At 42.5% G+C, this 72,089-nt stretch overlaps 2 protein-coding genes across 2 annotated transcripts; both read right to left on the bottom strand.

Annotated features, from left to right (window-relative positions):
* Positions 1 to 49,086: 49,086 nt before the first annotated feature.
* On the bottom strand, positions 49,087 to 52,029 carry LOC123408487. The gene is made up of 6 exons (XM_045101588.1): positions 51,850 to 52,029; positions 51,683 to 51,763; positions 49,716 to 49,802; positions 49,484 to 49,569; positions 49,265 to 49,385; positions 49,087 to 49,158 (listed from the first exon to the last, which is right to left on the bottom strand). The coding sequence occupies exons 1-6, from the start codon at positions 52,027 to 52,029 to the stop codon at positions 49,087 to 49,089; spliced, it is 627 nt and encodes a 208-aa protein (XP_044957523.1).
* A 697-nt stretch (positions 52,030 to 52,726) lies between these two features.
* On the bottom strand, positions 52,727 to 53,293 carry LOC123408486. The gene has a single exon (XM_045101587.1). The coding sequence runs from the start codon at positions 53,291 to 53,293 to the stop codon at positions 52,727 to 52,729; it is 567 nt and encodes a 188-aa protein (XP_044957522.1).
* Between the last annotated feature and the right edge of the window lie 18,796 nt (positions 53,294 to 72,089).

Below are 72,089 nucleotides of genomic sequence, written 5' to 3'. Positions count from 1 at the left end.
CCAATCGGAGTAGCGAGACGGAGATTGGTTACAAGCGATAAACTAGGGTTTGGAGATGAGATGGTGCTGATGAAGATGTTGATGGCAACGAGTCCCCTCCGATGAGAGGAGTGTTTGTTATGACGATGGCGACGATTTTCCCCTGCGGGAGGGAAGTTTCCCCGGCAGGATCGTCCTGCCAGAGCTCTAGATTGGTTCTGCTCAAGTTTCGCCTCGTGGCAGCGGCGAAACCACAAAAAAGATCCTCTATGATTTTTTCCTAGATGAAACCCTTGATACAGCAAAAGAGGGGGGCAAGTGGGCCTGCTGGGTGCCCACAAGCCCTCATGGCGCGGCAAGGGGGGTGGTCGCGTCGTGCAGGCTTGTGGCCACCTGCACGCCCGCCTCTGGCACTTCTTCGGCCCAGTATTTTTGATAAACCGGGAAAAACAATCCTCTTTGATTTTTACGGCGTTTGGAGTTGCGCAGAATAGGTATCTCAACTTTGCTCCACTTTCAGGCCAGAATTCCAGTTGCCGACATTCTCCCTCTTCATGTAAACCTTGCAAAATAAGAGAGAAAAGGCATAAGAATAGTACGATGAAGTGAAATAACAGCCCAAGAAGCGATAAGTATCAACGTGAAAACATGATGCAAAATGGACGTATCAGGCCCCCATGGACTGTTGGGGAACGTCGCATGGGAAACAAAAAATTTCCAACGCACACGGAGACCTATCATGGTGATGTCCATCTACGAGAGGGGATATTCGATCTACGTACCCTTGTAGATCGCACAGCAGAAGCGTTAGTGAACGCGGTTGATGTAGTGGAACGTCCTCATGTCCCTCGATCCGCCCCGCGAACCGTCCCGCGATCAGTCCCACGATCTAGTGCCGAACGGACGACACCTCCGCGTTTAGCACAGGTACAGCTCGACGATGATCTCGGCCTTCTTGATCCAGCAAGAGAGACGGAGAGGTATATGAGTTCTCCGGCAGCGTGACGACGCTCCGGAGGTTGGTGGTGATCTTATCTCAGCAGGGCTCCGCCCGAGCTCCGCAGAAACGCGATCTAGAGGTAAAACCGTGGAGATATGTGGTCGGGCTGCCGTGGCAAAGTTGTCTCAAATCAGCCCTAAAACCTTCGTATATATAGGGGGAAGAGGGGGAGTCTTGCCTTGGGGTCCAAGGACCCCCAAGGAGTTCGGCCAAGCCAAGGGGGCAACCCTCCCCTTCCAAACCGAGTCCAACTAGGTTTGGAAGGAGGAGTCCTTCCCCCTTTTCCCACCTCCTCTTTTTTTCTTTTCTCTTTGATTTTCTTCCTATGGTGCATAGGGCCTTCTTGGGCTGTCCCACCAGCCCACTAAGGGCTGGTGCGCCACCCCCAAGGCCTATGGGCTTCCCCGGGGTGGGTTGCCCCCTCCCGGTGAACACCCGGAACCCATTCGTCATTCCCGGTAACTCCAAAAATCTTCTGGTAATCAAATGAGGTCATCCTATATATCAATCTTCGTTTCCGGACAATTTCGGAAACCCTCGTGACGTCCATGATCTCATCCGGGACTCCGAACAACATTCGGTAACCAACCATATAACTCAAATACGCTTAAAACAACGTCGAACCTTAAGTGTGCAGACCCTGCGGGTTCGAGAACTATGTAGACATGACACGAGAGACTCCTCGGTCAATATCCAATAGCGGGACCTGGATGCCCATATTGGATCCTACATATTCTACGAAGATCTTATCGTTTGAACCTCAGTGCCAAGGATTCATATAATCCCGTATGTCATTCCCTTTGTGCTTCGGTATGTTACTTGCCCGAGATTCGATCGTCAGTATCCGCATACCTATTTCAATCTCGTTTATCATCAAGTCTATTTACTCGTTCCGTAATACAAGATCCCGCAACTTACACTAAGTCACATTGCTTGCAAGGCTTGTGTGTGATGTTGTATTACCGAGTGGGCCCCGAGATACCTCTCCGTCACACGGAGTGACAAAGCCCAGTCTCGATCCATACTAACTCAACGAACACCTTCGGAGATACCTGTAGAGCATCTTTATAGTCATCCAGTTATGTTGCGACGTTTGATACAAACAAAGTATTCCTCCGGTGTCAGTGAGTTATATGATCTCATGGTCATAGGAACAAATACTTGACACGCAGAAAACAGTAGCAACAAAGTGACACGATCAACATGCTATGTCTATTAGTTTGGGTCTAGTCCATCACGTGATTCTCCTAATGACGTGATCCAGTTATCAAGCAACAACACCTTGTTCATAATCAGAAGACACTGACTATCTTTGATCAACTGGCTAGCCAACTAGAGGCTTGCTAGGGACAGTGTTTTGTCTATGTATCCACACACCTATACTTATACTAATTTGAGACTCTCAAGAAATTACCACGTTAATTAGAAATTATGAGCCGTTAATGTGGTGGGACCGAATTATAACGGTTTAGATTAACCTGTGTAATTTTCAACTTAAAGTCTTATATCACCTATGAGTTCAAAAAAAACACGTAAGCCATCAATTAGTTATACGCATGAATGTAAAGAAAAGGTAGTTAGGCATTTTGTTTTTAATATTAGATTAGATTGTACGCTCCTTTTTCTATACATAGGAGATATGGTTTCTTCTTTCCAAAGTACTCTCGCTCTGGTTCTCAAAAAGAAAAGGTAACCTGGCCCCCATCTCTTCCTTGAGCGGTCAAGACCTAATCCTCTTCGGTCAAGGCTTTATCCCGTTCATGGCCCAATTTCTTTTCTTACCCTGTGTGTCGCCTCGATCGGCCCTTCTTTTTCTTCATCGGGTAGCCAGCATTCTCTGGTATCCCCTGTCTCCATGCCATTGCTTCTTCCCCAAGACCAATTCCACCACCACTCAACGAGTCAATCTAAGTGTAAACTTACCATCTTGGTTTGTTTACCATCATGACAGAAACGAATCCTGTTCTCTCGTCCAGAGTCTATCTATGCGATCTATCTTAGCTGCGTGATAGGGCGCAAAGTTTATATCATGTATTGCGAAAATCACGGCCATCAAGCGGTTAACAGAAGGCACATCACGGAACAATGTGTATGCTGGGTTCAGAAGTCAGAACCAGGTTTGTCCACTTGACAGTTGCATTTCAGCAGTCAAGAGATAATTACAAGCTGAAATTGTTAATTTGGTGGATGCATGTGTAGGCCTACATGAACGGATGCATGATCATGATCACTGGTGGATAGAAGTGCCTACATAGGACAGGTGAGTACTTACTATCACAAAGGTCTGACAATGAACGACGTACATATATATGTGTGACTATAACATCCATATGCACGCAAAGATTCTTTTCATAACTTGTACTTGGTAGCTTTTGGTAGCTCTCTATCGCCCAAGCATAAGAATACTTTCCCACCCCGGTACTTCTCATATTGGAATTCTGGATCGCCCTTTTTCTTTTGTGTTTTCCATCCAAAAAAGTTGGAATTATTTTTTTATGGCTTTTGATTTTTATTACAAGTTGGTGAGCCACAGAATCGCATGGAACGGTTTAGACCTAGACTATTTATAGGAAAAAGGAAGAAAAGATAGCCATAGAATTGCACATGATGGTATACAAGTTATTTGTACGGAGCCGTCATGTGCAAATCATCCATCAATAAAAAATTAGGAGGCTAGGACAGCGACGTGGCCTATGAATTTTGAATGCTAGGTGCCGGTGTCAATCGTCTTGCAATCAAGCCCTAGCATTCGTGCATGCCCTCAAATCTGCCTCCTCTGCACCTTGATGATATCTGGCACTTTGGTTGTTCATCACCAATGTTGCAGCGCTTTCTATCAAATCAAATATTGGCTAATAAGGCGCACCTCAACGACGCAAACGAGTGCTCTAGATCGATTGTTGGCATGCCGATTGTGTTTTGAGGATATGAGAGTATACGATGAAATATGTGCCATACAGAAACTCGCAGGCCACTTGATTGATTCTGCCGCAAGAAGCACATACAAGGTTAGCTTGAGTACTTCCGATCCAATTTGTATTACGAGCAGATGATAGTTTTTCGCATAATACACACATATGCAAGATAGCAGGCTACGGGATCGATATCAAGCTACCACGTTACTGGATCGATCCAGTCGGGAGATGCACGTATACCATTCAAAATTGCCAATCCCATTGATCCGTTCCGCGGAAACAACATGATACAGATGAATTCGTTGTCATACACTTATGAAAGTGTCCCTTTGAATCAAGCAAGCCTGTATGTGTGCGTCGTACACATACGTCCATAAAAATCTCTGGCGATTTTACTACTATGGCCAGGCTCTCGAAGAAAAGTAGCCGTACATCTACGAGCGAGTACGTGAGCACTCCGGCGCCAAAGAATGACTTTTGTTGGCGCATTGAGGCTAAACAGGAATAATAGACAACCTAAATCATATGAGTGCTACGCGGTCCGAAGGTTTGTTTTAACGCAGCAATCTTTTCATATTTTAAGCAACCACATTATGTTTGTTGCATTACTTCTTCTAATTTATTTTTATTTATTTATCTGCTTATAGACTTGAGTGCTTTCGGCTTCTATGTTTGTACGGCTCACTAGAAGTTGTTTCACAGGGATGTTCGTTAACTAATTGTCACTGTATTAGGAGATTGCCCTAAACTTAGTTTGTGTTGATATGTTATTATTAGCACCTATTTATTTCTTGAGTGAGACATGTCGAAGTTAGTTTTGCTTCCATGGCAGTAGGCTAGATATAATTCCTTGGCCAGGGCTTGATCTTACATCACATGAATCGTTATTAAACTCTTATGTCTCTGCTTATTTCACCGTGAACAACATAATAGATATTATTTTAAGATGGGTTTGAAAACTTAACAAGTTTGAGAAGGCACACTTGCACACGCTGCCGCTTGGCCTTCTTTTGCCTAAAAAGCTTGATTTCACACTCTGATGTTGTGACAATACCATTCTAAACTTAGCTACTCTTCCACTCATATCTATGCTCCAATTAGCTCTCCTTGACCAAAAGAAATAAGTAAAAAATCACCCTGGGTTCTAATTATTTCCCACATATGGGAATGAGCTGCTCAACCCATATGAGTCACTATTTTATTTTTGGGTAGGACACTATTTTCTCATTGTTGTATGGCTATGGTGTTGCTTTTTAATTTGCATGCTAAATGCACAGTTCCCAACAAATGAATTTTTATTGTTTCACTTTCATCCTCTACAGTTTCATTTTAGTTTTCTAGGGAATCCATCAGTTTATTATCTTATATGGTTTGACTCTCATGTACGTAAGTCATCATTTGCATGCCTCTAACAACATCCATTTTGTCTTATTTTTTATATTGTAATAAGCCAACATGCTACTGGATGCTTGATCCATCATCGTGTGTTTATATCAAGTTTTCTTAAGATATTCATTTTGTAACTCTATTTATTTTATTAAGCATATTATTTAACAAACAAATTTATTACTTATTACTTACTAGACAATATGGATTTCTAGACTAACTTCTTTTTACACATCATGGTGTATTTAAATATTTTCACAAGGGAATATAAGCATATATAAAGTTATACACTCTATGGTTACATTCTTACGAGAAGTTTGACGAAAGATTAATTGTTTACTATGGAATGAAACAAAATCATCTTTCAAGTTTGAAGTCGTTTCTCACATAGATATTACATAGCCACAATCAACAATCTCTTCCTTTAATATTTGTTATAGGATATTCATAAAGTAAATGTTAAGCATCATAAAATTATAGGATTATCATGCCATTTTCATGAAAATTCTATGCTGGTATGTATTATCACTCGAGCATTTTCAAACCTTAATTAATAATCAAATTTAGAGAAATTTATGTGCACATTTTATTTACTAAGCATAAGAATACTACTGCTGGTCTACTTTTCGAGTGCTTAAATTGCCTTAAAATATACATTCATAATACAAGAAATACTGTTTAGGGAAATGGAAATAAGATTGCTTGATCATAACTAATTTGTGTAGATTAAACATATTTTAAATGGTTATATAACCATCCCGTGCGAATGCACGGGTTGACGACTAGTGTATATAAGTCTTCATTCAATACAATTATAGCATGGATAATAAGTGATTATCTTGATACAGGAATTATAATAATAACTATATTTATTATTGCCTCTAGGGCATAATTCCAACAGTCTCCCACTTGCACTAGAGTCAATAATCTAGCCCTCACATCATCATGCGAATTACATTGTAATAAATCTAACACCCATACAGTTCTGGTATTGATCATGCTTTGCCCGTGGAAGAGGTTTAGTCAGCGGGTCTGCTACATTCAGATCCGTGTGTACTTTGCATATATTTACGTCCTCCCCTTCGACGTACTCGCGGATGAGGTTGTAGCGTCGTTTGATGTGTCTGGACTTCTTGTGAAACCGTGGTTCCTTTGCTAGGGCAACGGCACCCGTGTTGTCACAGAACAAGGTTATTGGATTCAGTGCGCTTGGCACCACTCCAAGATTCGTCATGAATTGCTTCATCCAGACACCCTCCTTAGCTGCCTCCGAGGCAGCCATGTACTCCGCTTCACATGTAGAATCTGCCACGACGCTCTGCTTGGAACTGCACCAGCTTATCGCACCCCCATTAAGAATAAATACGTATCCGGTTTGTGACTTAGAGTCGTCCGGATCTGTGTCAAAGCTTGCATCGACGTAACCTTTTACGGCGAGCTCTTCGTCACCTCCATACACGAGAAACATCTCCTTAGTCCTTCTCACGTACTTCCGGATATTCTTGACCGCCGTCCAGTGATCCATTCCAGGATTACTCTGGAACCTACCTGCCATACTTATGGCTAGGCTAACGTCCGGTCTAGTGCGCAGCATTGCATACATGATAGAACCTATGGCTGAAGCATAGGGGATAGTGCTCATATGCTCTCTATCCTCATCAGTTGCTGGGCACTGAGTCTTACTCAATCTCGTACCTTGTAAAACTGGCAAGAACCCTTTCTTGGACTGTTCCATTTTGAACCTCTTCAAAACTTTATCAAGGTATGTGCTTTGTGAAAGTCCTATCAAGCGTTTTGATCTATCCCTGTAGATCTTAATGCCTAGATTGTAAGCAGCTTCTCCTAGGTCCTTCATAGAGAAACTTTTATTCAAGTAATTCTTTATGCTCTCCAAAAACTCTACGTTGTTTCCAATCAGCAATATGTCATCCACATATAATATTAGAAACGCCACAGAGCTCCCACTCACTTTCTTGTAAATACAAGATTCTCCAACCACTTGTATAAACCCAAATGCTTTGATCACCTCATCAAAGCGTTTGTTCCAACTCCGAGATGCTTGCACCAGTCCATAAATGGATCGCTGGAGCTTGCACACTTTGTTAGCATTCTTAGGATCGACAAAACCTTCGGGTTGCATCATATACAACTCTTCCTTAAGGAAACCGTTAAGGAACGCCGTTTTGACATCCATCTGCCATATTTCATAATCGAAAAATGCAGCTGTTGCTAACATGATTCTGACGGACTTAAGCATCGCTACGGGTGAGAATGTCTCATCGTAGTCAACTCCTTGAACTTGTGAAAAACCCTTTGCCACAAGTCGAGCTTTATAAACGGTCACATTGCTGTCAGCGTCCGTCTTCCTCTTAAAGATCCATTTGTTCTTAATAGCCTTGCGGTCCTCAGGTAGTACTTCCAAAGTCCACACTTTGTTCTCATACATGGATCCTATCTTGGACTTCATGGCTTCTAGCCATTTGTTGGAATCTGGGCCCACCATTGCTTCTTCATAATTTGCAGGTTCATTGTTGTCTAACAACATGATTGACAAGACGGGATTACCGTACCACTCTGGAAAAGCACGTGGTATCGTCGACCTGCGTGGTTCGACAGAAACTTGAACCGGAGTTTCATGATCATCATCATTAACTTCCTCCTCAACCGGTGTCGCAATGACAGAGGTTTCCCCTTGCCCTGCGCCACCATCTAGAGGGATGAGAGGTTCGACAACCTCATCAAGTTCTATCTTCCTCCCACTCAAATCTCTCGAGAGAAACTCCTTCTCGAGAAAAGCTCCGTTTTTAGCAACAAACACTTTGCCCTCGGATTTAAGATAGAAGGTGTACCCAACTGTCTCTTTTGGGTAACCTATGAAGATGCACTTTTCCGCTTTGGGTTCCAGCTTTTCAGGTTGAAGCTTTTTGACATAAGCATCCCATCCCCAAACTTTAAAAAGGACAACTTTGGTCTTTTGCCATACCACAGTTCGTATGGTGTCGTCTCAACGGATTTTGATGGTGCCCTATTTAAAGTGAATGCAACTGTTTCTAATGCATAACCCCAAAACGATAACGGCAAATCGGTAAGAGACATCATAGATCGCAACATCTCTAATAAAGTACGATTACGACGTTCGGACACACCATTACGCTGTGGTGTTCCAGGCGGTGTCAACTGTGAAACAATTCCACATTGTCTTAAGTGAGCACCAAACTCGAAACTCAGATATTCACCCCCACGATCAGACCGTAGGAACTTGATCTTCTTGTTACGATGATTTTCAACTTCACTCTGAAATTGCTTGAACTTTTCAAATGTTTCAGACTTGTGCTTCATTAAATAGACATAACCATAACTACTCAAATCATCAGTGAAGGTGAGAAAATAACGATATCCGCCGCGTGCCTCTACGCTCATCGGACCGCACACATCGGTATGTATGATTTCCAACAAGTCACTTGCACGCTCCATTGTTCCGGAGAACGGAGTTTTAGTCATCTTGCCCATGAGGCATGGTTCGCACGTGTCAAGTGAATCAAAGTCATGTGACTCCAAAAGTCCATCGGCATGGAGTTTCTTCATGCGCTTTACACCAATATGACCTAAACGGCAGTGCCACAAAAATATGGCGCTATCATTGTTAACTCTAACTCTTTTGGTCTCAATGTTATGTATGTGTGTATCACTATCAAGATTCAATATGAACAATCCTCTCACATTGGGTGCATGACCATAAAAGATCTTACTCATAGAAATAGAACAACCATTATTCTCTGACTTAAAAGAGTAACCGTCTCGCAATAAACAAGATCGAGATATAATGTTCATGCTCAACGCAGGCACTAAATAACAATGATTCAAGTTCATAACTAATCCTAATGGTAACTGAAGTGAAACTGTGCCGACGGCGATTGCATCAACCTTGGAACCATTTCCTACGCGCATCGTCACTTCATCTTTCGCCAGCCTTCGTCTATTCCGCAGTTCCTGTTTCGAGTTGCAAATATGAGCAACAGAACCGGTATCGAATACCCAGCACTACTACGAGAGCCGGTTAAGTACACATCAATAACATGTATATCAAATATACCTGATTTTTCTTTGGTCGCCTTCTTATCAGCCAGATACTTGGGGCAATTGCGCTTCCAGTGACCCATACCCTTGCAATAGTAACACTCTGTTTCAGGCTTAGGTCCAGCTTTGGGTTTCCTCGTCGGATTGGCAACAGGCTTGCCGCTCTTCTTTGAATTACCCTTCTTGCCTTTGCCGTTTCTCTTGAAACTAGTGGTCTTATTCACCATCAACACTTGATACTCTTTACGGAGTTCGGACTCTACGACTTTCAGCATCGCAAGCAACTCGCCGGGAGACTTGTTCATCCCTTGCGTGTTGTAGTTCAAGGCAAAGCCTTTATAGCTTGGCGGCAGTGATTGAAGGATTCTGTCAGTGATAGCCTCTTGCGGGAGTTCAATCCCCAGCTCAGCTAGACGGTTTGAGTACCCAGACATTTTGAGCACGTGTTCACTGACACACGAGTTCTCCTCCATCTTGCAAGCATAGAATTTATCGGAGGTCTCATACCTCTCGATCTGGGCGTTCTTCTGAAAGATAAACTTCAACTCCTGGAACATCTCAAATGCTCCATGACGCTCAAAGCGACGTTGAAGTCCCGGTTCTAAGCCTTACAAGACTGCACATTGAACTACTGAGTAGTCCTCCTTACGTGTTAACCAAGCGTTCTTAACATCCTGGTCAGCCGTAGCGGGTGGTTCATCTCCTTGCGCAGCATTAAGGACATAATCCTTCTTCCCAGCTTGTAAGATTAGCTTAAGATTATGAGCCCAGTCTACAAAGTTGCTTCCATCATCTTTCAACTTAGCTTTCTCTAGGAACGTATTAAAATTCAGGGTGACTGTCGCGTGAGCCATGATCTACAACACAAATATATTCAAAGTGGACTTAGACTATGTTCAAGATAATTAGAGTTTAACTTAATCAAATTACTCTCTAAACTCCCACTCAAAAAGTACATCTCTCTAGTCATTTGAGTGGTTCATGATCCACTTACACTAGCTCAAGTCCGATCATCACGTGAGTTGAGTATAGTTTCAGTGGTAAGCATCCCTATGCTAATCATATCATCTATATGATTCATGATCGACCTTTCGGTCTCATGTGTTCCGAGGCCATGTCTGCACATGCTAGGCTCGTCAAGCTTAACCCGAGTGTTCTGCGTGCGCAACTGTTTTGCACCCGTTGTATGTGAACGTTGAGTCTATCACACCCGATCATCACGTGGTGTCTCGAAACGAGGAACTGTAGCAACGGTGCACAGTCGGGGAGAACACAATTTCGTCTTGAAATTTTAGTGAGAGATCACCTCATAATGCTACCGTCGTTCTAAGCAAAATAAGGTGCATAAAAGGATTAACATCACATGCAATTCATAAATGACATGATAAGGCCATCATCACGTGCTCCTTGATCTCCATCACCAAAGCACCGGCACGATCTTCTTGTCACCGGCGCCACACCATGATCTCCATCAACGTGTCGCCATCGGGGTTGTCGTGCTACTCATGCTATTACTACTAAAGCTACAACCTAGCAAAATAGTAAACGCATCTGCAAGGACAAATGTTAGTTTAAAGACAACCCTATGGCTCCTGCCGGTTGCCGTACCATCGACGTGCAAGTTGATATTATCTATTACAACATGATCATCTCATACATCCAATATATCACATCACATCGTTGGCCATATCACATCACAAGCAAACCCTGCAAAAACAAGTTAGACGTCCTCTAATTTTGTTGTTGCATGTTTTACATGGTGACCATGGGTATCTAGTAGGATCGCATCTTACTTACGCAAACACCACAACGGAGATATATGAATTGCTATTTAACATCATCCAAGGACCTCCTCGGTCAAATCCGATTCAACTAAAGTTGGAGAAACTGACACTTGCCAGTCATCTTTGAGCAACGGGGTTACTCGTAGCGATGAAACCAGTCTCTCGTAAGCGTACGAGTAATGTCGGTCCAAGCCGCTTCAATCCAACAATACCACGGAATCAAGAAAAGACTAAGGAGGGCAGCAAAACGCACATCACCGCCCACAAAAACTTTTGTGTTCTACTCGAGAAGACATCTACGCATGAACCTAGCTCATGATGCCACTGTTGGGGAACGTCACATGGGAAGCAAAAAATTTCCTACGAGCACGAAGACCTATCATGGTGATGTCCATCTACGAGAGGGGATATTCGAACTACGTACCCTTGTAGATCACACAGCAGAAGCATTAGTGAACGCGGTTGATGTAGTGGAACGCCCTCAAGTCCCTCGATCCGCCTCGCGAACCGTCCCGCGGTCAGTCCCACGATCTAGTGCCGAACGGACGGCACCTCCGCATTCAGCACACGTACAGCTCCACGATGATCTCGGACTTCTTGATCGAGCAAGAGAGACGGAGAGGTAGATGAGTTCTCCTGCAGTGTGACGGCGCTGCGGAGGTTGGTGGTGATCTTATCTCAGCAGGGCTACGCCCGAGCTCCGCAGAAACGCGATCTAGAGGTAAAACCGTGGAGATATGTGGTTGGGCTGCCATGGCAAAGTTGTCCCAAATCAGCCCTAAAACCTCCGTATATATAGGGGGAAGAGGGGGAGCCTTGCCTTGGGGTCCAAGGACCCCCAAGGAGTTCGGCCTAGCCAAGGGGGGCAACCCTCCCCTTCCAAACCGAGTCCAACTAGGTTTGGAAGGAGGAGTCCTTCCCCCTTTTCCCACCTCCTCTTTTTTTTTCTTTTCTCTTTGATTTTCTTCCTATGGCGCATAGGGCCTTCTTGGGCTGTCCCACCAGCCCACTAAGGGCTGGTGCGCCACCCCCAAGGCCTATGGGCTTCCCCGGGGTGGGTTGCCCCCTCCCGGTGAACACCCGGAACCCATTCGTCATTCCCGGTAACTCCGAAAATCTTCCGGTAATCAAATGAGGTCATCCTATATATCAATATTCGTTTCCGGACCATTCCGGAAACCCTCGTGACGTCCGTGATATCATCCGGGACTCCGAACAACATTCGCTAACCAACCATATAACTCAAATACGCATAAAACAACATCGAACCTTAAGTGTGCAGACCCTGCGGGTTCGAGAACTATGTAGACATGACCCGAGAGACTCCTCGGTCAATATCCAATAGCGGGACCTGGATGCCCATATCGGATCCTACATATTCTACGAAGATCTTATCGTTTGAACCTCAGTGCCAAGGATTCATATAATCCCGTATGTCATTCCCTTTGTCCTTCGGTATGTTACTTTCCCGAGATTCGATCGTCAGTATCCGCATACCTATTTCAATCTCGTTTACCGGCAAGTCTCTTTACTCGTTCCGTAATACAAGATCCCGCAACTTACACTAAGTCACATTGCTTGCAAGGCTTGTGTGTGATGTTGTATTACCGAGTGGGCCCCGAGATACCTCTCCGTCACACGGAGTGACAAATCCCAGTCTCGATCCATACTAACTCAACGAACACCTTCGGAGATACCTGTAGAGCATCTTTATAGTCACCCAGTTACGTTGCGACGTTTGATACACACAAAGTATTCCTCCGCTGTCAGTGAGTTATATGATCTCATGGTCATAGGAACAAATACTTGACACGCAAAAAACAGTAGCAACAAAATGACACGATCAACATGCTACGTCTATTAGTTTGGGTCTAGTCCATCACGTGATTCTCCTAATGACGTGGTCCAGTTATCAAGCAATAAACACCTTGTTCATAATCAGAAGACACTGACTATCTTTGATCAACTGGCTAGCCAACTAGAGGCTTGCTAGGGACAGTGTTTTGTCTATGTATCCACACATGTATATAAGTCTTCATTCAATACAATTATAGCATGGATAATAAACGATTATCTTGATACAGGAATTATAATAATAACTATATTTATTATTGCGTCTAGGGCATAATTCCAACATGGACGACTTCATAATCATCTCCATCACCTTGCCACCGATAGCCATCCATGAAACCACGCACGAGTAGGTGGTCCCGCACCTGTCTGGAATCTGTGTCCATAAGGCTCTTCAGCTTGCATCTTCGACACGGACATCTTATCTCTGTCTCATTCTTTTGAAGCATCTCGGCCTTCGCGGACCTCAAAAACCTATTCACGATGCCTTCGGTCATCGTGCGGACCATGGTCGCCTGCGAGGTAGAGCAAAACGATATTTTAGAACCAATTTTTTTTGGCATGACTTTGCCTAAAAATAGGACCAAAAATAATGCATAGTGCTAAATTGTCGCCGAAACGGAAATGAATCAACATTCCGGCAAAATATTGGCAACTATCGCATTTCAAATACCGGTACCTGCAAACACAAACATATGCAACACCACAAACGTACGTAGATCAAGGCCATAAAAAGTGTGTACGTTGGAGGGAGAAAAAAGTAGATCTAGAACATAAAGAAAGCTTTCCCCTTACTTACCTATCAAAAAAAGGAAATTTAACCACTTAATTTGGGTGAATCTATGGTGCAAATGAGGTGAGGAGGAGGAGGCTGCCGAGACCAAGCTTGGTAGAGGTGGAGAGAATGAAGTGGGGAAATTGAGTGTGGTAGGTGGCTGTCAAAAATATCTAGCTGCTCTCAGGTTACCAATGACGCACCTCCTAAGAATGTGCTATTGATAACCAGGGTTACTAATGGCGCACCTGGTGTGTGGTGCGCCATTACTAGTTTTAAATTTTTTTGATTTTTTTATTAGTAGTGGCGCACCGTGGGTGTGGTGCGCCATTACTAGTTAAAACTAGTAATGGCGCACTTTCCCCTGGTGCGCCACTTCTAAGTCTGGGAAGGGTGTGGGCCCAGGACAAAACTAGTAATGGCGCACCACACACCAGGTGCACCATTAGTAATATGGCCACTAATGGCGCACCTATATCTGGTGCGCCACTGCTATATAGCAGTGGCGCACCACATACATGGTGCGCCATTAATGTCCATATTAGCTATAGCTGTTTTTCTAGTAGTGCTTACCACTGCAGAAGAAAGAGAAAGGACGAAGGTCGTCCCCTATGCCTTAGCCGTAGGATCTAAAGTATGCCAAGCTGTGTACCACACCTGATGTGTGCCTAACCATGAGTCTGTCAAGGGGTACAAAAGGTGATCCATGATTGAATCACTAAAACACCGGTCAAAGTTATCCTTAGTAACTAGTGGACTAAGAATTTTTTCTCGATTATGGACTTCATTAAAGAGTTCGACGTAAAGGGTTACGTCGATGAAAGCTTTGACACTAATCCAAATAACTCTGAGTAGTAAAACAGATTCGTATGGTGGAGTAGATATTTGGAGTATTTTCGAATAGCATGTAGTAGAAGCATCTATAAGATGACATAAAGATTTGTAAAGCACGCACGGATCTAAAAGATTCAGAACCGTTGACTAAAACCTCTCTCACGAGCAAGACGTGATCAAACCCCAAAAATGTATGGGTGTTGGATTCGTTAAAATCACATGGTGATGTGAACTAGATTATTGACTAGTGCAAGTGGGAGACTGTTGGAAATATGCCCCAGAGGCAATAATAAATTAGTTACTATTATATTTCTTTGCTCATGATAATTGTTTATTATCCATGCTATAATTGTATTGATTGGAAACACAAATACATGTGTGGACATAGACAAAACATTGTCCCTAGTAAGCCTCTAGTTGACTAGCTCGTTGATCAAAGATGGTCAAGGTTTCCTGACCATAGAAAGGTGTTGTCACTTGATAACGGGATCACATAATTAGGAGAATCATGTGATGGACAAGACCCAAACTATGAACGTATCATGTGATCGTGTCATTTTGTTGCTATTGTTTTCTGCGTGTCAAGTATTTATTCCTATAACCATGAGATCATATAACTCACTGACACTGGAGGAATAGCTTGTGTGTATCAAACGTCGCAACGTAACCGGGTGACTATAAAGGTGCTCTAGAGGTATCTCCAAAGGTGTCCGTTGAGTTAGTATGGATCAAGGCTGGGATTTGTCACTTCGTGTGACGGAGAGGTATCTCGGGGCCCACTCGGTAATACAACATCACAAACAAGCCTTGCAAGCATTGTGACTAAGTGTAAGTCACGGGATCTTGTATTACGGAACGAGTAAAGAGACTTGCCGGTAACGAGATTGAAATAGGTATGCAGATGCCGACGATCGAATCTCGGGCAAGTAACATACCGAAGGACAAAGGGAATGACATACATGATTATATGAATCCTTGGCACTAAGGTTCGACCGATAAGATCTTCGTAGAATATGTAGGATCCAATATAGGCATCCAAGTACCGCTATTGTATATTGACCGAGGAGTGTCTCGAGTCATGTCTACATAGTTCTTGAACCCGCGGGGTCTGCACACTTAAGGTTTGATGATGTTTTAGTATACTTGAGTTATATGTGTTGGTGACCGAAGGTTGTTTGGAATCCTGGATGAGATCACGGATGTCACGAGGGTTTCCGGAATGGTCCAGAAACGAAGATTGATATATAGGAAGTTGGTGTTTGGATTCCGGAAAGTTTTCGGGCATTACCGGCAGTGTACCGGGAGTGACGAATGGTTTCCGGGGGCCCACTGGGTGGGCCCACCACGCCCCATGGGGTTCATGTGGGTTTATCGGATGTACAATAAGGTACAATGGGCTAACAAAGTCATCCAAGGAAAGCCTATGAAGAAAAAGTGGAAAATCCAAAAGAGGTGGAAAATAAGGAAGGAGTCTTAATCCAAGTGCGATTGGAGAAGGACTCCTCCCTTCCCCAAGTCGGCCGACCCAAGGAGGCCTCATTGGCTGGCGCCCGAGGGTTTTGCCCCACCCCTTGGATCCTCCAATATATACTGGAGGTTTAGTGCTGTTTTGAGACACAACTTTGCCACATGCAACTCAAACCTACACCTCATAGTTCTTCATCTAGATTACATTTTCTGCGGAGCTCGGGCGGAGCCCTGCAGGAATAGATCATCACCAACACCGGCACGCCGTCACGCGGCCGGGGAACTCATATACTTCTCCGTCTCTCTTGCTAGATCAAGAAGGTCGAGATCGTCATCGAGCTATACATGTGCTGAACGCGGAGGTGCCATTCGTTCGGCGCTAGATGGGGACGGATCCCGAGACGGTTCGTGGGGAGGATCGTAGGACGATTCGAGGGACGGAACGTGAAGACGTACCACTACATCAACCGTGTTTGTTAATGCTTCCCGCTAAGCAATCTACAAGGGTATGTAGATCTAATCTCCTCTCGTAGATGGACATCACCATGATAGGTCTTCGTGTGCGTAGGAAAATTTGTGTTTCCCATGCAACGTTCCCCAACAGTTCGGACGGATTGCTCATACACGCCTTAGCACATGGCCCTGCGCCCAAGCTCGCGACCTATCAGTCCTACGATATCAATGGGTACACGTTCTACACGGAGGCCAAAGACATGGACAGTGATTATCAGAACTCCGGGGTGATAGTTCAATGTGTGATCGACGCCAATGGCACAACTGAAAGATTCTATGGAAGGGTCGAAGAGATCTGGGAGCTTGACTATGCTGGAATGCACAATCCGACGGTGTTCCGTGTCAGATGGACAAGGACGTCGTAAGAGAAAACAAGTATTTCACCACGATGTCTATACACGACGTGAAGAGCACTCCCGTGAACGTTAACATCATCGCCAAAAATGAGCCATGGGTACACGCTAAGCACGTGACACAATGCTTATTCATAACCGACCGGGCCAATCCCAGCCGTGTTGTCGTGAGGAGATCCAAAAGGAGCATCGTCAGAATGGATGGAGTCGCTAACGAGGAAGATTACGACCAATACGGCAACCTGATGAGGGAAGATGACGATGACGATGAAGGATGCGTGAAAAGAAGAATTAAGACTACATGGCGGCGGAAAGATCATACTCCATGGCTCCGTCTAAGTCATAAGGAGGGGCTCAATTACTCGGCAATGAACAAGAAAGGGAAGAAGCTCAATGTGAAATGTCGTCGACGTAGCTAATTAGAAACCTACATTTATATATTTGATTTTTTTGTGTACGCACTTAAGTAACCGTTATCGGCCAACTGATATGTTACCACATGCATGGTTCCGGTGATATTCGCGCATTGGGGGAGAGGGAGACGCACTCGTCGTTGATCGAGAGAACAACAAATAATAAAAAGTAAAGTAAAGTAAACAGAAAAGGAAAGAAAAATGATAAAAATAAAAGAAAATTAATAAAAATAAACATAATTAAAAGAAAGTAATAAAGAAAATAAAGTAAAGAAAGTTAGCAGTAGCGCTCGGTCGGTACAAGCGCTACTGCTAACTGCTAATGCAGTAGCAGTAGAACTAAACCAGGGCAACTGCTAACTGCTATAGGAGTAGCGCTGGAACTAAACAAGTGCTACCGCTAGTTTGAGTTAACCGCCGCGCATGCTAAGTCACCAAATCTCTTTGCCGCCCCTGTTTCTTCCCCAATTCCTCCCCCCGCCGCCCGCGTCGACCGAGCGTCGCCGTCACCCCCAGCGCCGCCCTGACTCCTCCCCGCGCCGCCTCTGACTCCTCCCTGTGCCGCCCCTGACTCCACCAAGCATGGCCGTCACCCCCACCACCCTGCCCTTCATGAGCAGATCCGCCACGAGCTCTCCATCGGCGCCGCCCCCCTCCCTGTCGGCTAGGATTGAGGTGAGGCCCCGGCAGGTACCCGACCCCCCACCTTTCTCTCTCTCTCTCTGACAGTGCTCTTCGGTAGCAGGTACCCGACCCCCCAGCAAGGTGCTCTTCGGCAGCAAGCTTTGGTATGCATGCATATGGCTGATGTGTAGCATTTCTTATCTAGTTATGGTTTCTACAAATTCATTTCAGCACGCATGTGTTTTGGTAGAAACCGTAGTTTGATACACTAATTTTGAACTAGTGGGCAGAAAGTTTGCTGTTTTGAACTAGTGGGCAAAAAATGTGGCAACAAAATATTTTTCCCTAGTGAAACAATTTGCCTTTCTCAGATTCGCCGTAGGTTATTGCATCCCTTTGCTAGTACTTGTGATGGTGTCAAGATAATTTCATTTATTATTTTCTGTTTATATTTTTATAATTAATATTGTGATGGTGTCAAGATAATTCCATTTATTATCCTCATGGTATCCGAGTGGCCTATTTTTTGCTGCAAAATTGATTCATTTCCGTTCCGGTAAATTTCAGACGCTCCATATGTCCACTTTTTAGCAAAGGTCATACCGAAATTTTCGGCATGACTTGTGCTAGAAACTAGGACATATGCAGTACCCGGGATTTGCGGAAGGGGAATGAATGAACATTCCGATCAAATATAGGCCCCTTTTTTCTCTTCATTATATCTTTTATTTACAACTAGCAGGATGGCCCTTGCAAATGTGAGGGCACCATCTTTAGTTTATCAAAGGTGTTTGAGAAATGAATTCATTGGACATTTTTTTGCTAAGAAATGATACGACATTTCGGTTGTTTTTGAGTCTATTGGTATTGTTTCTAAGAATAAGAGGTATCTTCACTCTTGGGATAAATGTTTTAGGAGACAATATTCCAAGTCTTTTTTATAAGTAATTTTTTTCATTCTTTTACTCAATTTTACTTTAGAGTCTCGAACGCACTTGGCCTCCCATGTAAAGTGTAGTTGCTTTGGATGTGTACATTTCTTAACAGAAATGGCCGAGTTTAACAAAAATTATATGATAAAAGTTTGAAGTATTTATACATCCATATTCGACATAATATTCCCTCAAAAAATGATATAATAGCAAGGATACAAATCCGACAGAACAAAATTATGTGATTACACGGCTTGTGTTCTCTAGAAAATACAAACACGAAATTGAGATACGCCCATCCCAATAATTTTGTTGATATGGATGGGTGCCCGGAGGAAAAGCTTTATTATGCTTTCAATTAGTATATAAATATGTTGCTAAAAACAAGGTATCTTATAAATTTATTTATAATATATTGATATCATTTCACTTGGTTGTTTCTTAGTAATATATTACATATGCGTAATATTTATATTGTGATGAGTTAAAGTACAAAATGCTAATTGCTCGCATTTTATAATGTCATCTATTCTTGATTAATTTCGTCCCTTTTTCTTTTACATCATACCCCTAAATGTATTCGTTGTGTCGTGTATACATATACATCATAGATTTCTCTCATTGCTGACCAAGTACTATAAAACTATATTTTTATTAGTTTCCAAGGGTGATCATAGTTGGATGTATAATTCAGATCTTAATAATGTTGTTGCCGAGCTGCACCGGAACGCCGACGGCAAAGGGACGAAGGTGGGAGAGAGGAGAGGTTTAACTGACTATAGAGTTTTGCGCCACGCCAATGCTGCTTTTCTGTTGGTTCTGTTATTCTGAGCTCATCGCCTCGCTGATTACAGGGAACTTAATGCCCACGCATCTCGCCTAGTGGACGATCGTGCCATCCCACGATCCTGGTCAAGCGCGAGGCTTCTCCGTCGCCGCCAATCCCGCATACGATCATGCCATCCCATGAAGCGGTCTGACGGCACTATCTAGCTAACTGAAAGCAAAAACAAAACGAGGTTCAGAGAAGCTCAGGCGTGGACATCCACACGCTACCGTCCCTATTATTCAGCAAATTGTATCCGTTCTAGCAACGGGATTACACTTCAAATCACCCCCTAATCCTGTTGCTCTTCCTTCACCTGAATGATTCCAAGCCTGCACCGGAGCTCTGTAAATTTTGCGCGCCCAAGTGCTTTCCTCAATATGTCTGCCAACTGATCATGAGTTCGAACATGATCGACCTCCACTTTGCTCTCTTCGACACATTCCCGGATGTAGTGATACCTCAGGTCAATATGCTTGCTCCTCTCATGATGCACGGGATTCTTGCTTAGCTCGATCGCAAATCTGCTATCCACCTTGAGCCTCACCTTCTGCTCTTCGTTTCCAAGCATCTCTCCAACGAGTCGGCTCAACCAGACGACCTGTGTCGCTGCTGTTGCCGCCGCTATGTATTCAGCCTCACAGTAGGACATAGAAACGATCTTCTGTTTCTGAGAGCACCAAGTGATGATGCTTGGACCCAGGAAGAAAGCTATCCCAGTTGTACTCTTCCTGTATGTTAAATCCCCGGCATGATCACTATCCCTGAACCCTGTCAGGGAGGTTCCTCCTCCTGCCTTGTAATTGCAGCCATACCCCAGAGTCCCTCTGATATACCTAAGGATCTGTCTGATCAATGCCCAATGTTGTTTTCCAGGCGCCTCCATGAACCTGCTCGCGACTCTGACTGCATATGCTATGTCAGGGCGTGTATTAACCAGATACCGCAAGCTACTGACGATGCTGCGATACCTGGTCACATCAACCGCTTCGCCATAATTCTTCCCAACCTTCAGGCGATTCTCCATGGTCACGAAGCTAGGATTACGTTCCCTCATGCCTTCTTCTTTGAGAATCTTTGCTGCATAGCTAGACTGACATACTGTGATCTTCCCTTGTTCTTGTTTTACTTCAATGCCTAGGTAATAGCTTAGCAAGCCGAGGTCACTCATCTGGAACAGTTCATGCATCTGTGTCTTGAAGCTGTTGATGGCACTGTCAGTGGTGTCCGTGATGATCAGGTCATCGACGTACACCCCAACCAGCAGATAGTCTTTGCTGCTCCCACGTCGGTACAGGGCGTGATCCAGCTTGCATCGCGAGAAACCCAGTGACTGGAGCGTTGCCTCCATTTTAGAATTCCAAGCTCTCGGGGCCTGCCGAAGTCCGTACAATGCCTTGCGCAGCTTAAGCACCATGTGAACATTGTCGCCGTCGATGAAGCCGGTCGGCTGTTGCACGTATACCTCCTCCTCAAGCTCGCCGTTGAGAAAGGTTGAATGAACATCCATGTGATGCACGCTCCATCTCTGATGTGCAGCTACGGCGAGCATCAGCCTTACTGTCTCCAACCGTGCCACCGGAGGAAATACTTCATCAAAATCGATCCCTTGCATCTGGGCATAGCCCTTTGCAATGAGACATGCTTTGTGCTTCACCACATTGCCCGCTGGATCCCTCTTGACCTTAAAAACCCATTTCAGGCCAATTGCATGGTGGCAGTCAGGGAGCAGAGCAAGTTCCCAGGTGTCATTTTCGCGGATGGACTCCATCTCCGCTTCCATGGCAGCTCGCCAGGCCGGCTCACTCATTGCATCCTCAATAGACGAGGGTTCTTCCGCTGCTGACAGACACAGACCACTGTACTCGAGTGTGCGAGAGGGAGCGTGAATGATGAGGTGCTCGACAGTCTTGTAGCGCAACAGCACCCCCTCTGAATCGAACGTCTCCCCGCTGGGTGCAGACACCCACCCGTCTGCATCGACTGTGGGTGGAGTTGAGGGCAGTGGAGTGTTAGAGTCGGCTGGGACAGGCTCCTCCGTGCCCCCGGTGGATGAACTTGGTGACTGTGAGCCTGGGATCGATGTTGTTGATGAGCTTGGCGATGTCTCTGGAGCTGCAGACATAGTGTACGTGGTTGTCATGGGCATACCTCCGTCGGAGTACACCACCGTGAGCTCCCGCTGACGGGAGAGTTCAGAACCTTGGGCGTCCTTGCTCCAGTCCCAACGCCCATCCTCTTCAAAGCGCACATCGCGCATGATGTACAAGCGCTTGCCGACTGGATCATACACGTGATAACCCTTTGTGCCAGGTTCGTAGCCCAGAAAGATGACCGGGCACGTCCTGTCTGCGAGCTTGGTGACACCGGGTCCGACGAGCTTCACGTGTGCCACACACCCGAAGGTGCGGAAGTAATCAACGGCTGGCTTCTTCTTGCGCCATGCTTCATACGGGGTGACACCCTACAAGCTTCTCATCGGCGATCGGTTCAAGATGTGGACCGCGGTGTGCACGGCCTCGCCCCAGAATGTGCAGGGCATGTCCATGGACTTCATTAGGCTGCGCGCCATCTCCACCACTGATTTGTTCCGCCGCTCGATGACTCCGTTCTGCTGGGGAGAATACGACGTCGTTGTGTTTGTCTGAATCCCCAACTCCTCACAGTAGGAGTTGAATTCAGATGAGATGAATTCACCACCTCTGTCTCTGCGGAATGCCTGGAGCCTGGATTGGCTCTCCACTTCGGCTCGGGACTTGATCTTCTTGAAGTATCGAAAAGCTTCATCTTTGCTCTTGAGTACCTCAACCACATATATCTGCTATGATCATCGACGATGAGGAGGAAATACTTGTTACCAGTGGATGTTGCTGGAGTGATGGGGCCGCAGAGGTCGCCATGGAATAGCTCGAGTGCCTGATCCGCGCGATACGATGATGCGCGAGGGAAGGGTGTGCAGTGCATCTTCTCGCTGGTGCAGCCTTCGTAGAACTGGTGAGGATGCACGATTGTTGGCATCCCTCGTACCATGCTCCTAGCTCCGAGCTCATGAAGGGCGCGGAAGTGTAGGTGCCCGAACCTGGCGTGCCACGTCCAGGCTTCGTCCTTCACTCCAGCCAGGAGGCACACAGGCGCTGCCAGCTTCAGAGCCACGGGTAGAGCCGGTTGCTCGTCCATCGCACCCGTGTGAGCATCATCTTCTGCTTGTCATACAGACAGAGCTGACCCCCTTCGATCACGGACTTGCACCCGTTCTCATCAAGGTGTCCGAGACTTACGATGCTGGTGTGCAACTTCGGTATGTAGTAGACATCTGCTAGTGCTCGTTGCTCGCCATTGCTGCACGTGAACAACACAACACCGCGGCCACAGATCTGTACAACAGAGCCATCGCCAAAACGGACTATACCTCGTACTGAGTGATCCAGCTCCGAGATCATGTCGCACCGCCCTGTCATGTGGTTGCTGGCACCCGTGTCAAAGTACCAGCGGTCGTCGTTTGTCGCCGTCGGCATGAGTTGTGCCTCGTTGAGGAAGATCTCCGTCCCTCCTCCAGGCGTGTCGATTCCACCAGATTCTTTGCTGGTCAACACACAGGTGGCGAGGAGCAGGCCTGGCTGCTCGACGTCAACCTTTGCTACGTTCGCCTGCTGCTCCGACTGTGTGCGTTGGTCCCTCTCCCTTTTGCGACACTCCTTCAGCCAATGCCCCATAATTCCACAGTAGTGATAGTTCCCCTTGCGCTTGGGCGTCGCTGGACCACCGTTGCCACGGCCACCGCCTTGGCCACGACCACCGCCACCTTGGAGATTCTTGGGCTTGCCATTTCCACGTCCATGGCGATCTCTAGTGCCTGAAGATCCACCAGCCTGATCAAGCAGTTTCTCGCGGGCTCGCCACTCGTCGGTAGTGAAGAGCAATTGCGCGCTTGGCGCTTGTGTCTCCTCGCGCTCGTGCTCCTCGATGACGAGGAGTTGGCCGCATATTTCCTCGAGGGAGAGTTGCTTCGTGTCCAGGAGCGACTCGATCGCCACGGCCATCTCCCGATATGGCCGTGGGACTGTTCGCAGCACCTTGAGCACCGCCTTGTGTTCGTCAACCGGATCACCGAGGGCTTCTAGCTCATCAATGATCGTTCTGAGTCGGATGACATACGACTCAATCCCTTCGCCGTTCTTGTACCGGACTGACTCGTACTCAGACCGACGCGTTTGCGCCTTGGCCTCTCGCACGCGCTCAACTCCAACGCGCATGGTCTTTAGAGTGTCCCAAGCCTGCTTGGCGTGGCCTTTGCGCCCAGGATGCACATGAGTTTCGGCGGCACTCCCTTGAGGAGAGTGATCATGGATCGCCTATCATCGTGGTCCGATCCCTGACCGGTTTCCACCACCTGCCACAGCTCGTCAGCCTGCAGCTGAAGCTTTGTAATCATGGCCTAGTCGGTGTAGTTGGTGCGGGTGAGCATCATCGGAGGTGCTCCTCCCCCGCCACCATGCTCGACGCGCTCGACGATGCGCACCCCCGATCCCTCCGTTGTGGAGAGACGCGCCAGGGTTTTGTCTAGAGCTGCGCGCTCCCCCGCGACTTGCTCCTCTTCCTGCTTCTCCTTCGCCTTCCCATCGTTGCTTCCGGCCATCTCTCCGGCGGATCAAACACAGACGGCGCCCAGGATGGATCGAACACCACCGAGGCTCTGATGCCACTTGTTGTTGCCAAGCTGCGCCGGAACACCGACGGCGAAGGGACGGAGGTGGCAGAGAGGAGAGGTTTAACCAACAGAAAGAGTTTTCCGCCACGCCAATGCGGCTTTTCTGTTGGTTCTATTATTCTGAGCTCATCGGCTCGCTGATTACAGGGAAATTAATTCCCACACATCTCACCCAGTGGACGATCGTGCCATCCCACGATCCTGGTCAAGCGCGATGCTTCTACGTCGCCGCCAATCCCGCATACGATCATGCCATCCCATGAAGCGGTCTGACGACGCTATCTAGCTAACTGAAAGCAAACACAAAACGAGGTTCAGAGAAGCTCGGGCGTGAACATCCGCATGCTACGGGCCCTATTATTCAGCAAATTGTATCCGTTCTAGCAACGAGATAACACTTCAAATAACCTTCAAAGTATGATTAATTGGAGAGCACTAGTAGAAAAAGGGCATTTTGTCCTGGTTCGTAAGGGCCTTCTGTCCCGGTTTCGGAACCGGGACAAAAAGGTCGTTACTAATGCCCTTGGCCTTTAGTCCCGGTTCTTACACGAACCGGGACAAATGGGCCTCCACGTGGCCGGTGTGGAGAGCCTAGGCAGGAGGCCCTTTGGTCCCGGTTGGTGGCACCAACCGAGACCAATAGGCATCCACGCGTCAGCTTTTCAGGTGCTCGGGTTTTTGTTTTTTTTGAAAGGGGGGGGGGGGTTAGGGGGTTTTGGGGGGTTAATTTAGGTGTTTCATATATTGTGTTATCTAGCTAATTAATAGAGAGAAGTGTCCTCTCTTATCTCCGTGCTTGGTCGACGCTACGTACTATATGTATAGAGAGGACTAGACACGCTAGCTAGTAAGCAAATGAAGGAAACTGAGGATCGTCATGAACATATGCATATAGAGAGAAGTGATATCAACCACCTCTCCTTCTCTGAGAGATTGGTCGAACAACAAGTTCTCGTATATCTATCCGACGCTACTGGCTACATATATACAATACAATTATCGCTTACAATATAATCTCCTAATTAAAAACCAACTGATTAGGGTCCACAAGGTATTCTCCGTCTTTAGCGATCACGTGGTCAAGAAAGAATGCCACCAATTCCTCTTGAATTCCTCGCATACGATCTGGTGGTAGGAGTTCATCCCGCATCCGAAATATCGAATTTGAAGAAGGGGGTCAATACATATATATGAATAAATGATACTGAACACAAATGATGGTAATAAAATAAAATTGTGAACATAATTATTTACGCATTTCATATTGTTTGTCAGAGTAGTCCCGCTCACAGGTCATGTGGCGGATGGACTCGCAAATGTAGTATCCACAGTAATCATTCCCTGGTTCCTGCCACAATCACTTTATAAGAAATATAGGTCAATCAAACTGATAGTTAGCAAGCATGCTAAATGGTATTGATCAAACTAGTGCTTGAATCACTAGGAGATGCGTGGAACATGCTACTATAGTACTTACTTTTGGGTGTCTAAATTGCAACTTCTTCGACAGTCCCGGAGTTTTTGAGGTGAATTTTTCAAAACCCTGCCAGACAAAGAAAACTATTACTTGATATCAGCAAATGAACAAAGTTGCCGATATGGTGCGATAATGATCGATTTAACTTACTTCTGCAGAATTTCAGTCATGTCCGCATACTCCTTGGGATCTTTTCATCTCGAGTCTAAGACGGTTACTATTCGCTGCTCAAGCTTAATCTCTAGGAGAATATAGTGGAAGTTGCGCACGCATGCATAACTCATCAATTACATTACTATAACCTTGACTAATAAGGGAAACCGAATATGCACAAGACAGTAACACTCAATGGAATTCGTAAGGGAAGAGTATTATAGCTTTGTTTTGATTCAATACAAATGATTGTAGCAGGTTGGCCTCGGTATCTTTGGCCTGAAATTCAACCATAAATGCATCTATGAGATTTGTGTTAATGAACCCAATATCACCGATTTGTCTTTTCTTCAATTCGGCGATATTCAATCTGCATAATATAGTGAGGATAATTAAAAATACATGCAATAAAAGAGCTGACCTATATATAGAGACTTAATGACAGAAGTAGTACTACTTACAGGCAGTAGCAAGTGATCATTAATTTATCGAGGGCCTTTAGATTGAAAAACGGGAAGAACTCCTCAAATGGGACATTCAATAGTTCAATTCCAACGACGTCATGCTCCTCTCTAACTCTCACTATCAAAATATTACTCCCCTCAGACTCTCTACAGGTTTTCATGTAACAATCATGGAATCTTCGCATCATCGTTGTTAGAGATCTTTCATCTTTGACGAGAGGCTTCCCGTACACGTATTTGTGTTCGTCCACCTCCAAGAAATCAAAATGTGCATCGTCGGGCAGGTAATCTGCAGGATTGGTACCAGGCAACAAGATCCCCGGATGATTAGTGACGATATTTCTAGACACGTTGAGCGGGGGGAACGATTGGTTAGCTTGTTCACCGAGCTGGGCAACTTTTTTCCCAGCTCGTCGTTCAGCTAACCTTTGACCACTGACAGTACTTCCCGAGCGCTCCGCTTCAATAAATGGCTTTGTAATAATGCGCTCATAGTTTCCTTTCGCCGGAGACTTTGGTGGTTTCTTCAGGGCAGCCAGAGTACGCTACGCTTTTACCGGATCTATCTTTTCCTCCGGGGGTGGATGTTTCTTTGCTTTCACCCCTTCAAAGAAGTTGTTCACTTCGGCTTGCACGATCTTCGTGTTTTCCTCTTGGCTCCTCTCATATGGTAACTTCTCTTGAGTCTTCAGATAAGGACCGTATCTGTATTGCCTGCCTCTAGCTGTACTGCTAGACGCCGGAGCAGACGGAGCGGCTACGGCTGTCTTTCCTTTCTTATGAGGTGGAGGAGAAGGACGACGTGCCGGAGCAGCCGGAGAAGCGGCGGGTCTCTTCCACCCTTGTTGACGAGGCGGAGAAGGAGGAGGCTGGCTGCTCGGGCGCACTGGCGCAGGCGGAGTGCCGCCACGTGCTGGAGAAGGAGGCTGAGTGCCCTGATCACTCGCCGGAGGAGGAGGCGGAGTGCCCTGACTCGCCGGAGGAGGAGGAGGAGGCGGAGGCGTCCAGTTCGGAAGGTTGATGAGCTCCTACCGCCATAGGCATGAAGTCTTCACAGAAGAACCCAACCGAATCTCCCCTTCACCCATAGGGTGGTCAAGCTCAAGGTCCTCAAATCCGTCCGTTATTTGATCCACCATCACCCAAGCATATCCTTCTGGAATTGACCGACCGTGGTAGGTTGTGCCAGGTTCAGTAGGTAAACAACTCCAACAACCGCCTTGACTTTCAATGTCATCCATCGCGCCATAAGGTGGCAATGTTGAGACTCCATGATAGCATCCACGGGGTAGCTAGCAGGAGCCGTGAAGACATGCTCCAGTTGCTGAGTCTGCTCAGTGGAAGCCACACTACTTCTGCGCTGAGATGGCGGGGTAGCTTCAAGGGAAGCTTGGGCAGTTCGTTTGCTGCGATCTGCTTCTCGTTCCTCTAGCCCTTGTACCCTTTCGTGCAGCGCCTGTAGTTGTCTATGCTCCACTTTCTTCCTCCTCTCCTTGCATTTGTAACCCCCTATGTTCGGAAACCCAACCTTCCACGGAACGGATACTGGCGTCCCTCGTGTCCGTCTAGGGTGCTCAGGATTCCCGGGGGCCATTGTGAGCTCGTCCTTCTCTCTGTCTGGAACGAACGTCCCTTGCCGCGCTTTCTCGATATACTCCTTAAGCCTCGTGATGGGTATTCGCAGTTGCTCTTCCGTCCAAACGCACTTCCCTGATACAGGGTCCAACGTTCCGCCAACCCCGAAGAACCAAGTCCGGCAACGGTCTGGCCAGTTCAATGTCTCTCGTTCGACCCCTTTAGCAATCAGGTCATTCTCAACCTTGTCCCACAAAGGTCGGGCTTTGAGGTAGCCACCTAACCCCGTGCGATGGCGATGCTTCTTCTTCGCAGCATTTTTCTTGTTTGTCGTCGACATCTTCTTATTCTTTTCCTATGTCTTGTGGGCCACAAATGCGGGATAGTGATCTCTGATCTTCTCAAACCGGCCGGTGAATTCTGGTGTAATTTCTTTGTCGACAAACGTTTTCAGCTCAGTCTTCCACCTCCTGAAGAGTTCTGCCATCTTCTTAAGAGCATGAGACTTGATCAATTGCTCTATAACTAGCTTCTCCGGATCCTCCTCTCGCGGTAGGGTGAAATTTTCCTTAAGCGTTGTCCAAAGATCTTCTTTCTGCATATCGAAGACATAAGACACCTCAGGGTCTTCCTTCTTAGGCTTTAACCATTGTTGGATACTGATCGGGATCTTGTCCCTAACAAGAACCCCGCACTGATTAGCAAATGCTTCCTTTGTCCGGTACGGTTCAATCGGCTTGCCATCGCGTGCGATTGCTGTGATCTCAAACCTCTCATCCGAGCGCAACTTTTTCTTCGGGCCTTGTCTCTTTACCGAAGTTGTGCTCGATCCGGAGGGCTAGAAAAAGAAGAAAGACGAGAGTTAATTAATATGTGTACATACAAAAACAATGAATGCATCAATTAGCTAGTCAGCACAGGCTTAACTAATATATATACCTTGCCGGACTCTGTTCGGTCACCGGAGCCATCATAATCATAGCCTTCTTCTTGTACCGGCATTAATGGGTCACCGAGCCATCATAATCATAGCCTTCTTCTTCACCTTGTCCTTCCAGACCATCAGTGTCGTTGAGAAACGACAAGACGACATCACTTCCTTTTGCGATTATTTCCCCCAACATCTCCATAGTTTCTGCAAATATTTACAACATGGCAATTATTATTCAAACATGACAGATGGATATATTTGTGATAGCCCGGCTTATTAGGGATGATAGACTACTCATAATAATAAGGAATTCCTTCTTTTCCGGGAGCCCATTCAAACAGAACTCCCAAGTAAAGCGTGCTCGGCTTGGAGTAGCTCTAGGATGGGTGACCGACCGGGAAGATCATCCCGGGTGCGCATGAGTGAGGACAAAGTGCGCAGAAAAGACTAGTATTGATATGTGGGGCCAGTCTAGATCCTGCAAGGAGTAACGACCGCCGGCGGGTGTGTTCGGGGTGTTACAAGTTTGGTATCAGAGCCGACCCTCGCGGTTACACAGATGTTTGCGGACAGGTGTGCGGTCATGTTGTTCATGACGTTTGTGACCCGTCGTGGCACACGGCATGGTACATGTACTGGACTGGATGCAGAGACGTTTGTACCAAGAGGGAACACTCCTGTGGCCCGACGAGGACGTCGATTCCTCTAAGTGGTGGTGTATGTGATAGCCTGGCTTATTAGGGATGATAGACTACTCATAATAATGTGGCCCGACGAGGACGTCGGTTCCTCTGAGTGGTGGTGTATGTGATAGCCTGGCTTATTAGGGATGATAGACTACTCATAATAATAAGGAATTCCTTCTTTTTCGGGAGCCCATTCAAACAGAACTCCCAAGTTAAGCGTGCTCGGCTTGGAGTACTTCTAGGATGGGTGACTGACCGGGAAGTTCATCCCAGGTGTGCATGAGTGAGGACAAAGTGCGCAGAAAAGACTAGTATTGATATGTGGGGCCAGTCTAGATCCTGCCAGGAGTAACGATTGCCGGCTGGTGTGTTCGGGGCATTACAGTATTAGTGGCAGACGTAGAACTAGCTAGCTAATCACAATAAGGAATCATATTAGTGGCCTCGACGCTGCTTCTCTAGGGTTTGGGGTGGCCTCGACAATGCTTCAAGGGTTTGGGGTGGCCTCGACGACAACACTCTTTTAAGTTGGTAAATTTGGGTGGCCTTGAGAGAGTTTGTCGGGTAGGGGCGCGGCGGGAGGGGTTAGGAGACCAACATCGTTTTTTCTAGGGTTTCGGTGTCCTCGAGAGTTTTGGTCGAGCGAGAGGGCCGGGGGGGTGCTCCCGTGGTATAAGTTATCACGGTCGAGAGGGGCTATATATCGACCGCCCCTCATGTAGAAGTTATCTGGGAGGGGGTTATATCGACAACGACGACATACATACATGGGAAAATAATGTTATCGGGGAGGGGGTATATCGACCCCCCCTCGTGTTGAAGTTATCGGGAGGGGGTATATCGACAACGACATACCCGATAAAAAAAAGACAAAAGAAGAAATAAAAAGAGGAGACGAAGAAAGGAATAGAAGAGAAGCGATCGAATAAAAAAAAGAAGAAAAAAAGGAGAAGAAGGAAGGAATAGAGAAGAAGAAGAAAAAAATAGAAAATATTCTATTTTTTTCTTCTTCTTCTCTATTCCTTTCTTCTTCTCCTCTTCTTTTTCTTCTTTTTCCTCTTCTTATTTATTTCTCCTCTTCTTCCTCTCCTCTTCTTCTTCTTTCTTTCTCTTCTTATTTTCCTTTTTCCTCTCATTCTTTTTCTTCTTCTTCCTTATCTTCCTAGCGGATAACTTCTATGTGAATATGCGATATAACCCCCTCCCAGATAACTTTGACATGAGGGGCTTGGGAGCTATGTGGAGGGAGCGGCGGTGGCGTTGTGGACCGGGGATCACCTGGTGCGTCACAAGAGCCATCACAAATACGTTGTCTATTTATGGTGTCACAATCCCCACGTGGTGGGATTAGCCGCAAACACTGCGTCGATAGATAGAGATGGCGTAGGTGCATCATGAGGTTACTGTGTGAGTGATTGAGTCATGCATTAGCAATGTACTTTTATCAAGCATTTACACTTTCTATGTTATATCTTACCTCGCATTCTAGATTTTTGAAGTATCTTTATTATGACTTTGCAAGAGGCTCTATACTCTACGCCAACTTGGACCGTCATTTCACTTTTTCATGATCTTTTCCTCGTTTATTTGGTTGCCTTATATTGATCGGCCTACTAAAAATATAATGATGTGGGTATTGATTTTCTTTTCACGGGAAGAAACTAGGTTATGGCAGGAGGGTCCAACCCTTGTCCTTTATTCCATTTTGGAGCTCTAACAACAGAGTCCACTTATTCAATCCTTGTGTTGGATTGTTATTAATCTATTTTCTCGATAAGAAAAGGAGCGAGAATATTCAGATTCTCTTGGTTATATGTGGCACGGCGGAAAGTCGCCTTATTTTTATACTAAGCAAAGCCATATAAGGTCATGTCCTTATACACATGCCAATATGCACATTTAGAATCTCGTTGCCATATGAATATGAGAAATACCTTAACAAATTAGCTAAATACCAGTAGCAACTATTTAATTAGGTTCAGCAAAAAACTTAACAAAAAAGAAAATATTTCTTATAGATAATAGTTACTATATTATATAATCCCCACACTACAACAAAACATGTCGGTAGGCACGCTCAATTTCATACCTAGGGACGTGTTGTTTCATCTCTAGCCAACTATAGAGCCGTTTTAGTAAAGCGTCCTTGGAGCGTATCCCCACGAACCGTCTCAAGCATGTAGACACGCTTGCCAAGCGTGTCTTACATGGCATGTGACGCTTTCTAGGGACGTTGAAAATCATGTCTACATGTAGAGACGTTATATTAGGCATGCTCATATTACGTCTCTACACGTAAACATGTTTCATTCGCCTCTTATAATCGTCTCTATACACATAGACACATTTCATTCGCCTCTTACAATCGTCTCTAAATATACATGAGCCTTTTTGTGCAAATGGAATATTTTACTTCAAACATTATTCAATTTATTTTGAATTTGTTTCATCATTTCAAATTCGTACGATCTCTACCATTAACCATCATTTGCCTCTTATACTCTTCTCTAAATATACTTAAAACTTCTTTTTACAAATGTAATATTTTACTTGAAATGGTAATTGATTTATTTTGAATTTGTTCCATCATTTCAAATTCAGTTATTGTATAATGTCATGGCTGCACATGAATAGCAACAATAGTAATAACATCCAATGCATTAATTAGCAGAAACAATGTCTCCACATAAAGTACGAGGCCTTCAGAACTGAATAATACCAAACTTTTATATGAAAATTGTGCTTGTGCAAATAAATAAGAAAATATCCTATAAAGAAGAACCATGTTTCTCTATGAATCAAAAATCTATACATAATTCATAATATTGTTCATTCAAAGATAGATTCGTCAACTACTCGCAACTCCTCCAATGCACTCCCTTTTCATATCGTCAACTGCTCAACTACTCCTAGCTCCTTTAATGCACTTCCTTTTCAAGTTATCATCGCCCTGAAAAATAGATGAACAACGTTTACCTGAACATATGCTTATAGAGAAGTGGAAGATAAGAGATTTTTGATGAAATTATAAGAAACTATCATACCAATGCTTTGCGGTTGTGTTGGAGTGGTTGGCTTAACTACTTTTACCTAAAAACAACAAATATTCTTGATAAATAACTTATCACACATGTGCAAAGTGAATCATACACAATGCTTGAATGGAAACATACTTACATGTGAACGAGGCCAAGCAATAACAGAACCAAAAGCATCATTTACTGTTTGGAAATTTTCATATGGTCTAACTAGTCTCTCATTTACAAGATATGTATAGCCACGAACAAGAACTGCAACGTATTGCACTCCAAGCATGTCTCCTCCAAGCACATATGTTTTCTCTTTACTCACTAAAGTTCCTTTGGCCACCGACTTGTCTTTGTTTCTCGAGTTCATTGAATACAACACGACTTCAGTTTTATCCTATTTTTCAAGAAATGAAACAGATATTATTGATGAACCTGAGAAGATTTCATTTTATGCAAATAAGAAAATTTTCACAAATATTTATACCAACTATCTATTATGAAATCATTGTCATCTGGATTACAAGCCTATATGTACCTGCTTAGTGACTTGGTGATGACCACATGACTTGGTTGCATTGCTATTTTCAGCACTAGCATTATGCAATTAAATAGGAATACATGTGAAGGGAGGCACACGATCAGCTATAATCAAGAATGATTTTTTTGGAGAGTTCTTATACATGCACATACACAGGCCGAGCTCTCGGTAGGGCGAGGTTGGGCGCTCGCCCTACCTTAATTTCCTGCTAAACGCCATACATACGTATATATGTATAGGTCAGATGGATCGCTAATTTTTTAAGGGAATTAAGTCGCATCGCAAGAAAGGAGAAATGGTGAAGGCCTTTCGTCTATCTGTTGTTGGGCGAGACAACTAGCAAGGGCTCACGCACAATCCAGTAGTTGCATTTGTTCGTTGGTCTGCATGCACATTCGACTACACTATGTCATCACTTCCGAACCCTACAACAGCTAGCGGCGTTCAGTGTCCGCAGGTCAACATGCGCGACACTCGTCCTGGCGCGAGCTGCTAGCACCAACAGGCAGCAGCAGCGGCCACAGCCAATCAGACGACGGCGGCCAGCAACGGGCAAGATTTGGCGCATGATGTTACGGTGTTCTCTACTTGTCAGTAAAAATGGATAGACAACTTCCATGGCCAAGTTTTCTATATCACATTAGCTTTATTATGGATATTTTTGTAGCTTGTTTCTATCAAAATATGTTCCAATATTCATTATATTGGGTTATTGTTTCTAGGATCAAATAAAAGGATTTGTGCATTGATAGTTGTAAGGCCTATTTTTATCGGGCATGAAATTTTGTTATGTGCTTCATAATCCGCCCCACCTCAAAAAACATTCGTCCTCCGCCACTATGTACATAGTATGGAGCCTTATTATACACGTATTTTTGGTTTGCACACTTTGCTATCAAATTAGATGAATGTCTTATTAAAAAAATATTTATTGTGAAAACTAAGCATGACTACAACATGCAAACCATTGAAGTTCACGTCATGTAAGTTTATACAGTAAAAACACAATTCACCTAATATTCAAGGGCAAGGTCTTCCTCAACATCTATGGAAGGTTTCCTCAAAAAGAACTTCTATGCAAGGTTCGTGTTTTAGTACTACCTAGGCCAATTCAAAAGTGATTAATTAGTTTCTTTGAAGATAATATGTGTGTGACTAACTTGTGGTTCCATCTGGCAAAATCGTGTTACTGTTGTATGCAATAGATTTTTTAATACTTCGTTGAATCTGAGTTATCATTTGCTAGTTGTGTGGCGATAGTATTGGAAACGACCTTGTCAAAATATAATTATTGTTTAATAATAATGTCATTTACCTTACACTTATATACAAAATTAGACAGAGTATTGTAGAATCAATGCCATTTAGATATGTAGCATATGTTTACCTGCTTAGTGACTTGGTGAGGTCGTAAACTTTGTTCAGGACCACCTTTCTGCACTCCAAGATTATGCTCAGCATGGGCATTCTGCAATTTAATAGGAAAAGGTGTCGTCATCATCATTGATGAAAATCTGGACTAACCCGAAGGTTCAGATTACTAAAAGGGTATATAGGAACCCAATCAGGTTATAGTTGCTAACCCGAAGGTTAATATTTCACAATTTTAACTTGATGACAAGATATATTTTCAATATTTGACTAGTATAAGGGTTCAACCAATCCCAAAATTACTGGCAGGAGATAATTGATAAATGAGTACAGGTTAGTTGACACACCTTAGCGATCACATGTTGATGTGGTAAATGTGCATTACTTAAAACCTCTTTTGATTTCGTCCGTTGCAGCTCCTGTTAAAGCAATAGTTTTAACACATTAGCATGGACATGCATTAACTAGTTACATGAAAATACCATTACATTACCAGCATGGTAGTTCGTGGCTCTTGCACATCATCATTTGATTCTTGAAGTACATTATAAGATTCACATTGGAGATTGTTACCTCTTTCAGGTAAAGTGGCCTGCAATAAAATTATTGTAATAGCACATCAGTGTTCCTTAATTTCATCTTTGCACAAATATAACTCGGTTTCATATGCTAACATGACAACTTTCGGTTGTCGAATCCAGTTCATTTCTCAAGCTCTCTCGAGGAAACTTTTTAGCAAGGAATGCAGCTATCATAGCCATCTGACCTTTGATGTCCCCTACATCACCTTTGCCGTCCTTTACATCATCTTTGACGTCCTTTACATCATCTTTGACATCCTCTACATTATCTTTGACCGTGCGTACTTCAAACTGAAGATTTTCTTGATCAGATTTCCCAACAAAAGTTATTTCTTGAGAAACATTTACGGCGCTCCAATACTTTTCATCATAGTAACCTCGAAGTTTCGCCTTTTTAGCAAGTGCACCATTAAAGGCTTCACTATAATCGTCAGTGGAAAGGCTACCATTGTGATCCATTTTCCTTTTTTTTAACTCCTCATTAGCTGCATCCTATTGAATACGACTAATCATTAAGTTGTTATTATACTATGGAATAGATTGTATGTTGTAGATTGTACCATTATTGTCTTGACATTGTCGCTCGTGTAATTGCCATATTTTTTCTTATGAGCTTCATCCCATAGGTCAATCTTGTGGATCGGTGCTTTCCTTTTTATTTCCTATCCAACAAAGTATATTAGGTGCACTATTTATTTTTTAAGATAATTGATATGTCATCTAATAAGAACTATAAAAAGGATAGTTGTCACCATCTCTTTTTGAAGCCCGGCATGGCTTTTTCTCCCGGTTGTGTGTGGATTCTTTTGTTGCTTCGCACACTCTCTGTTTTTCTCGTATAACTTCTGCAAACAAATGAGATGCAGACATGTAATGTTAGCAAACTAATTTTGGAGTCCAGTTTGAGCATGAGAGGACGAGATAATCACCATCTGTGAATCCTGACACCACATTCCAACTAGAGTCTCCCATTGATGCTCATTAACACCTATTTGAACATTACTAATAATTTCTTGGAGAGACCTTTCTTTGTGTTTGAAATATTTGTTCTTCAAGCGAGATTTGTAGGCTCTCCATCTTTTGCAAACTGTCATTAGGACCCAATCTCGTGTAAGCTGCTTTGTCTCATATGGGTAGACAAATTTCTCCTTCAAAATAGTAAATTTATTTGTTTACATGTGAAATGACAATAAAGACGTATCTGATGATACGTCAAAAAATACTTAAGTGATAATGTTGCTTAAAAATTACCTCCACATCCGTAATCATGTTGTTCTTTCTTGGAACAAATAATTCATTGTCCCATCTTGGAATGTTCAGTGGTGCTAATGTGGAGTTCTGTGCAAGGTCACTTAGATAGCTGCTAAGAATTGAAGCACACCTTTCATTTGGAACACCTTTTTCATTAGTCTCCACAATTATCTTTCCTCCAGCTACCTGGGATAAATTCTTCAGCCGAAATTCCCCTACAATCTGTCGCGTCTCACCATTTGGCCCTACAAGGATGAATGTCGCAACACATATGACACCAATGATATAAAAACCTCTTTATGAAGAAGCTCAGTCATGAAAACATACAAATTATCTTGATTTGTCTAGTGGATTCATGAGATCTTCCTGGTACTATGTTATCAATCTCTCGAGGACCGTGCAGATTTTCTTCATCAAGCGGCACATGTTCTGGCTCATGCATTGTAAGGTTCAAGTCCCGAAGTCGTCTTGGTATCCTTGCCATTATTAATCTGTCATAGTAATAGAAACTAAATACCTCAACTAAAAGTTCAGTTCGGCATGGCACGTACCTACAGAAAATGCATCAATCTGCAGCAATTCACATGATCAAATTGGCCAGTCATCTAGTAGCTAGCATGTAACAGTTTTGTAGCTTAACTGAGTTATTCTTATTGTTTAAGAATCCAACGATGACTTACTCCTGTCCCATTTCCAAGGTTTGCTAATAGAATTGATTACAAGTTGCAAAAACTACTATTTGTACAGACTAACTGAAGGCCAAAGTGGAGCGGCACCTTATCTAACACCTAGAATCTAACTGCGTTTGTTAATGTTAGCACCTAGAATCTAACAAAGTGTAGTCTGTACTGGTGTTTGTTAATGTTAGCACCTAGAATCTAACAAAGTGTAGTCTGTACTGGTGCTAGTCTGTACTTGTGAAATTCTAGGGGCACCATCATCTCCTTGAAATTCCTGGTACCAGTAGTGTTTTCACAAGTACAGACTACAACTAGGGATTACCTTATCGAAGGAACATTCTTTAAAAAACAATCACCAGTTTAGTGATTCCACTAGTACAGACTACATAACTACAAAAACAACTTCTCATTCAAACAGAGATTAATGTGCGCGTACTTACTCTGCTCCTATCATGGAGCAGAGTTCCTGCAGTCTAGTGAGGTGGCTTGAATTCGAGATCAACCTTTACACCCGTTCAGCCCCAAGAAATCAAACTATGCCTTGAATTTGAGATCAAAAAAAGTTCAGTAATTACTGGTTCAAAGACCAATACGAACCTGGGCAACAACTACCTTAGACAAGATGGATGTACTTCCGTGCTTGCTCTGCTTAATCACGGGTAGGTTAGATGAAGTTGTTCGTTGGATCAGACGATTCCTCCGACCTTCCCGCGCAATCGCCGCCGTCGGCCACAACGCACACCCCAGCTGGTCTGTGTCCCCCAACCTCCACGGCCACCAATCGCCCGCCCGCTCGCTGAGTCTGTGTTAGTCCACCCACCAATCCAATCAATCCCCGTTGATGTATTACGGTCATGCACATCAATGGCCACCGGATTGGAGGTATTCCACTGGATCGATTAGGATGGATTAGAGGTGGGGAAAGAGGAGGAGTGGAGAGATGGCGGCGTGGGTGGGGATAAGCGGAGAGAGCGCGGCGTGGCGAAGTATATTACGGGGATTTTTTTCTCTCAATTATAAGAGTGCCGGTGCGCTATTTCTTTGGCGGCAAATGGAAAATAGGAGATGCCAAAATAATTTCCTCCAAATGAAATACGGGAAACTTAGTTTGTATTGTTTGGAAAGCCTATTTATTTCTGTTATACACAAGCAATCAGAAAATTGGCCAGGTCACTTGCTCTATTATTATTATTTGAATACATTGTGAAATGTTTCCTTTTAGACAAAAGTATAATTACATCCTATTGTAATGTGCAATGAGGATCTTAGAGCAACTCCAACGGGGCGCCCAAACGGACGCGCGCTTTGTCCGCTTTTCATTCAATGTGTCTGCTTGCTTGGTGTCGACGCCGCCGTCGCCATCGCCGGTGAGGTCGATGAAGACGGGAGCATGGCCATCCCACCCGAACGCCTCCTGGTACGCTGGGAGGGCAGCCTCCTCCGGCATCTGCTGGGGCGTCGGCATTGCGGCTAGCCGCTCATGCTCCTCCTCCTTCTCGAGTCGGAGCACCTACGAATCGCGTTGGAGCATGGCCTCGTAGCGCATCTGCTCCTCGCCGTCGGCCTGCTCCTGGCGGAGCCAGTGCGCCTTCCAGCGCTCGCCATCGACACCCGAGTGGCGTTGCTCCTCGTGTTCGAGGGCGAACCAAGCCTCCTAGTTGGGAGAGTCGGCGCCGTACTCAAGCAGTCGACGCTGCTCCGGCGTGAGCTGCGCGCGACGCCGGCGCACCTCGTCGTCGTGCACTCGCTGGCTCCGCAGAACCGTCGACACAGGTATCCCCTGCGGATCCAGGTGCCAAAGGTGCGGCAGCATGACGTCAGGGTAGGGGAGGGGCTGCCTGTACTCCCAGTACCATCGCGCTTGGTGCACCAGGATGTGTAGGTGCCGGCGAGGAAGCAAAGGGAGTGGTGGGGGCCAGATGTGGACGGGAGAAGTTGATGATGAGGCCGGCCTCCCGCCGCACGCGTGCTTAAAAAAGGACGCTTCCTGAGGCTGACAAGTGGGCCCACTGTCGGTGGTCGTCATAAATAAGACGACCGGTGGTGGTTGGGTGGCTTACAGGTGGGGACGCGGCGGACGCCGAGGAGACGTGTGGCGCGTCCGTTTCGCGTCCGCGCCGACGCATTTCAGGCTCAATTTTTGGTCGGAAATGGGTTGGCGCGGACGCTGGGCGGACGCGATTTGCGTTTGGGTCGGCGCGGAAGCAAAGGGATCTCGAATGGCGATCCGCAAATTTTGTACTGCGTCCGTCCAAGAACAGGGGAATAGTCGGCGGATACGGATGCGGAAGACTGCCTTACAACGTCTTGTGTATACATTTGAACTACAATCCAAACTAATCGAACACATGAAAACACAGCCGGATTTCATTCAAATTAGGATACAATTTACATAAAAGAACAACATTCATGCAAATATAGTGGATTTTCATTATATTTCAAACATAGGGATGCGGGAGGCAGGCATCCGACGTCGTCCGTATACATTTCAGCTACCATCCAAACTAAGCGAACGCGTGCAAACATGGCCGGGTTTCATTTAAATTAGGATGCAATTTACATAAACGGATAGTTCAATTTCAATTTTTAATTGGTTTGCCATGAACAATGGAAGTGATAATATGGCTCTTCTTGTGTTAAAATTTCATAATTTTCTGGACACTTTTTTCGGTTCTAATTTTTGGCCTAATAGGAGCTGATTTGGGTTTTCAATTTTATAGTCAATCTGTTCGGAAAAAATGTTTGAAAATTTTCCAACCATGTAGTATATCAATATCGAAGAACTGCAACATGTGGGAGTGCACAATTAACCAAAGACAAAGGTTCAGTTTCCAGAACAAAAAATGAGTTGAATCAACTTACAACTCACAACCAATTAAACTTGGTTTGTGCCCTGAATTAGTAAAAAAAGACAGCAACCATAAAGTGCAATAAAGCATTCTTACTGTATGCTCGTAAGCTACTATTAAATCTATAAATATGACTGTAGCTACATGCTAAGAACCACACCAGCAAAGAGCTTCCACCATATTTCAGCCCGAACCAAAAGTACAATGCCTTAATCTGTTTCATCCGATGATTCTTCAACGCCCATGTCAAAAAGATCACGAGGCCCGACTTCCACTACTACATTCCATAGTTCAGCTTTTGGATCTTGAACATAGAAAACCTGTTGTACTTGGGAAGAAAATACAAACGGATCATCTTGTAGCTCATCTCCTGCGTGTATTTTTTGAGACTTGTTCACAACAGTGAACCCAAACTCATCCGTTTGAATGCCAACTTTATGGTAAACATCATACCGATCACAATTAAAGAACACCACCTTGTAATCATTGTATGAGAGTTCAAATATATCAGTCAATCTGCCATAATATCTAACACCATTTTCTGTAATGTTCAGTACGCCACTGTTTTGTGTGACATGCCCTCACTCATGACTTATTGTGTGGAACCTGAAGCCATTGATGACATAGCCACTGTAGCGCACCCCGTATCTGTTTGGTTTTGCAGCCAAAGCTCTTACCCTTTCTGTAATATTTGGTCCATCGCTTTGTAAAACCTGTATGTACAGTTAGTTAAATTCTGGTGCCTATATAATTCAGAGTACATGATTATGGTAAAATGTACCTTTTGTTCCAACCAGTCAGCAAAGTGTTCATTAATTAACATAGCGGTATCAATTTCTGTCAAATTAGCCGAGTCACATCGTTTGCTATTCTCTTCGGCCAGAAATTCTCTGTAAAAATCAGATTATGTGCATTACAACTTCTCAGCAATCTCTAACCATATTAATTAAAGATAGGAGTGATACATACGTGTGAAAATCTGCAAGTTCATCACAATGTCGCAAGACATATCGATGCGCTTGAATAAGAAGCCGGCTATTAAACTGCCCAACTGGGATAGCCTTTCCAATTGGTTCACCAGCACTATCGAACATGTACAAATCTTTTATCTTGTCTTCAGGAGCAGGGTTTCTTGATGGCCTTGTAAAACATGTAGTTCCATCTAGAAATCTTGAACAAAATGTCAAGCATTCTAGAGCAAGATACCCTTCAGCAATTGAACTTTCAGGAAATGCTCTATTGCGGACAAGTGCTTTCAGACGGGCAAATGATCTAAATTTAATTAAGTAGGATGTTACTTCTCAACACTATTGAAGATAAAAAAAATCAAAGTTAAGTTCATACCTCTCTAGAGGATACATCCACCAATAGTGCACTGGACCACCAAGCTTAACTTCTTCAACCAGGTGCACCATTAAATGCACCATGATAGTAAAGAAAGATGGCAGAAAAATTCTCTCCATATTGCAAAGTGTCATCACAATACTCTCTTGAAGATTGTCAAGCTCACAGACATCTACCACTTTCGAGCATAGCTTCTTGAAGAAATTAGACAGCCCGATAACTATTGTCATGACCTCTTTGTGTGGGTAACAGGATCGAAGTGCTAGAGGAAGAATGTCTTCTAGAATAACATGACAGTCATGACTTTTCAGACCTGAGATTGTGCAATCTTTCATTTTGACATGCCTAGAAAAATTTGATGCATAACCATCGGAGGTCCTAATATTGTGCATCACTGAACAAAGTATTTCCTGTTGTTTTCTAGACATAGTAAATGGTGCATCAGGCAACTGTGTTTTTCCATTAGCATCTTCAACAGGATGAAGATTTTGTCGGATTCCATTTTCACCAATTTCTGCCAAGTCAAGTCGTGCATTAAGGCCATCCTTTGTTTTACTATCAATATCCAACAACGTTCCTATTAAATTATCAAACACATTCTTTTCTATGTGCATTACATCAAGATTGTGCCTTAACTTGTTAAGTTCCCAATATGGCAACTTGAAAAATATTGATTTCTTTTTGAACCAATCTTCGGGCTTCTTCTCAAGCTTACCTTGGTTCTTAGCTGACTTCTTGTTGCTCGCCTTCCTTTTACGCTTATGTTCTTCACTGTTTTTTACCGTGTTTCTGCCCTTTGCTTTGTTGGCTACATTGACATTTTTCCCAACACAAACACTCTGCCATGCAACATTTTCAAAGATGAGCTACCACTCATAGTTGTCGGTGCTAGTTTTGTCTCTTTAGTGCCATCAAATTCCTGCCTCCTTCGGTTTCGAAATACGTGACCCTGAGGTAACCAGCGACGGTGACCCATATAACAAAGTTTCTTACTCTTATTTAGGCGAAATGATCTTGTAGAAGGACCACATGATGGACACCCATATTTACCACTTGTGCTCCAACCGTACAGGTAACCTAATGCCGGAAAATCATTTAAAGTCCATAACAATGCAGCCTTGAGAGGAAATATCTCCTGTGAGGAAGCGTCAAATGTGTCTACACCATCCCATAACTGCAAGAGCTCATCAATTAATGGCTGCAAATATATATCAATGCTATTACCAGGGGAAGCTGGCCCAGGAATGATCATTGATAAAATAGAGATGTTTCTCTCATGCAAATCCAAGGCTGTAGGTTGTACGGCATAAGCATCACTGGCCAAGTACTATGTTTTGAACTCATATTCCGAAAAGGGTTAACTCCATCACTCGCTATGCCAAGGCGTGGATTACGAGGATCAGCAGCAAATTCGGGGTATCTAGCATCAAGATCTTTCCAACACTCGGCATCGGCTGGATGTCGTACCTTTCCATATTTCGTACGCACCTCATCGTGCCAACGCATGTCATCAGATGTTTTTTTTGTTGCACAGAGCCTTTGAATCCTCGGTATCAAAGGAAAGTAGCGCAGCACCTTGGCCGGTTTCTTGTTTTTCTTACATACAGGTTCAGCTTGGGAGTCTTTCTTGTCATCTGTAACCCACCGCAAGCTTCCACACACATGACAGGACTCTTGATCAGCTCGTTCACCTCGGAAAAGCATGCAGTCATTGCGGCATGCATGAATTTTCTCGTAGACAAGACCTAAGCCACGGATGATTTTTTGTACCTCATAGTACTTCTTTGGTAGTTCTGCCTCTGGAAGTGCATCAGACAAAATACCAAGCAGCGTTGTAAAAGATTCTTGTGACCAACCATGTAAGCATTTCATGTGATATAAGGTGATGAGAAATGACAACTTAGAAAATGCATTACATCCAGGGAATAACTCTATGTTTGCATCCTGCAAGAAGCTTGCGTATGTATCAGGTTTCTTCCTTGTTTTAGCATCTACATTCTCATCCTCAGCTATATTAGGTTCCATACTCTGCAATTCAAGACCATCTAATTCATCACTAGATGTGCTTGATAAAGATTCACAACTGTTAGCCATAGCAAAGACAACACTTAATAGTCCTCGCATGTCATCCAACCTTCCATGGCTGCCTTCTCCAACAACATTCCTTGGGATGTCAGGCATAGAAAGATTGCCGCTGTTATCTGATACATGAGCAAATGCAAATGATGGTTCAGTGTAATACTCTCCATGGCAAACCCACTTAGTGTAACCTTGAAGAATACCATCACATCGCAAGTGAGTCTTCACTCCATCATAACTCTGTATAGCTTTATTTCGGCAGTTTACACAAGGACAAAGAATTCTATCACCAGCCGGAACATCACGGAATGCAAAAGACAGAAATTTCTCGACACCATCTTTGTAAGCAGCACTGGCTCTTGGTTGACTCATCCAACCTCGATCCATCGCCTTCGATATGCCCAAGTACTGAAACGAAAAAAATATGTCAATTTATAAATTTACATGTGTTATTTAAGAGATCAAAGATGGTTCCAATATTCTTGCACGAAAAGCATGGATAAATAGATACTGCAATTGAATGACTAGATCCTAACATCTTTCATTAACCTTCCATTAAAAAACTTCAAAAGAAATGTGGCATGTGTAGGTTTGAACTAGTATGCAAAGGCGCCACTCAGTCAATACAATTACACATACATGGTTCTGCATATTCGATGCCTTTTTTATTTTCATTTTTAGAGAGGGAAAGGTTTGTGCACTTCTGTGTGCAAAGCTGCATTTACATACTACAGCAGGGGCGGCGTTCTGTTGGGGTCAAACTGGGTTGTGGCCCGCCCAGGATTTTCATGTTTTGTTTTTTACCTATGTAGTTTTGGAGTCCAGCCCACTTCCAGTCCAGTAACCAGGGCATGATTGATCCAATTGTCCTAAGCTGCAGCTGTGTAGCAGCACATCTTCTGCCAGTGACTCGCACTGTTCCCATGTTTCTCCCCCACAATGAACCTCCTGCAGGGCGCCCCTTGCATCATACTGGGAGCAGAGGGTGACATCACAGGGTGACAGGGTGCATATATGCACCTATTAGTAGCCTGATTTTTTTGCACTCAGTTGTCCCTTATACAAATTGCAACGTTTGTACCCACGACCACGACCACTCACACTCGAGAGGAGAACTAATTTGCTTACAATAGCTTAATTAAATAGCCTGATTTCCCCCTCATTTGAAAACTCAAGTGTTCTTTCTATTTTACATATTGCAACATATGTTTCACATACAGAATTTCAAATTATTTTTTTCTCTTCTATAATCCGGCCATCCCAGCATTTTCTATCAAGCTCCGCCACTGTACTACAGGGTGGCGTTTGATTGCTATCCTGACTCTGAGTAATAGAAGCTAGCTCTGCTGATTTTTTAAAAACGGCACTTGGTTGAACGTATTCTCTTGGACCAGCAACATTTGCAGCACGGTCAGATGAACACAATGAGACAGGTGACCTTTACCTCTTAGTGATTATGGTTACGAATTTGCTTTTGCTAATGTTTCTTCTGGTGGTGGATAATAGTGTTCTTATTTAAATCATGTGCTAGGACTTTTTGCACATTTTACACCTTACAACATTGTGCCAATTTCTGCCAAATTTACATTCAAGGAAAGCTAAAAAAACCATTTAAGAAACAGAATACCTACAAAGAACATTGTGTTTGAGAATTCTTATTGTTTTTTATTGAGAGGGCCAATAAACATGTCGCGCCGACTAAACTCGGGTTTCTACTACGCCCGGTCAAACAGCGCCACCATCACCACAATGGAGATGGTAGTGAAGCACGCAGCCAAATCAAACTCGTCAGAGCAGCCAAGCTTCTACGACGTCCTCTGTGGGAAGGAGGATGTGAACCGCCTCGGCGACGACAAATGCCTAGAGCCTAGCACGAACCTCACCGTCGTGTTTTTAGACAGGGACATGTTTCCCAACGTAGCTTACAAGGGACTTTGGGAAAGGCATGATCTGCGCTCAGCTTGCAGGTGCCTCGGGTGTTTCATCATCCACAATAACTAGGTAAACGGGAGGAAGAAGAAGCTCCAGCGACAGATGGTGTCTGGGTTGTGGGACTATGATCCTAGCTCCAGGATGTGCTTGCAGAGTTGGGGTCTGGCAAGTAGCTTCGCAGTGGTGGAGTAGTCTCATCTGTCTGGCCACACGGGCAGTTAGTGTTGAGGTACTTGCCATGCTAATTTTGAAAATGTTCAGGGATTGACAACCTGCTTGTGTTGACAAGACGAATTACTTGTTTGTTGATAGCGTCATGCAAACAACACAGGCAAAACATTGTTCAAAACTCAGACTTGAATCTGAAACATAGTCTAAAATCATTGTGTTTCGGTGCTTCAAACTTCAGTTAAGAGGAGATAGAAAAGTTCAGTTTTGTGTGTTCTATTTACTTCAGTTCACACAAATATTATACAAAATCATTAAACAAGAAACAATGAGCATATGTGATCATCGGTTGCTGAAATTAAACAAGGGAATCAATTTATTACCACTGATAGGGATATGTGTTGGCGGAGAAGCTAGGGGCAACGTTTCTGAAATTACTGAACCGGGCGCATGGACAACATCGCCGACGGTGACACCCCTAACGCCTTCTCCTTGCCCAGATCTAACAGGGTACGAGAGGACTTCCGGCCCCAACGGAGTGGGACAAGATGGCGGTGTGGGGAAGAAGATCGAAGTCCCGCTCCGGTGGAGATTTGCGGCCGGAGGGGCGGCAAGGTGGCACAGGGATGCAAGAGGTGGTAGCACGGAGGCGGCCTAGCGGGCGGCAAGGGCAGTCCGCCGCGGTGGAGATTTGCAGGGTGAACCAGGTAGCGCAGGGGGGCAGGAGGAGCTAGTCCATCGGCGCCATAGATGGGTAATGAAGGTCGTGGGGGCAGGATAGGGTGAAGAAGAATGCACACTAGATTCTGTTAGCGTTCGTGGGCAGAGATGGGCCATGTACCCCTAAAAAAAGAGATGGGCCACGAAATTTTCAGTTTATGCCTACTTTTTATTTGGTTTTATTATTTTATAGTTAAACTCCTATATGTATCATAAAATGTCTCAATCGTCTCTATCTATTTACACATGTAAAAATTAGAAATATGATGTACCAAAAAAATTAAGATTTGTGACGTTCCATACATCGTCCCAAAAAGCGTGTCTACCTGCTAAATACTTCCTAGTATATGGGCGAATATAAAAGCGTCTTAGAAAAAACGTGCCTACTGACCTGTTTTGTTGTAGTGCCAATGATGCAATAGAGCACTGCTAAATAATTTTTGCATAACTAATTTTTGCACTTCTCGTCAGGGAATTTTGCATAACTTATTTTTGCAATAGAGGTGGAAGTAATGTTTGCAATAGTAATGTTTGCACTGCTAACTAATCCCTCTACTAATTTTTGCCTTCGCCTTCTCATGAGGGCACCTGAGCGTGGGGGTGCACGGCACCGGCGAGGGGAGAGGATGGGGGCGCCTGAGCGCGACGTGGGGAGAGGAGGGGCGCCACAGCGTAGCCCGACGGGAGGAGGCCGGAGCTAGAGGAGGAGAGGGAGGAGTGGCGGCGGATCTCACCGTGGGAAGCAGAGGAGGGCCGGGCTGCTCGTCGGCGGGCAGATGGAGGAGGCGCAGGCGGTCGGCGTAGGTGGCGGCGGCGACGAGGACGGCTTCGGGGGCGGCAGTGACTCCGGCAGTGACTCCGGCAACCTGGCAGTGTCGGTGTCGGGATCGAATGGAGAGAGTGGGAGAGATCAAAATTTCTAAACTGCCGCTTATATAGCCCTACCTTTAGTCCCGGTTGGTGTCAACAACCGGGACCAAAGGTCTATTTTCAGCAGCCCGAAGGGCGGGAAGCACAGGCCTTTGGTCCCGGTTGGTGGCACAAACCAGGACTAAAGGTCTCTTTTCAGCAGCCCGAAGGGAGGGAAGCAGACGTCGTTGGTCCCGGTTGGTTGCACCAACCGGGACTAATGGTGGCATTGGTACCGGTTGGTGTCACCAACCGGGACCAAAGGTCTCTTTCCAGCAGCCCAAAGGGCGGGAAGCAGAGGCCTTTGGTCCCGGTTGGTGGCTCCAACCGGTACCAATGCCCCCTTTTAGTCCTGGTTGGTGCCACCAACCGGGACCAAAGGCCTTGCACTGGCGCGGTGCGGTGCTATGTTTAGTCCCACCTCGCTAGCCGAGAGGGGCTCGTAGTGGTTTATAAGCCCTGCCAAACCAACCACTTCGAGCTCCTCTCTACTGCAGGCCTACGAGCCTAAAATCACTCTGCACTACAAGAAATAAGGTCAATTATGACTCCCCATATTGGTCATCGATTCATCATTGTTGTCGTTTATTGACCTTTTTTTGACCAAATTTACAACGTCAACAGTTGACCGTCAAGAATAAACAAACATGACCTTTCTAAAAGTTTGGTCATAGGTCTCTATCGACCAAAATTTTGGTTTGGTCATTACCCATTTGTGTGCGCCACGTAGGATCTGACGTGGCCAAGCTGACGTGGCATTGCTAGTGACCAAATGAAATCATCATAAATTTGAGATCCCTGTCCACCAATCTAGCCTACATGTGCCTGGCCCAATACCTATTTTACTATTGAAAATATATGATTTGTTTGGGTTGAAGCATTTTTTTGCTAGAAGCACCACATCTCAAGATAGGCCCATTAAAAATAAATACAACAAAATAAAATATTGCAAATAAAATGTATATTTTATTTCAGTAGCATATCACATCAAATACAATACATCATCCAACGACTCCACACATTAAGGTTCAACGCCTAACAAGGGCACATCAAAATAATTTTACATCTGCACAACGAAATACTTCTGCAAGTGCAAGTACACAGAAAAATGATCCAACAAGTGCACAATCACACATAAATAAAGTTCCACAAAGATTGAATGAGAACCACAAGTTTCTTCTCATCATCTTCCTATGCACAATATGCTCTTGCCATTGCCGCCTGCAAGAAGAAAATGATACCGACTCCACGTTAAACCTAGAAAGTAAAAAAATTCCAACCGTCTAACTAATATGTAATTGTCTTGTAGCCATAGGATGAAACAGGAGACGTCTACCCCATTGGTCTTTCCTTCTACGCTTGTAAAAAGAAAAAAGAATCTATAGGATACGTGCTCCCTTTGGTTTATCTATACTCAAACTATTAACAAAGGAAAAGTTATTTCTTGTACTAATTTGTGGTAATACGTTATTGGTTAAAAACATATTGTCTATCCATGAAACATTGAAATCTCAATCTAAATTCCATGCAACTATTCATCTGATCCATAATCAAGAGAAGAATAGAAAAGCATATATAGACATGATGATTGAGTAACTATTTATTAAGTCCAAATATCATGCTCAATAACTTTGTCAATGAAATCAAGTACCTAGATGACCTATCATGCATCCTTCCAACTTTAACAGTGCACGCCCACATCTTACGAAGTCTAGCAAGTTCGTGTCAATTGTTTTCTGTGCAAACATTTTAAAAGTAAAGGCCATTGAACATGAATTTGTCAATGATAAAAGATACGAAATAAAAAAGTTATTTGTTAACAGAGAGTGACATTAATAGCAATAGAGTTAAATTCTGGCACAAAATAGATTATTTGGTCTTTTAAAAAAAATCTGACACAAAATATATTTAACTAAGCTATTTTCTTTCTGGAACAAACAATGTACATCGGATCAGTTTGTCCTGGATTGGAAGATTGGTACAACTATATAGTATGTACAGGTACATGCAAAATTTAGGAAGCCACTGAAGCGCTGAACCCTTGCTAGGAATATGATGTCGTCGCGTAACTATTTAGACAAATGTCATACTTCAGGGGGCTCAAACCCTCCAGCATAATGGAAGTATGCGCCAACTATGCAAGCATGGTCAGCATCACGATTTGATGTCCAAATGGATATACCTTTTGTCCAAAAGCAGCAATTTGAAAAGCTATATCCAGAGTTCAATCGTATTTAGAACTAATAACAGAAAAAGAAAAATTCATATTCGAGAAACTGTTCTTACAAAATTGTCATGCTAGTTTTTACCTCATGATAGCTAACCCAGATGTTTCAAGTATTCGTCTCATCTCCTCAAAAACATCCATTGGTTTCATCAAGTAGTCTACACTAACCTAGGAGCACACACACACACACACAAAGGAAACTTATTACCATTCCATACACGCAAATAGATAGAGGCCCAAATGTAAATTACTATGGCCTACAAAAGATGGACCAGTAGTTCAACATGACATAATTCATCATAAGAACACCATACCACGTTGGTTATAACATCAAAGGTGTTATCGTCGAAAGGAAGCTTCGGGTTCAGATTGAGGTCTTGCACAACATACTCTGTCAAAACCTATTATCACCAGCAAACAAGAGAGTTGCCAAAAAACATTAGGGTTGGTGTACCAGCCGAAAAGAAAACATTAGGGTTGCAAGACGTGTCAATAGTACAAAGAGCCATTTCTAGGAGAGTACACGTACAGTGTCATGTTTACAACTTTTTGCCACCGCCCCAATTTGAGCCCTCAACTAGAATCAATAGTTAATGAACACATACATATATATCCAAATGTAGAAAATCACACTAATTTAGTAAAACCAAATTTATATCTGAAAGAAATGAAGTTACTATATCGTATCCAATTACTATGCTTCAGTTATAGACAGAGAGTGATTGAACTGCCTATCTTAACTTTTATCCTATTAGCACCAGAAAAGGTCAGAAATCCCTGTTGTAGGATGAGCTACAGGTAGGACTTTATCCAGCCCGTTCGCATGTGCTTGGGATTCGAGCTGGCCCGGTATTCCCGGCCCCTGCCCCCAGTATGGCTCGGCCAACCCGTGTATCCAGTCAGAAGAGCTAGCATTGAACAAAGAATCTAGGTATTAGAATAGGCTTGTGACAGGTGCTTCGAATGAGCATGTGTTGCCAGCATAGCTACCAGCCGTAGTCGATCATTGAGGAGACAAGAACCACAGAAAAATTTGTAAGCACACTTCCAGATAATTAGATTAAGGATATATTGCACTGTTAGAGAAATTTGTAAGCACACTTTCAGAAAGTTCAAAAATGCTCTTCAGCGGTATGTGGTGCGCAAAGTTTTACCTAAATACTACTCCCTCTGTCTTATAATATAAGAACATTTTCATACTAATGTAGTATAAAAAATGCTTTTATATTATGGGACAGAGGGAGTAAAACACTATTTTGAAACCTACACAAAAAGAAAAAACCTGGCTCATTTTTTGGATTATTTTTATACACCTATTTGCCTTTTTTGTTAACACCACATAGAAATATATTTTCGTGGAACTTCATATGTACGAGCTATACATGTTATAAGCACATTTTTTGGATTTTTTGTGAGGTGAAAACAAAGTTTTTCACCAAATAATGAATATAGAGCCCCCTGGAGTCTGGCCTCCACAGCACATTAACAACTAGCACAACTCACCTGATAACATAATGAAATTATACAATTATCACTTGCCAAAAATCAACCCAATTAAATTTGATTAGTCTGGCTAATAAGACCGATCCATACTCAAAGTATGAGCTTCTGTTTGATTAGTCTTTGTGTCTTATCCGACGTGCAAAAAAATGTTTAGCCTGATTCCTCATCAACCTACATGATCAGGTGAAGTGCTATTTTAAATTGGTAAACAATGCTGTATAGTACCATCACATGCATTCATCACCTCTCGAGCAAACCACCTGCGGGCTGCGGCACACTTGCCATGGCAGAAATATAATGGGCTACATGTGTTCCGACTAGATACTCTATGCCCTATGCCTAGAAGATTCGCATGGGGGACAAACGCCTAACACAGTTGAATCACGAGGCAGGGCGGGACGGCCAGGATTAAGTGACCCGAGTCGCTCGTCTCCCATTCGGTCGCACTCCAGAAAAGGTTTCTTTGTCTGAACAACCATTTCTTCTGTAGCAACATAGATACTACATATACTACAGTCATCATAAGTCATATGACCACTATCTCAAAAACCACCAGGCGAATCAGAATGCATCATAACTCACCAACTGAGTCAACTGTAGCTCAATCCAAAATAAAATAAAAACCCAGCCATGTAGCTCAATCCAAAACAACATACAAATCAAGGCAATGTTGCTCAATCCATAATGCTTTAACAACTCTTGCTGTAATCTTGTAACTTAAAAAGAGAATAGCAGACCAGATATCCAAAATCGCAATAATTTAGTAAGGAAGCGGTACCGGATTCTTCTTCAGCTCGTCTTCATTCATACCCATACCTACGATCTTCTCTTGCTTGTACCCGGCTGGATAATGGCTCACCTAGATAAACCGGAAACCAGTAAGCCACTTGGCAAGAAGGCGTTGAGATGAACGTGGTAACATGCAAACTCCAAATTCCTACCCACCCAGCTACTGCACATGTCCAGGATGGCCACGCCATGAGTTTTGCTTAGAGGAAGGGCTTGCGAGTAGTACTTTGTGAGCGCCCTGATTGCTTGGTCATCAATGTGCGTCACAAAACGGGGAGCTGGGTAGAGCTCAGTATCTGATGACCTGCCAAGTAGCAAGAACGCATCATACATCATCGGGGCATCAGATCATACAAATAAAATAGGAAGATGTAGTAATATGTGTTAATATCATTAGTATGTTCCAACTTCACATGGATGCACATATTTCATGCCTGATAAATGAAAGGAAATGTCTAAAACTAGAGCCGGTTTTTCATTTCAGAAAAATAGAACGTAAGGATGCCACCATAAACATGATCTTAAACTGCAGCAAGTTTATGCTCTAACTCTAAGGATGTAGAGAGTAGAAAGACCAGAAGTCTCTTTCCTTGTCAAGAGCCAATACTTCGGCAGAGAAGCAGCCACAATGGCAAGGATGCCCAACCCCAGAGCAAAAGGGCATATATATATATGAAGATGTGCACCATACCAGCTGACACTTGTGGGTCTTGTTCTTGTAGTGCCATCATAACGGAATTTGTAGCAGCAAACAATCAACAAAATTCAGAGAGGCACATAATGGAATTCTAATATACTGAATTTGTAACAGCAAGCAAGAACTCAATAAAATTCAGAGAGGCACATAACAATATTCTAATATACTGACAAATTATGGTAGGCATGTAACTAGTTTCTGCAACTGAATTTGTAGCAGCAAGCAAGCAAGCACTCAAACAAATTCAGACAGACATGTAGCAAACTTCTGCAACTGTATTTTAAGCAGCAAGCAAGTAAGCAAATCAGTTGGTGAGCAATGCAATGTCTATCCCATTCAGAATTCAAAAGCATAGCAGGTATGTTGTCTGATAGCAGTAGCAGCACTGAACAAAATAAATTCTGGTGACAAGCAAGTAACCAATTCTGATGACTTCTGCAACCAATTTCTGATGACAGCGTCGAGGGAGTGGCCCGTGTAGTCGGGGTACCGGTCGAGGAGGTCCCGGAGCAGGTCGCACTCCTTGTCGAGCACCCAGCCGACGGCCCGAGGGAGGCCGTTGTGGACGTAGCCGTCGTCGAAGCGGCGCTTGCCGAGGCGGTTGTCGAGGAGCAGCGCGTAGTCGGACTCGCGGACCAGGTTGAGGCCCCCGGTGTCGGCGTAGGTGCGGCGGCGCACGACGTTGGAGGGGTCAAGGAGCGGGGCGGCGAGATCGGTCTCGTAGTTCGCCATGACGAGGCGGCACATCCGGCGGATGGGCGCGAAGTTGGCGGCGGCGGCGTGGCCCGAGGTGGCGCCGTCGTGGTAGCCGGTGCCGGTGTGGACGCACCGCTTCGACGCCCACCACGCGCACCCCAGGCAGTAGACGCAGTCCAGCAGCGGCAGCCCACACGCCAGCGACATGCGTGGAGATTCCATCGTGCAGGCGGCATGCGATGTGGCAGATCCCGATGAACCTAGGGGTGGCGGCCGAAACCCTAGCCATGGGTGAGACACAGAGAGATCACGGGGGAGAAGGGGGCTCTCTCTTTTTTCCCATTCCAATTATTCTAAGAGAGGTGAATGAGAGACATTAGATCGGTAAGACGTGGACGACTCAGCTTGGCTACAAAGGGTGATCCGTGAGAAGAGTTTTCTGCGTCCTGATTGGTTCGAGATTTAACATGTACATAGACTGATGCATACCAAGTTGGTTTATGCATATTTCCTCTTAAAAGAAAAAAATCGTCATGCACATGTACGTGAACGGCAAGCAGATATTGATTTTGGGAAAGTATATTCATGTGTAGCATACGACCTTTGAAACCTTTTTCGATTCGAACGTACCTCGTAGTACTGCGGATTCATGTGTCACTAGGAAACTAATCTACATGTCTTTATCACATGAAGGATAGGTGGGTGAGAGACGTTGGATACGTATCGCGTGAATGGCTCAGATGGTCTGAAGTGGTGTGATCCGAGGGAGAGGGATTCTGGGTCCTGATTGGTTAGAGAAAGGTGATATCTAAAATAATTTCTAAGTGCTAAAAATAGAAGGGGTTTATGAAACATGTACCAAAAATATTTTCCCAAACGACATCACTAAATGTTTCACTCAAGAATACCACATTTAATGGACGATAACCAACTTATTCAATTTTGATCTTTAAAGCTATTTTTGCCATTTAAACGGTTTTCTACCGAATCAGAAGGAAATCAGATGGAATCGGAAGGAAATCGGTCAAACAATTTTACACAAGGGTGCATCTTGGAATGGCAAAACAATGTTGCTAAAGTGACTTTTCGTTTTCTTTGGACGTAAAATTCATTTTCCATTTGTGGCCTTGTCGACACCTATACAAGACTCGTAGGCGAAATTGTTGAGTTTTCTGCCCAGTCACCTCTATTTAAGCCTATGACCTTCTTAATTTTGTCATGGAGGACCTACAATGCGGGCATAAATAGAGCTACACATGCTAGTGACCATTTTGGGCAACGGGATTATGACCTTCTTGATAGAGATGGTCAAAATTTTCTATGCTTTGGACCCTCTTAGACACCTCATGACCTTTTTGTCAATTTTAGTCATAGATCTATGACCAATAAAACCGCCGTCATTATTTTTTGTCATAAACGAGCTGATTTCTTGTAATGCTATGTGCTTGTGGGCCTATTGGGCCTACTGCGTGCCTGCATCCTGGCCCTAGTAATGGGTTTCTAGTCGTATGCAGGCCGTGGTGGCCGTGTAGGTGGCACTTTTTTTTTAAAAAAATCTAGTTTTTTTGCTTTCTTTTTTGTTTGTATTTACTTATTTTTTTTTATGATAATTCTTTTTGCTACTAAAGTTTGTAAAAAAATCTAATTACTTATTTATTTTCTTTTATGAAATTCTTTTTCTTTTAATGTTTTGAACAGAAAAAACTTCGATAATTTTAGTTGCATAAATTCTATATAATTTTAGTTTCAATAATACTAGAGGTTTATAAAAACTTTTTAGTTGATTCCTTTAGTACCAGTTCTAAGGCTGTTACGAAGGCATTTTATTTGGTACAGGTTCTAAGGTTGGGGCCCCATGAGCACCTTTTAGTACCGGTTCGTGGCATGAACCGGTAAAAGAGTTTTTTAGTTGATTCTTTCTGAAGCTGTTTTTTAGTCCCACCTCGCCAAGCGAGAGGCACTCGCAATTGTTTATAAGCCCTGAGTGTAGAGACGATGAAAGGAGAGGAGCAGTGCTCACCTACACATTGCTTAGCTTTAGGAAAGTTAGAATTTGGCATGGTATCATCATTTCATCCACATAGCATACGCAAGAAAGTTGAGAGGGTTACGGCAAAAACTGGATGCACTTCGTGTAACAAACGGACAATCTCTTTCGAAGTATTAGGATTTCATACGGAAACTCGTCTCTTACAAAGGGATTTCATTTTTTTGAACTTATTTGAACTCCATAGTTTTTAAGTGTTGAAAATGCACCATTCAAAGCCACATCATCAATTTACAACCCTTTGTGACTTCATTTGTTATTTTTCATGCATTTACTGATTATTTTCAGCTATAAGACCATGAAATTGAAAAGCATTTGAAATGAACTCTGATAAGGTTCCAAGTTGGCATGGTATCATCATTTCACCCACATAGCATGTGCGAGAAAGTTGAGATGGTTATGGCAAAAACTGGATGCACTTCGTGTACAAAATGGACAATCTGTTTCGAAGTATCAGAGTTTCATACGGAAACTCGTCTGTTACAAAGGGATTTCATCTTTTTGAACTTATTTGAACTCCATAGTTTTTCTGTGTTCAAAATGCACCATTCAAAGCCACATCACCAATTTACAACCCTTTCTGACATCATTTGTCATTTTTCATGCATTTACTAATTATTTTGAGCTATAAGACCATGAAATTGAAAATCATTTGAAATGAACTCTGAAAAGGTTCCAAGTTGGCATAATATCATCATTTCAATCACATAGCATGTGCGAGAAAGTTGAGAGGGTTACAGCAAAAACTGGATTCACTTCGTGTACAAAACGGACAATCTCTTTCGAAGTATCACGGTTTCATACGGAAACTCGTGTGTTACAAAGGGATTTCATTTTTTGAACTTATTTGAAGTCCATAGTTTTTCTGTGTTTAAAATGCACCATTCAAAGCCACATCATCATTTTGCAACCCTTTCTGACTTCATTTGTTATTTTTCATGCATTTACTAATTGTTTTGAGCTATAAGACCTTGAAATTGAAAAGAATTTGAAATGAACTCTGAAAAGGTTCCAAGTTGGCATGGTATCATCATTTCACCCACATAGCATGTGCGAGAAAGTTGAGAGGGTTACGGCAAAAACTGGATGCACTTCGTGTACAAAACGGACAGTCTATTTCGAAGTATCAGGGTTTCATACAGAAACTCGTCTGTTACAAAGGGATTTCATTTTTTAAACTTATTTGAACTCCATAGTTTGTCTGTGTTCAAAATGAACCATTCAAAGCCACATCATCAATTTACAACCCTTTCTAACTTCATTCGTTATTTTTCATGTATTTACTGATTATTTTGAGCTATAAGACCATGAAATTGAAAAACATTTGAAATGAACTCTGAAAAGGTTCCAAGTTGGCATGGTATCATCATTTCACCCACATAGAATGTGCAAGAAAGTAGATAGGGTTACGGCCACTTCATGTACAAAACGGGCAATCTCTTTCGAAGTATCAGGGTTTCATACGGAAAGTTGTCTGTTACAAAGGGATTTCATTTTTTGAACTTATTTGAACTCCATAGTTTTTCTGTCTTCAAAATGCACCATTGAAAGCCACATCATCAATTTACAACCCTTTGTGGCTTCATTTGTTATTTTTCATGCATTTACTGATTATTTTGAGCTATAAGACCATGAAGTTGAAAAGCATTTGAAAGGAACTCTTAAAAGGTTCCAAGTTGGCATGGTATCATCATTTCACCCACATAGCATGTACGAGAAAATTGAGAGGGTTACGGAAAAAACTGGATGCACTTCGTGTACAAAACGGACAATCTGTTTCGAAGTATGAGGGTTTCATACGGAAACTCGTCTGTTACAATGGGATTTTATTTTTTTGAACTTATTTGAACTCCATAGTTTTTAAGTGTTCAAAATGCACCATTCAAAGCCACATCATCAATTTACAACCCTTTGTGACTTCATTTGTTATTTTTTATGCATTTACTGATTATTTTCAGCTATAAGACCATGAAATTGAAAAGCATTTGAAATGAACTCTGAAAAGGTTCCAAGTTGGCATGGTATCATCATTTCACCCACATAGCATGTGCGAGAAAGTTGCAAGGGTTGCGGCAAAAACTGGTTGCACTTCTTGTACAAAAAGGACAATCTCTTTCGAAGTATGAGGGTTTCATACGGAAACTCGTTTGTTACAAAGGGATTTCATTTTTTGAACTTATTTGAACCCCATAATTTTTCTGTGTTCAAAATGCACCATGCAAAGCCACATCATCAATTTACAACCCTTTCTGACTTCATTTGTTATTTTTCATGCATTTACTGATTATTTTGAGCTATAAGACCATGAAATTGAAAAGAATTTGAAATGAACTCTAAAAAGGTTCCAAGTTGGCATGGTATCATCATTTCACCCACATAGCATGTGCGAGAAAGTTGAGAGGGTTACAGCAAAAACTGGATGCACTTCGTGTACAAAACGGACAATCTGTTTCGAAGTATCACGCTTTCATACGAAAACTCGTTTGTTAGAAAGGGGTTTCATTTTTTGAACTTATTTGAACTCCATAGTTTTTTTGTGTTCAAAATGAACCATTGAAAGCCACATCATCAATTTACAACCCTTTCTGACTTCATTTGTTATTTTTCCTGCATTTACTGATTATTTTGAGCAATACGACCATGAAATTGAAAAGCATTTGAAATGAACTCTGGAAAGGTTCCAAGTTGGCATGGTATCATCATTTCACCCACATAGAATGTGCGAGAAAGTTGAGAGGGTTACGACAAAAACTGGATGCACTTCGTGTACAAGACGGACAATCTCTTTCGAAGTATGAGGGTTTCATATGGAAACTCGTGTGTTACAAAGCGATTTCATTTTTTGAACTTATTTGAACTCCATAGTTTTTCTGTGTTTAAAATGCACCATTCAAAGCCACATCATCAATTTACAACCCTTTCTGACTTCATTTGTTATTTTTCATGCATTTACTGATTATTTTGAGCTATAAGACCATGAAATTGAAAAGCATTTGAAATAAACTATGAAAAGGTTCCTAGTTGGCATGGTATCATCATTTCACCCACATAGCATGTGCGAGAAAGTTGAGAAGGTTACGGCAAAAACTAGATGCACTTCGTGTACAAAACGGACAATCTATTTCGAAGTATGAGGGTTTCATACGGAAACTCGTCTGTTACAAAGGGATTTCATTTTTTTGAACTTATTTGAACTCCACAGTTTTTCTGTGTTCAAAATGGACTATTCAAAGCCACATCAACAATTCACAACCCTTTCTAACTTCATTTGTTATTTTTAATGCATTTACTGATTATTTTGAGCTATAAGACCATGAAATTGAAAAGCAATTGAAATGAACTCTGAAAATGTTCCAAGTTGGCATGGTATCATCATTTCAACCACATAGCATGTGCAAGAAAGTAGAGACGGTTACGGCAAAAACTAGATGCACTTCATGTACAAAACGGGCAATCTCTTTCGAAGTACCAGGGTTTCATACGGAAAGTCGTCTGTTACAAAGGGATTTCATTTGTGAACTTATTTGAACTCCATAGTTTTTTTGTGTTCAAAATGCACCATTGAAAGCCACATCATCAATTTACAACCCTTTGTGGCTTCATTTGTTATTTTTCATGCATTTACTGATTATTTTGAGCTATAAGACCATGAAATTGAAAAGCATTGGAAATGAACTCTGAAAAGGTTCCAAGTTGGCATGGTATCATCATTTCACCCACATAGCATGTGCGAGAAAGTTGAGAGGGTTATGGCAAAAACTGGATGCATTTCGTGTATAAGACGGACAATCTGTTTCGAAGTATCACGGTTTCATACGGAAACTCGTCCTTTACAAAGGGATTTCATTTTTTTGAACTTATTTAAACTCCATAGTTTTTAAGTGTTCAAAATGCACCATTCAAGGCCACATCATCAATTTACAACCCTTTCTAACTTCATTTGTTATTTTTCATGCATTTACTGATTATTTTGAGCTATAAGACCATGAAATTGAAAAGCATTTGAAATGAACTCTGAAAAGGTTCCAAGTTGGCGTGGTATCATCATTTCACCCTTATATCATGTGCGAGAAAGTTGCGAGGGTTACGGCAAAAACTGGTTGCACTTCGTGTACAAAACGGACAATCTGTTTCGAAGTATCACGGTTTCATACGGAAACTCGTCTATTACAAAGGGATTTCATTTTTTTGAACTTATTTGAACTAAATAGTTTTTCTGTGTTCAAAATGCACCATTCAAAGCCACATCATAAATTTACAACCCTTTGTGACTTCATTTGTCATTTTTCATGCATTTACTGATTATTTTGAGCTATAAGACCATGAAATTGAAAAGCATTTGAAATGAACTCTCAAAAGGTTCCAAGTTGGCATGGTATAATCATTTCACTCACATAGCATGTGCGAGAAAGTTGAGAGGGTTACGGCAAAAACTGTATGCACTTCGTGTACAAAACGGACAATCTCTTTCGAAGTATCACCGTTTCGTACGGAAACTCGTGTGTTACAAAGGGATTTCATTTTTTTGAACTTATTTGATCTCCATAGTTTTTCTGTGTTCAAAATGCACCATTCAAAGCCACATCATCAATTTACAACCCTTTCCGACTTCATTTGTTATTTTTCATGCATTTACTGATTATTTTGAGCCATAAGACCATGAAGTTGAAAATCATTTGAAATGAACTCTGAAAAGGTTCCAAGTTGGCATGGTATCATCATTTCACCCACATAGCATGTGCGAGAAAGTTGAGAGGGTTACGGCAAAAACTGGATGCACTTCGTGTACAAAACGGACAATCTATTTCGAAGTATCAGGGTTTCATACAGAAACTCGTCTGTTACAAAGGGATTTCATTTTTTAAACTTATTTGAACTCCATAGTTTTTCTGTGTTCCAAATGAACCATTCAAAGCCACATCATCAATTTACAACCCTTTCTAACTTCATTCGTTATTTTTAATGTATTTACTGATTATTTTGAGCTATAAGACCATGAAATTGAAAAACATTTGAAATGAACTCTGAAAAGGTTCCAAGTTGGCATGGTATCATCATTTCACCCACATAGAATGTGCAAGAAAGTAGATAGGGTTACGGCCACTTCATGTACAAAACGGGCAATCTCTTTCGAAGTATCAGGGTTTCATACGGAAAGTTGTCTGTTACAAAGGGATTTCATTTTTTGAACTTATTTGAACTCCATAGTTTTTCTGTCTTCAAAATGCACCATTGAAAGCCACATCATCAATTTACAACCCTTTGTGGCTTCATTTGTTATTTTTCATGCATTTACTGATTATTTTGAGCTATAAGACCATGAAGTTGAAAAGCATTTGAAAGGAACTCTTAAAAGGTTCCAAGTTGGCATGGTATCATCATTTCACCCACATAGCATGTACGAGAAAATTGAGAGGGTTACGGCAAAAACTGGATGCACTTCGTGTACAAAACGGACAATCTGTTTCGAAGTATGAGGGTTTCATACGGAAACTCTTCTGTTACAATGGGATTTTATTTTTTTGAACTTATTTGAACTCCATAGTTTTTAAGTGTTCAAAATGCACCATTCAAAGCCACATCATCAATTTACAACCCTTTGTGACTTCATTTGTTATTTTTTATGCATTTACTGATTATTTTCAGCTATAAGACCATGAAATTGAAAAGCATTTGAAATGAACTCTGAAAAGGTTCCAAGTTGGCATGGTATCATCATTTCACCCACATAGCATGTGCGAGAAAGTTGCAAGGGTTGCGGCAAAAACTGGTTGCACTTCTTGTACAAAAAGGACAATCTCTTTCGAAGTATGAGGGTTTCATACGGAAACTCGTTTGTTACAAAGGGATTTCATTTTTTGAACTTATTTGAACCCCATAATTTTTCTGTGTTCAAAATGCACCATTCAAAGCCACATCATCAATTTACAACCCTTTCTGACTTCATTTGTTATTTTTCATGCATTTACTGATTATTTTGAGCTATAAGACCATGAAATTGAAAAGAATTTGAAATGAACTCTAAAAAGGTTCCAAGTTGGCATGGTATCATCATTTCACCCACATAGCATGTGCGAGAAAGTTGAGAGGGTTACAGCAAAAACTGGATGCACTTCGTGTACAAAACGGACAATCTGTTTCGAAGTATCACGCTTTCATACGAAAACTCGTTTGTTAGAAAGGGGTTTCATTTTTTGAACTTATTTGAACTCCATAGTTTTTCTGTGTTCAAAATGAACCATTGAAAGCCACATCATCAATTTACAACCCTTTCTGACTTCATTTGTTATTTTTCCTGCATTTACTGATTATTTTGAGCTATACGACCATGAAATTGAAAAGCATTTGAAATGAACTCTGGAAAGGTTCCAAGTTGGCATGGTATCATCATTTCACCCACATAGAATGTGCGAGAAAGTTGAGAGGGTTACGACAAAAACTGGATGCACTTCGTGTACAAAACGGACAATCTCTTTCGAAGGATGAGGGTTTCATATGGAAACTCGTGTGTTACAAAGCGATTTCATTTTTTGAACTTATTTGAACTCCATAGTTTTTCTGTGTTTAAAATGCACCATTCAAAGCCACATCATCAATTTACAACCCTTTCTGACTTCATTTGTTATTTTTCATGCATTTACTGATTATTTTGAGCTATAAGACCATGAAATTGAAAAGCATTTGAAATAAACTATGAAAAGGTTCCTAGTTGGCATGGTATCATCATTTCACCCACATAGCATGTGCGAGAAAGTTGAGAAGGTTACGGAAAAAACTAGATGCACTTCGTGTACAAAACGGACAATCTATTTCGAAGTATGAGGGTTTCATACGGAAACTCGTCTGTTACAAAGGGATTTCATTTTTTTGAACTTATTTGAACTCCACAGTTTTTCTGTGTTCAAAATGGACTATTCAAAGCCACATCAACAATTCACAACCCTTTCTAACTTCATTTGTTATTTTTAATGCATTTACTGATTATTTTGAGCTATAAGACCATGAAATTGAAAAGCAATTGAAATGAACTCTGAAAATGTTCCAAGTTGGCATGGTATCATCATTTCAACCACATAGCATGTGCAAGAAAGTAGAGACGGTTACGGCAAAAACTGGATGCACTTCATGTACAAAACGGGCAATCTCTTTCGAAGTACCAGGGTTTCATACGGAAAGTCGTCTGTTACAAAGGGATTTCATTTGTGAACTTATTTGAACTCCATAGTTTTTTGTGTTCAAAATGCACCATTGAAAGCCACATCATCAATTTACAACCCTTTGTGGCTTCATTTGTTATTTTTCATGCATTTACTGATTATTTTGAGCTATAAGACCATGAAATTGAAAAGCATTGGAAATGAACTCTGAAAAGGTTCCAAGTTGGCATGGTATCATCATTTCACCCACATAGCATGTGCGAGAAAGTTGAGAGGGTTATGGCAAAAACTGGATGCATTTCGTGTATAAGACGGACAATCTGTTTCGAAGTATCACGGTTTCATACGGAAACTCGTCCTTTACAAAGGGATTTCATTTTTTTGAACTTATTTAAACTCCATAGTTTTTAAGTGTTCAAAATGCACCATTCAAGGCCACATCATCAATTTACAACCCTTTCTAACTTCATTTGTTATTTTTCATGCATTTACTGATTATTTTGAGCTATAAGACCATGAAATTGAAAAGCATTTGAAATGAACTCTGAAAAGGTTCCAAGTTGGCGTGGTATCATCATTTCACCCTCATATCATGTGCGAGAAAGTTGCGAGGGTTACGGCAAAAACTGGTTGCACTTCGTGTACAAAACGGACAATCTGTTTCGAAGTATCACGGTTTCATACGGAAACTCGTCTATTACAAAGGGATTTCATTTTTTTGAACTTATTTGAACTAAATAGTTTTTCTGTGTTCAAAATGCACCATTCAAAGCCACATCATAAATTTACAACCCTTTGTGACTTCATTTGTCATTTTTCATGCATTTACTGATTATTTTGAGCTATAAGACCATGAAATTGAAAAGCATTTGAAATGAACTCTCAAAAGGTTCCAAGTTGGCATGGTATAATCATTTCACTCACATAGCATGTGCGAGAAAGTTGAGAGGGTTACGGCAAAAACTGTATGCACTTCGTGACAAAACGGACAATCTCTTTCGAAGTATCACCGTTTCGTACGGAAACTCGTGTGTTACAAAGGGATTTCATTTTTTTGAACTTATTTGATCTCCATAGTTTTTCTGTGTTCAAAATGCACCATTCAAAGCCACATAATCAATTTACAACCCTTTCCGACTTCATTTGTTATTTTTCATGCATTTACTGATTATTTTGAGCCATAAGACCATGAAGTTGAAAATCATTTGAAATGAACTCTGAAAAGGTTCCAAGTTGGCATGGTATCATCATTTCACCCACATAGCATGTGCGAGAAAGTTGAGAGGGTTACGGCAAAAATTGGATGCACTTCGTGTACAAAACGGACAATCTATTTCGAAGTATAAGGGTTTCATATAGAAACTCGTCTGTTACAAAGGGATTTCATTTTTTGAACTTATTCAAACTCCATAGTTTTTCTGTGTTCAAAATGAACCATTCAAGGCCACATCATCAATTTACAACCCTTTCTAACTTCATTCTTTATTTTTCATGCATTTACTGATTATTTTGAGCTATAAGACCATGAAATTGAAAAATATTTGAAATGAACTCTGAAAAGGTTCCAAGTTGGCATGGTATCATCATTTCACCCACATAAAATGTGCAAGAAAGTAGAGAGGGTTACGGCCACTTCATGTACAAAACGGACAATCTCTTTCGAAGTATCACGGTTTCATACGGAAACTCGTCTGTTATAAGGGGATTTCATTTTTTTGAACTTATTTGATCTCCATAGTTTTTCTGTGTTCAAAATGCACCATTCAAAGCCACATCATCAATTTACAACCCTTTCCGACTTCATTTGTTATTTTTCATGCATTTACTGATTATTTTGAGCCATAAGACCATGAAGTTGAAAATCATTTGAAATGAACTCTGAAAAGGTTCCAAGTTGGCATGGTATCATCATTTCACCCACATAGCATGTACGAGAAAGTTGAGAGGGTTACGGCAAAAACTCGATGCACTTCTTGTACAAAATGGACAATCTGTTTCGAAGTATCAGGGTTTCATACGGAAACTCGTCTCTTACAAAGGGATTTTATTTTTTTGAACTTATTTGAACTCCATAGTTTTTAAGTGTTCAAAATGCACCATTAAAAGCCACATCATCAATTTACAACCCTTTGTGACTTCATTTATTATTTTTCATGCATATACTGATTATTTTGAGCTATAAGACCATGAAATTGAAAAGCATTTAAAATGAACTCTGAAAAGGTTCCAAGTTGGCATGGTATCATCATTTCACCCACATAGCATGTGCGAGAAAGTTGCAAGGGTTACGACAAAAACTAGTTGCAATTCGTGTACAAAAAGCACAATCTCTTTCGAAGTATCAGGGTTTCATACGGAAACTTGTTTGTTACAAAGGGATTTCATTTTTTAAACTTATTTGAACCCCATAATTTTTCTGTGTTCAAAATGCACCATTCAAAGCCACATCATCAATTTACAACCCTTTCTGACTTCATTTGTTATTTTTCATGCATTTACTGATTATTTTGAGCTATAAGACCATGAAATTGAAAAGCATTTGAAATGAACTCTAAAAAGGTTCCAAGTTGGCATGGTATCATCATTTCACCCACATAGCATGTGCGAGAAAGTTGAGAGGGTTACGGCAAAAACAGGATGCACTTCGTGTACAAAACGGACAATCTGTTTCGAACTATCACGCTTTCATACGGAAACTCATTTGTTACAAAGGGATTTCATTTTTTTGAACTTATTTGAACTCCATAGTTTTTCTGTGTTCAAAATGAACCATTGAAAGCCACATCTTCAATTTACAACCCTTTCTGACTTCATTTGTTATTTTTCCTGCATTTACTGATTATTTTGACCTATACGACCATGAAATTGAAAAGCATTTGAAATCAACTCTGAAACGGTTCCAAGTTGGCATGGTATTATCATTTCACCCACATAGAATGTGCGAGAAAGTTGAGAGGGTTACGGCAAAAACTGGATGCACTTCGTGTACAAAACGGACAATCTCTTTCAAAGTATCACGGCTTCATACGGAAACTCGTCTGTTACAAAGTGATTTCATTTTTTGAACTTATTTGAACTCCATAATTTTTCTGTGTTTAAAATGCACCATTCAAAGCCACATCATCAATTTACAACCCTTTCTGACTTCATTTGTTATTTTTCATGCATTTACTGATTATTTTGAGCTATAAGACCACGAAATTGAAAAGCATTTGAAATAAACTATGAAAAGGTTCCAAGTTCGCATGGTATCATCATTTCACCCACAAAGAATGTGCAAGAAAGTAGAGAGGGTTACGGCCACTTCATGTACAAAAAGGCAATCTCTTTCGAAGTATCATGGTTTCATACGGAAACTCGTGTGTTACAAAGGGATTTTATTTTTTTGAACTTATTTGAAATCCATAGTTTTTAAGTATTCAAAATGCACCATTCAAACCCACATCATCAATTTACAACCCTTTGTGACTTCATTTGTTTATTTTCATGCATATACTGATTATTTTGAGCTATAAGACCATGAAATTGAAAAGCATTTAAAATGAACTCTGAAAAGGTTCCAAGTTGGCATGGTATCATCATTTCACCCACATAGCATGTGCGAGAAAGTTGCAAGGGTTACGAGAAAAACTAGTTGCAATTCGTGTACAAAAAGCACAATCTCTTTCGAAGTATCAGGGTTTCATACGGAAACTCGTTTGTTACAAAGGGATTTCATTTTTTGAACTTATTTGAACGCCATAATTTTTCTGTGTTCAAAATGCACCATTCAAAGCCACATCATCAATTTACAACCCTTTCTGACTTCATTTGTTATTTTTCATGCATTTACTGATTATTTTGAGCTATAAGACCATGAAATTGAAAAGCATTTGAAATGAACTCTAAAAAGGTTCCAAGTTGGCATGGTATCATCATTTCACCCACATAGCATGTGCCAGAAAGTTGAGTGGGTTACGGCAAAAACTGGATGCACTTCGTATACAAAACGGACAATCTGTTTCGAAGTATCACGCTTTCATACGGAAACTCATTTGTTACAAAGGGATTTCATTTTTTTGAACTTATTTGAACTACATAGTTTTTTTGTGTTCAAAATGAACCATTGAAAGCCACATCATCAATTTAGAACCCTTTCTGACTTCATTTGTTATTTTTCTTGCATTTACTGATTATTTTGAGATATACGACTATGAAATTAAAAAGCATTTGAAATGAACTCTGAAACGGTTCCAAGTTGGCATGGTATCATCATTTCACACACATAGCATGTGCGAGAAAGTTGAGAGGGTTACGGCAAAAAATGGATGCACTTCGTGTACAAAACGGACAATCTCTTTCAAAGTATCACGGTTTCATACGGAAACTCGTCTCTTACAAAGGGATTTCATTTTTTTGAACTTATTCGAACTCCACAGTTTTTCTGTGTTCAAAATGAACCATTCAAAGCCACATTAGCAATTTACAACCCTTTCTAACTTCATTTGTTATTTTTAATGCATTTACTGATTAATTTGAGCTATAAGACCATGAAATTGAAAAGCATTTGAAATGAACTCTGAAAAGGTTCCAAGTTGGCATGGTATCATCATTTCAGCCACATAGCATGTGCAAGAAAGTAGAGAGGGTTACGGCAAAAGCTGGATGCACTTGATGTACAAAAGAAAGTACCAGGGTTTCATACGGAAAGTCGTATGTTACAAAGGGATTTCATTTTTTGAAATTATTTGAACTCCATAGTTTTTCTGTGTTCAAAATGCACCATTCAAAGCCACATCATAAATTTACAACCCTTTGTGGCTTCATTTGTTATTTTTCATGCATTTACTGATTATTTTGAGCTATAAGACCATGAAATTGAAAAGCATTGGAAATGAACTCTGAAAAGGTTCCAAGTTGGCATGGTATCATCATTTCACCCACATAGCATGTGCGAGAAAGTAGAGAGGGTTACGACAAAAACTGGATGCACTTCGTGTACCAGACGGACAATCTGTTTCGAAGTAACAGGGTTTCATACAGAAACTCGTCTCTTACAAAGGGATTTCATTTTTTTGAACTTCTTTGAACTCCATAGTTTTTAAGTGTTCAAAATGCACCATTCAAGGCCACATCATCAATTTACAACCCTTTCTAACTTCATTTGTTATTTTTCATGCATTTACTGAAAAGGTTCCAAGTTGTCGTGGTATCATCATTTCACCCACATATCATGTGCAGAAAGTTGCGAGGGTTACGACAAAAACTGGTTGCACTTCGTGTACAAAAAGGACAATCTCTTTCGAAGTATGAGGGTTTCATACGGAAACTCGTTTGTTACAAAGGGATTTCATTTTTTGAACTTATTTGAACTCCATAATTTTTCTGTGTTCAAAATGCGCCATTCAAAGCGACATCATCAATTTACAACCCTTTCTGACTTCATTTGTTATTTTTCATGCATTTACTGATTATTTTGAGCTATAAGACCATGAAATTGAAAAGCATTTGAAATGAACTCTGAAAAGGTTCCAAGTTGGGATGGTATCATCATTTTACCCACATAGCATGTGCGAGAAAGTTGAGAAGGTTACGTCAAAAACTGGATGCACTTCGTGTACAAAATGGACAATCTGTTTCGAAGTATGAGGGTCTCATATGGAAACTCGTTTGTTACAAAGGGATTTCACATTTTTGAACTTATTTGAACTCCATAGTTTTTTTGTGTTCAAAATGAACCATTCAAAACCACATCATCAATTTACAACCCTTTCTAACTTTATTTCTTATTTTTTATGCATTTACTGATTATTTTGAGCTATAAGACCATGAAATTGAAAAGCATTTGAAGTTAACTCTGAAAAGGTTCCAAGTTGGCATGGTATCATCATTTCACCCACATAGCATGTGCAAGAGAGTAGAGAGGGTTACGACAAAAACTGGATGCACTTCATGTACAAAACATACAATCTCTTTCGAAGTATGAGGGTTTCAGACAGAAACTCGTGTGTTACAAAGGGATTTCATTTTTTTGAACTTATTTGAACTCCATAGTTTTTCTGTGTTCAAAATGCACCATTCAAAGCCACATCATTAATTTACAACCCTTTCTGACTTCATTTGTTATTTTTCATGAATTTACTGATTATTTTGAGCTATAAGACCCTGTAATTGAAAAGCATTTGAAATGAACACTGAAAAGGTTGGAAATTGGCATGATATCATCATTTCATCCACATAGCATATGCAAGAAAGTTGAGAGGGTTACGGCAAAAACTGGATGCACTTCGTGTACAAAACGAACAATCTCTTTCGAAGTATTAGGATTTCATACGGAAACTTGTGTGTTACAACAAGCATTTCAAATGAACTACGAAAAGATTGAAAGTTGTTATGGTATCATCATAATAGTTGTGGACAAAGTCTTCACTTTTTCTTCGCTTGTGTCCTTTCCTTATTGTGCCGTAACCATGGATAATCTTCATCATTTATCAGGATGCTTGGGTCAGCCTTGACTTTGAAGGGAGGAATTTCATGAAACTTTTCATAATCTTAGGACATGTCTGTCTTGCCCTCCACTCCCAAGATGTCCCTTTCTCCTGAAAAAACTATGTGGCGCTTTGGCTCATCGTATGATGTATTCACTTCCTTATCTTTTCTTTTTCTCAGTTTGGTAGACATGTCCTTCACATAGATAACCTGTGCCACATCATTGCCTAGGACGAACGGTTCGTTAGTGTACCCAAGATTGTTCAGATCCACTGTTGTCATTCCGTACTGTGGGTCTACCTGTACCCCACCTCCTGACAGATTGACCCATTTGCACTTAAACAAAGGGACCTTAAAATCATGTCCGTAGTCAAGTTCCCATATGTCCACTATGTAACCATAATATGTGTCTATTCCCCTCTCGATTGCTGCATCAAAGCGGACACCGCTGTTTTGGTTGGTGCTCTTTTGATCTTGGGCGATCGTGTAAAATGTATTCCCATTTATCTCTTATCCTTTGTAAGTCAATACAGTTCAAGATGGCCCCCTGGACAACGAGTACAGCTCAGCACAAACAGTGTTCTCACCTCTGAGACGTGTTTCCATCCAACTGCTGAAAGTCCTGATGTGTTCACTTGTAATCCAGTCGTCGCACCGCTCCGGGTGTTTGGAGCGCAGACTGTTCTTGTGTTCATGGACATACGGGGTCACCAAGGTAGAGTTCATTAGTACCGTGTAGTGTGCTTGAGACAAAGAATATCCGTCCCTGCATATTATTGAGTCCCCTCCAAGCATGGCTTTTCCAGTCAGTCTCCCCTCATACCGCGATTCAGGGAGACCTATCTTCTTAAGGCCAGGAATGAAGTCAACACAAAACCCAATGACATCCTCTGTTTGATGGCCAATGGAGATGCTTCCTTCTGGCCTAGCGCGGTTACGGACATATTTCTTTAGGACTCCCATAAACCTATCAAAGGGGTACATATTGTGTAGAAATACGGGGCCCAGAAAGACAATCTCGTCAACTAGATGAACTAAGACATGCGTTATGATATTGAAGAAGGATGGTGGGAACACGAGCTCGAAACTGACAAGACATTGCACCACATCACTCCTTAGCATTGGTATGATTTATGGATCGATCACCTTCTGAGAGATTGCATTGAGGAATGCACATAGCTTCACAATGGCTAATCGGACGTTTTTCGGTAGAAGCCCCCTCAATGCAACCGGAAGCAATTGCGTCATAATCACGTGGCAGTCATGAGACTTTAGGTTCTGGAGCTTTTTCTCTGCCATATTTATTATTCCCTTTATATTCGACGAGAAGCCAGTCGGGACCTTCATACTAAGCAGGCATTCAAAGAAGATTTCCTTCTCTTCTTTGGTAAGAGCGTAGCTGGCAGGACCTTCATACTGCTTTGAAGGCATGCCATCTTTTTCATGCAAACGTTGCAGGTCCTCCCGTGCCTCAGCTGTATCTTTTGTTTTCCCATACACGCCCAAGAAGCCTAGCAGGTTCACGCAAAGGTTCTTCGTCACGTGCATCACGTCGATCGAAGAGCGGACCTCTTGGTATTTCCAGTAGGGTAGGTCCAAAATATAGATTTCTTCTTCCACATGGGTGCGTGTCCCGCAACGCCTCTCGGAACAGATAGTCCGTCGGGACCCTTTCTGAAGATTACTTTGAAATCATTGACCATAGAAAGTACGTGATCACCGTTACACATGGCGGGCTTCTTCCGGTGATCTGCCTCGCCTTTGAAATGCTTGCCTTTCTTTCGACATTGATGGTTGGTCGGAAGAATCGACGATGGCCTAGGTACACATTCTTCCTGCATTTTTCCAGGTATATACTTTTGGTGTCAGGGAAACAGTGCGTGCATGCGTGGTATCCCTTGTTTGTCTATCCTGAAAGGTTACTGAGAGCGGGCCAATGGTTGATGGTTACAAACAGCAACGCGTCGAGGTCAAATTCCTCATGTCTGTGCTCATCCCACACACGTACACCGTTTCCATTCCACAATTGTAAAAGTTCTTCAACTAATGGCCTTAGGTAGACATCAATGTCGTTGCCGGGTTGCTTAGGGCCTTGGATGAGAACTGGCATCATAATGAACTTCCGCTTCATGCATATCCAAGAGGACGGTTATACATACATAGAGTCACGGGCCATGTGCTGTGATTGCTTCTCTGCTCCCCGAAAGGATTAATGCCATCCGCGCTTAAACCAAACAATACATTCCCTGGGTCACGTGCAAACTCAGCCCAGTACTCTCTCTTGATTTTTCTCCACTGTGACCCGTCAGCGGGTGCTCTCAACTTTCCGTCTTTCTTACAGTCCTCACTGTGCCATTGCATCAACTTGGCATGCTCTTTGTTTCTGAACAGTTGTTTCAACCGTGGTATTATAGGAGCATACCACATAACCTTTACAGGAACCCTCTTCCTGCGGGGCTCACCGTCAACATCACCAGGGTCATCTCGTCTGATCTTATACCGCAATGCACCGCATACCGAGCATGCGTTCAAATCCTTGTACGCATCGCGGTAGAGGATGCCGTCACTAGGGCATGCATGTATCTTCTGCACCTCCAATCCTAGAGGGCATACGACCTTCTTTGTTGTGCACGTACTGTCTGGAAATTCGTTATCCTTTGGAAGCTTCTTCTTCAATATTTTCAGTAGCTTCTCAAATCCATTGTCAGGCACAGCATTCTCTGCCTTCAACTGCAGCAATTCCAGTACAGTGCCCAGCTTTGTGTTGCCATCTTCGCAATTGGGGTACAACCCTTTTTTGTGATCGTCTAACATGAGATCGAACTTCAGCTTCTCCTTTTGACTTTCGCATTGCGTCTTTGCAACGACAATGACCCGGCGGAGATCATCATCATCAGGCACATCGTCTGGTTCCCCTTGATCTTCAGTAGCGTCCCCCGTTGCAGCATCATCGGGCACATCGTCTGGTTCCTCTTGATCTTCAGCAGCTCCCCCGTTGCAGCATCACCTTATTCAGGGGGCACATAGTTGTCATCGTCCTCTTCTTTTTCGCCGTCTTCCATCATAACCCCTATTTCTCCGTGCCTCGTCCAAACATTATAGTGTGGCATGAAACCCTTGTAAAGCAGGTGGGTGTGAAGGATTTTCCGGTCAGAGTAAGACTTCGTATTCCCACATTTAGGGCATGGACAACATATAAAACCATTCTTCTTGCTTGCCTCAGCCACTTCGAGATAATTATGCACGCCCTTAATGTACTCGGAGGTGTGCCTGTCACCATACATCCATTGTCGGTTCATCTGCGTGCATTATATATAATTATGTGTGTCAA

Source organism: Hordeum vulgare, chromosome 7H (assembly GCF_904849725.1).
Source record: "Hordeum vulgare subsp. vulgare chromosome 7H, MorexV3_pseudomolecules_assembly, whole genome shotgun sequence".
NCBI classification, from domain to species: Eukaryota; Viridiplantae; Streptophyta; class Magnoliopsida; order Poales; family Poaceae; genus Hordeum; species Hordeum vulgare.
This window is presented reverse-complemented; position numbering and strand designations above follow the sequence as displayed.

Coding starts and splice junctions, on each gene's coding strand:
- LOC123408487 (XM_045101588.1), bottom strand. CDS start 52,029: ATGATGTATGATGCGTTCTTGCTACTTGGCAGGTCATCAGATACTGAG. Junction 49,570..49,715: donor TTGATGTTATAACCAACGTG/GTATGGTGTTCT, acceptor GTGTGCTCCTAG/GTTAGTGTAGACTACTTGAT. Junction 49,159..49,264: donor GAGGGTTTGAGCCCCCTGAA/GTATGACATTTG, acceptor CATACTATATAG/TTGTACCAATCTTCCAATCC.
- LOC123408486 (XM_045101587.1), bottom strand. CDS start 53,293: ATGTCGCTGGCGTGTGGGCTGCCGCTGCTGGACTGCGTCTACTGCCTG.